The sequence below is a fragment of the Haliotis cracherodii genome, unplaced genomic scaffold (genome assembly GCF_022045235.1).
Source record: "Haliotis cracherodii isolate W230 unplaced genomic scaffold, xgHalCrac1.p SCAF_2, whole genome shotgun sequence".
In the NCBI taxonomy this organism is placed as follows: Eukaryota; Metazoa; Mollusca; class Gastropoda; order Lepetellida; family Haliotidae; genus Haliotis; species Haliotis cracherodii.
In genome coordinates, this window is record NW_027266275.1 from 14,443,481 (window position 1) to 14,515,569 (window position 72,089).

The 72,089-nt window shown below is 39.5% G+C and overlaps 2 protein-coding genes across 3 annotated transcripts in view; both read right to left on the minus strand.

Moving 5' to 3' along the window:
* Positions 1 to 19,081: 19,081 nt before the first annotated feature.
* LOC139468721 (B9 domain-containing protein 1-like) lies at positions 19,082 to 58,399 on the minus strand. Its single transcript, XM_071250847.1, has 6 exons — positions 58,334 to 58,399; positions 57,839 to 57,907; positions 56,185 to 56,296; positions 50,768 to 50,864; positions 24,494 to 24,624; positions 19,082 to 19,617 (listed from the first exon to the last, which is right to left on the minus strand). The coding sequence occupies exons 1-6, from the start codon at positions 58,388 to 58,390 to the stop codon at positions 19,466 to 19,468; spliced, it is 618 nt and encodes a 205-aa protein (XP_071106948.1). The 5' UTR covers positions 58,391 to 58,399; the 3' UTR covers positions 19,082 to 19,465.
* A 4,939-nt stretch (positions 58,400 to 63,338) lies between these two features.
* The window catches only part of LOC139468723 (PDZ and LIM domain protein 3-like), a 19,368-nt gene continuing 10,617 nt past the window's right edge, over positions 63,339 to 72,089 (minus strand). The window contains exons 2-5 of one of the 2 annotated variants that reach the window (XM_071250850.1): positions 68,257 to 68,408; positions 67,564 to 67,742; positions 66,290 to 66,401; positions 63,339 to 64,093 (exon numbers count right to left, since the gene is read on the minus strand). In XM_071250850.1, the coding sequence (XP_071106951.1) occupies positions 66,337 to 66,401; positions 67,564 to 67,742; positions 68,257 to 68,408 (396 nt within the window). In that variant the 3' untranslated portion in view covers positions 63,339 to 64,093; positions 66,290 to 66,336. The remainder of the gene's footprint in view (positions 64,094 to 66,289; positions 66,402 to 67,563; positions 67,743 to 68,256; positions 68,409 to 72,089) is intronic. The other variant, XM_071250849.1, reaches the window with a different exon arrangement.

Sequence of the window (72,089 nt, forward strand, 5' to 3'; positions counted from 1 at the left end):
GCTAAGTAAAACCCTACTCACACCAAATGATGATCTTAATGCATGTCACGTATTATCTTTGAAAGATCCTGATTAATTACTTCAAGTATTTATTGCCTTTGTTAACACTATTAAGAACATTTGATTTTTTGCTTGTCCGAAAGCTGTTTGATCAAGGTGGTAACATTTAAGGCCTACATGTATGTAAAGGCTTAAAAAATGTTATGGTAGACATGTAGAGGCTATTATCATGAAGTACACTTTTTTTCTTGTAGAACACATGTAGAAAAGGTACTTTGCTGTAGTTTAAGAGTTTAACTTATTATGTCATGACTAACAGAAGTGTTGAGATGCTCATATGGTGATAAATATTTATTTCTTATCTGTGAGTACAGAGGTCAATTGAAAACTACGTGCGCTTCATCTTCAAAACATTAGTAATACATTCTAGGAATGCAAACACGTTATTTACATCATTTCTTTCATATTTCTAAATTATAACCGAAATTATACCAGTGCAATTCTAAACTTAAGGTGTTAATATTTACCATCTAATTTTCAAGTTGCAAAGATGGCTTTATACATCAATAAATATTTAGATTCGACAATATCTCAAATTTACATTTACTAATGATTGAGTGAGTATGGTTTTACGCCGCTTTTGGCAATATTCCAGCAATATCACGGCAGGGGACACCAGAAATGGGCTTCACACATTGTACCCATGTCGGGAATCGAACCCGGGTCTTCAGCTTGTCGAGCTAACGCTTTGACCACTAGGCTACCCGACCGCCCCCACAATTACTAATGAATGTATAACCTTCACAAATAAATATATAACCTTCACAGAAAAGGTCGCGAGATCAAGACCTCGCTCACTCACTCACTGGATGCAGGAGGCAAGGGTGGCTCAGTAGTGCAAGGCGCCGCAATTCGATGTGTAGAGTTGCGCGCCTTGACCGTTCCCGAGTCCGCTGATCAATATTATAATCCCAGAACATCCAACTGTGGTGCTTGATACGTCTGTGCTGTACCCGTACACGTTGGCTTCATCAAAGTGACAGTCGTCTACTTTGGACTTTCCTCGAACATTGACATATGTGAGATAACTAATTGACTGTATATGTATCTGTAAAGCCAATATCGCTCACTCACCCAATCAATCATGTACGTTCATGGTCTTGGGCATTTCTTCCTCCTCTTCATGTTCACATTCTTTAAGACGCATGTGCCCCTCAGATCAGATCCATATCAATTTTAAAATCGTTATATTGCACGTTTCCGTTACACATGTGGGGATATAGCAAAGATACAGCCAGGGCTGTTATGTAATAAAAGACACTAATAGTGTAATAACAGTAAGAAATCATATCAACGTTAAATCGATGTATATCCACAATAAACAGTCTGACGAATGTCACACAGATAAGCTTCATCAAGGGCACATGCGAGTGACAATTGGGTTAGGTATCATCCGCCAAAGGCAGCTCGTTGCTGAAAGGTTTAACCTTTCCTTTAATAAAACATATGTTTTTGAAAAAAATAAGTATTTGTCGGAAATTATCAGCTGCTGATCAAAAACAGAAATCCCTTGTGACAAAAACAAATACAACACCCAAAAAACAAAGTAACTTAACGGATGCATTTTTTCTATAATTAGCCAATCTTGTAGTTTAAAATGAGATGACCAAAAAAACGCTATCCTGACCTTTGAACAAAAACATCACAAAAACATAACCCTACAGAACTGATCATTCTTTGTGCCACATAATAATCAATCTATCGATTCGAGCAAGCTTTTTATACCATCATGACCCACACCGATCCCCTATTCACTGGATTGATGATGGAATGTTGCAGCTAACCAGGTCACAGATTAATACCAACCTTTCATTCCCGACGCATCAAACTTGGTACACAGATTGATTTGTAAATGTGCCGATATCCCCGCAAACTACTGTTTTTTCGATCTGGTCAAAGTTAAAGGTCTTTGCTTGTATGCATCATAAAGACATCGCGTCAATACAGGGGATGAGCTCATTATAGAGAGCCCAAGTCTGACAAGAACTGATCACCTTTATATGTGCCGTTACTGAACTAAGATATAATCACAAGTACGGTGCTTAATTGGGAATTTTGATTGGAGGTTAAATGTGACTTTTCCTCCAGACGTTGATAAATGACACATTCCAAGTGAAATTTTCTTTCTCATTTCTTGGTAAATGATGTTTGATTTTTCGGATAAAGAGCAATAATCTGTTCTCTATTGCCATGAGACTGTGCTGAAGTACTTCTTAACACCACTTATTGTTGTTCAAGAACATTCATACCTGCTGTTAACGTCTTCGTTCAGAGCAAACATAAGTCAAGAAGGTTTGAATTATAAGAGAACATGTGTACATGTAGATGTACGAAACAATTCGTATCACCATGATGTGGTTTTGGTTTGTCATTTACGAGCCTGGAAAGTAAATGTTAAAGTTGACATTCATTGGCTAAAATAACTTTTATCTGTATGATACAGTACAACGAATGCACCACTAATAATCTCAAAGTCACTTTTAGTCTGAAGGGAAAGTTTTCTTTCGAGAAAAGGTTAAGCTTTCATCATCCTCATTGTGAACTTAATAGACTGAGGGGATTCTAAACTATTAATACATCAAACTGTCGAATGTCGATCAAAATATGTCAAAGTACACCTCAAAGGTTTGACATTAAACCTACTCAGTGTCGCCAAGTTCACTCAGATACAAATCAAAGTTTCAATTCCTTCCATCCATCCTCAGTGGGCCTATCAAATTGCAATTATTACGACAACAGTATCAAGGCTGTACAAACATCTGCTGGAGATTGACAGAGCAAAGATCCGTCTGACGTGAGTGTCCTTGTTACCGTGTCTTCTGCACCTCTGATTCAGATGGTTTCTTGTCAGTCAATATGGGCAGATATAGCAGCAGGATTGATTAAACCCACGTGTATGCCGCAACTCTGGATTGTCAATACATGGATGAAGTTGCAACCAGCAGCTAATGGTAGGGGCACAAAAGATGGGATATAAAAAGATTCCATGTTTTTTAATATCTAATATATATTAAACCAAAGCCTCAGCTACTTAATTGTATGATACCTTGCTTTAAAGGGTTTGCACACGAGTCAAACAAGTAGTACAAAAGGAAATATTGCCTATGAATTCTATTTTCACTATACTGTGAAACCCGAATTATCCGGACCCCGGAACACATGTATAAAGCTTATTAATTTGTTAATCCGAATATGTGTCAATCCAGACGACACTGTTCGGATTAACAAGGTTTTAGTGCAGCAATATATACTCATAAAAGTCTGTTTAATAAATGAATAATAGCAACCAAACGATTCATTTCATCATAATATTATAAATTTTGAACTGTCATGTTTCTGTTTCAGCTGATGTTCATTTTGTTCAATTCTTATACCCACTTCCTACAAACACAAATAAGCAATTTGATATGTCCTTATCGAACTCAAGAGTCCCGGAGTTTTTATGTCTGGTAGTTGGTTCCGTGTTTCGGTGTCATATTGATATCATTCGATTCTCTTCGTGATCAATTATTCTTCTCAATCAAATATGCAATTTGAATTTGTAGCTTTCATCCCAGGACAGAATACAGTCATGTGACGCATCCATCCTAATAGTCGCCCGAATTATGCAGTGCTTAAGGGAAATGAAACGAGTCTGGTCCGTACATAAAAGCGACAAGAACAATTTCCATAATCATACGGAATCTCTGCTGAAAGGAGAATCCATTGTAGGATTACGACTATATCATGATCAGGTGTTTATGAATCGATATAAAAGAATGATGACAATTGTCCGTCAACAGGTACATCAACAGTTAGTCTACCAATATGTGCTTTAGTTTGATGTATTTGGATTATCCATCAAAAGGTGATATTGTACGTCTATTTAGAGTTTTTAAAGCTTTGTCTAAACAATGAGTGAGTGTCAACACCTTCACTCAAGGACATGCCTTTCGGCCAATGTAAGGAAACCGCTGCTATGACATATATGGAAAATGGAAATGCCAAGATGAATATTTTGTTCCTTTACCAATTTCACGCAAGAATATACCAGGATGCAGGAGGAAAAATAAGATACAATTTTTTTGTGTGGGTTCATTTGAAGTTACTTTCTTCTAAGACAATATCTTGAACTAAACATTTGCTTTCAATATATAGGATGCTAAAAAATATAGTTTTTCAATCTAACACGGCATTTTACATTGATTTATTATCAGCATCTAGAGAGACTAGTCATGGTTACTTAAATGCTACATGCAAACATCACAGACCAAGCATAACGCAAAAAACACAACAGAACTAAGCTGTGGATTAATGCTACATGAAAACACCTCAGAAAAATGGCAAGGTTTAACGCGACATGTAACCACTTTCGGCACTACAGGAGATGTCAATTCTACATTCTACAGAATCAAGTGATGGCTTAATGCAACATGAAACATCACGGGCACGGTCCTGGCTTAATGCGTCACGAAAGATATGAACACTAACATTGACGTCAGTGCTACATGAAAACACCACAGAGTCTAGCTGTGGCTAAATGCTACACGAAAACACTATGAACACTAACAGTGACGTCAGTGCTACTTGGAAACACAACAGACACTAGCCCTGGCTCAATGCTTCACGAAAATGCTATGAACACTAACATTGACGCTATGAACACTAACAGTGACGTCGGTGCTCCGTTAAAACAGCACAGACACTAGCTGTGGCTCAATGCTTCACGAAAACGCTATGAACACTAACATTGACGTCAGTGCTTCATGAAAACACAACAGACACTAGCCGTGGCTTAATGCGTCACGAAAACGCTATGAACACTAACATTGACGTCAGTGCTACATGAAAACACCACAGAGTCTAGCTGTGGCTCAATGCTACACGAAAACACTATGATCACTAACATTGACGTCAGTGCTACATGAAAACACCACAGAGTCTAGCTGTGGCTAAATGCTACACGAAAACACTATGAACACTAACAGTGACGTCAGTGCTACTTGGAAACACAACAGACACTAGCCCTGGCTCAATGCTTCACGATAAAGCTATGAACACTAACATTGACGCTAAGAACACTAACAGTGACGTCGGTGCTCCGTGAAAACACCACAGACACTAGCTGTGGCTCAATGCTTCACGAAAACGCTATGAACACTAACATTGACGTCAGTGCTTCATGAAAACACAACAGACACTAGCCCTGGCTTAATGCGTCACGAAAACGCTATGAACACTAACATTGACGTCAGTGCTACATGAAAACACCACAGAGTCTAGCTGTGGCTAAATGCTACACGAAAACACTATGAACACTAACAGTGACGTCAGTGCTACTTGGAAACACAACAGACACTAGCCCTGGCTCAATGCTTCACGAAAATGCTATGAACACTAACACTGACGCTATGAACACTAACAGTGACGTCGGTGCTCCGTGAAAACACCACAGACACTAGCTGTGGCTCAATGCTTCACGAAAACGCTATGAACACTAACATTGACGTCAGTGCTTCATGAAAACACAACAGACACTAGCCCTGGCTTAATGCTTCACGAAAACGCTATGAACACTAACATTGACGTCAGTGCTACATGAAAACACCACAGAGTCTAGCTGTGGCTAAATGCTACACGAAAACACTATAAACACTAACAGTGACGTCAGTGCTACTTGGAAACACAACAGACACTAGCCCTGGCTCAATGCTTCACGAAAATGCTATGAACACTAACATTGACGCTATGAACACTAACAGTGACGTCGGTGCTCCGTCAAAACACCACAGACACTAGCTGTGGCTCAATGCTTCACGAAAACGCTATGAACACTAACATTGACGCTAAGAACACTAACAGTGACGTCGGTGCTCCGTGAAAACACCACAGACACTAGCTGTGGCTCAATGCTTCACGAAAACGCTATGAACACTAACATTGACGTCAGTGCTTCATGAAAACACAACAGACACTAGCCCTGGCTTAATGCGTCACGAAAACGCTATGAACACTAACATTGACGTCAGTGCTACATGAAAACACCACAGAGTCTAGCTGTGGCTAAATGCTACACGAAAACACTATGAACACTAACAGTGACGTCAGTGCTACTTGGAAACACAACAGACACTAGCCCTGGCTCAATGCTTCACGAAAATGCTATGAACACTAACACTGACGCTATGAACACTAACAGTGACGTCGGTGCTCCGTGAAAACACCACAGACACTAGCTGTGGCTCAATGCTTCACGAAAACGCTATGAACACTAACATTGACGTCAGTGCTTCATGAAAACACAACAGACACTAGCCCTGGCTTAATGCTTCACGAAAACGCTATGAACACTAACATTGACGTCAGTGCTACATGAAAACACCACAGAGTCTAGCTGTGGCTAAATGCTACACGAAAACACTATAAACACTAACAGTGACGTCAGTGCTACTTGGAAACACAACAGACACTAGCCCTGGCTCAATGCTTCACGAAAATGCTATGAACACTAACATTGACGCTATGAACACTAACAGTGACGTCGGTGCTCCGTCAAAACACCACAGACACTAGCTGTGGCTCAATGCTTCACGAAAACGCTATGAACACTAACATTGACGTCAGTGCTTCATGAAAACACAACAGACACTAGCCGTGGCTTAATGCGTCACGAAAACGCTATGAACACTAACATTGACGTCAGTGCTACATGAAAACACCACGGACACTTGCTGTGACTCAATGCTACACGAAAACGCTATGAACACTAACATAGACGTCAGTGCTACATTAAAACACAACAGACACTAGCTGTGGCTTAATGCCACACGAAAACGCTATGAACACTAACATTGACGTCAGTGCTACATTAAAACACAACAGACACTAGCTGTGACTCAATGCTACACGAAAACGCTATGAACACTAACATTGACGTCAGTGCTACATTAAAACACAACAGACACTAGCTGTGGCTTAATGCCACACGAAACACTATAAACACTATCAGTGACGTCAGTGCTACATGAAAGCACAACAGACACTAGTTGTGGTTTAATGCTAAACAAAAACACTATGAACTCTAACATTGACGTCAGTGCTACATTAAAACACCACAGACACTAGCTGTGGCTTAATGCCACACGAAACACTATGAACACTATCAGTGACGTCAGTGCTACATGAAAACACAACAGACACTAGCTGTGGTTTAATGCTAAACGAAAACACTGTGAATACAAGCCGAGGCTTAATGAAGTTACGATATAATATTTGCTGTCACAACTAAAAAAGACTTGATTTGTGATGCTGCGTTAAATGATTGCCTTGACAAAGTTTTCAATCTAAACTTGGTTGTGTGGAGTAACACTGATTAAATAATCACATTAAACCATTACAGAAGACAATAAATACTCTGTCACGTTAAGATCACATAGAAGAATTTATTATGATTAATATCATCATTTCCACATGAGATGAATGCGAAATCATAGTATTACCAAAGAATCACAGCACTAAGGCTCTTCGTGGTAGGATTTATCACTTAAGTGCTATGCTATGAAACGTTTTCCTTTGAATCAGACGTGCGTAGATTATGTTTTTTTATAATAATATCTACTTGACATTTTGCTGATGTGCTCGAATTGCTGCTATATATTGAAATCAACGATGGTATATAAAGTGCCATAGCCACCAATTCTAATTATTGAAGGTATCAATGATTTGTTTCAAACGCCACAACCCCCTGAAATGAGTTTTTACGTTTCATCGTCTTACGGGTGTCATACGACACAATGTTGTGAGTAAAAAAGTAAACAGTAATTTACTGAACGAAATACATGTGTTTTTAGAGTGAGTGAGTGAGTGAGTGGGTGGGTGGGTCCAGTTATATCACATTTTATGGAATACTGTAAGGGACATTCTCGCGATCTCGCATTCTCGCGATCTCGGCCTTTGGAAACGTGGTAAATATGCCCAAAACACGAGAATGCGAGATCGCGAGGACGCGAGATTTGGTCAAAATCTCGCGAGTAGAAAGATACTCGGGGCGAACCGGGATTCGAACCCACAAACATAGGTTTCTGGCGTGCCTAAGGGACGCAACTATGCACAGCGACTCGCGGCGCCTTAGACTACTGGGCCACCCGTGCCCCCCGTGCCCCCCGAGAAGATGAAGCTCATCAAAACCTGCTTGTGGTTGGTGCGCCTGTCTATCTGTGATGCAGTGATCATGAGCATCGGTCTACGCAGTTGTGATACGATGTATCAATCAAGTCAACGAACCTGATCACCCGATCACATTCACTCTTACGAGGGGCGTTTGGGTGGTCCAGTAGTTAAAGCGTTCGCTCGTCACGCCGAAAACCCGGGTTCGATTTCCCAAAAGAGTACATTGTGTGAATGTTATTTCTGGTTTCCCCCGCCGTGATATTGCCGAAATATTGCTAAAAAAGCGGCGTAAAACCATACTCACGGGTGGCCCAGTCGTCCAAGGCGCCGAGATTCGCTGTGCAGAGTTGCGTCCCTTGGGCACGCCAGAAACCTATGATTGTGGGTTCGAATCCCGGTTCGCCCCGATGATGTTTCTAGGTTTGTCAGCACCATACCTGTGCCCGTGGATTTCACCGAAGTGGTAAACGTCTGAGACCTGCATCACTTGGGGCGTTCTTCCAACATTAAGCTGACACGCCATGATATAACTGGAATAATGTTAAAAGCGGTGTTAAACCCAACTCACTCACTCACACTACATTGTAGGGTTGCACACGCGACTTAATACATTAGAGCCGTGTGAACATGCATGAAACCAAGACAAAAGTCTGTTTAGGGTCTTCGGCCTGTAATGCCGATTCGATACAACTGGCATAAATAGATGTTCGATACAATACGTGCTATTACTTGCTTCTTTAACCAAGATATGAACGTTAACAAAAACATCCTTTCAGACACTTAAATGAAATAGTCAATGATTCTTCGGTGGCATTTTCAAGAAAAAGTGAAATGTCATATTCCATATTGATAATCTGTCAGTATTTGTCATAATTCAATGAGTGGTTTGGTATCGTTTACGTACATGTTATTCAATAACTCCATTAGCCTTGATTTGGCCTTGGCCTTTTAAGAGAATTTCGTTCTACCTTCGACTCAGACAAAGACAGATCAATTATACAAATATGCACTAGGTAGCTAGAGGAACCTGTGGTTTTAAACTGTCAAATGTCATTTACATGTATCTGTGTGAAACTGACGTTGAAGAATCTCCCTCATAATAAAAAATGAACAAAATATGTTTGGGTAATCTTGTCAAATAACATGTTTAGCCCTTCGAATGACCTGAAAATGTTGATATATGAGATAAACATGTTTTTTTTAATAGATCCAATAGTTTTATATCTCACGTACTTTTTACTGATCTTATTCTGACAACCAAAGTCTCATTTAGACAGACGGAAAATAGTTCCGGCATTTCAATTTAATTTAATCCGTGAAATGACATTCAAAAACATTACTCGAATGCAAAATCGATTTTACATCTCACAATAAAAATGATAGTGAGTAGCCTAGAGTGAGTGCTTTGGGAGTCATCCCGTCTGTATCTCAGTTATATTATGGTGTAGATAACAATTGAGTTGAGGTGAAATGGACATTAACGTCAAGTTCAAGATTATTGCATTCAGATAGCATATATCGAGGTGCATGTACGTGTGATTGCGTGCGTGCGCAGGTGTGTGCGTGCATGTGTGTGGCTGCTTGTAGTTGTCCGGAAAAATGCCGGTTTTATATAGTGCTTGCCCTTTGAGATATCATGGCCCAGTTTAACATGGATACCCCACTGAGAAACAGTATATTGATTCCGAGCCGACCAGTCCTTGTTTTATCACATGAGAACCAGGCATGGTAACACCAAGTATCATATTTAACCGTCTCTTGGTATAGTGCGGAGATGGATCGAACCACAGGACCTTCTGCTCTCCGGGAAGGCGCTCTATTCACTAGACCACGGTCAGATACAAATATGTCGACTAAGAACAAAAGGGAACTGATAAAATCATGATAGAAAAGGTGTAATGACAATAAATGTCTGTTCAATTAATTTCGGGTTTGGAAATTAATATCTGGTATGTTTATCATGTTGAGCGATAAATGAACGACACCTTGATGACACACTGTTGATTAACTTGGTTGTGGTTGCCCTTGGTATTGCCCGTCATTCCGCTTGAAGAGCTACCCCGAGCTGGGCCACGTTGGCGGGTGCTGGGTCTCTGACGTTCACTCTCGAACCGAGACCATCCCACAGATGCTCTATTGGGGACATATCAGTGGACGTACAGGCCTAGCCGAATGTCAGTATTCCTTCACGTCGGAGATGTGCAGTTTAAAATTTCTGCCGACAATTATAACGAATGGAACAACGACAGGACGCAAATTATAGTCAACATATCGCTTACCTGTCAAATGTCCATTCACTATAACCAAATCAGTTCGCCTGTCATGTGTCATATTGCCCCACACCGTGGCCCCATACCGATCATGGTCAAGAATTGTTGCCCTGGCATACCGCTCGCCGCTACGTCGCCAACAACGTTTTCTGCCATCCGTTTGGGGACAACACCTTAATTCGGCTGTAAACATGGTGTAACGCCATTGGCGCACAGCCTGTCCTTGGTGTTGCCTAGCCCACCCTAATCTTTGCCGCCTTATTGTAAGCTGTTAGGGCCATACCCTTCACAGGACGCCTTGCATCAAGGCGAGCTTCATAGAGCCGGTTTTTCAACAGTAGATGTTGAAAAGCGCCTTCCTGTTATTGAACGGAATTCTTATTGATAACCGGAGCAGATTTGAATTTATTGCGTAGTGCAATTAATGTAATGAGACAATCTTGTCTAGTTCTCGGTGTTTTGGGCCTGCCACACCCAGGTCTCATTGCAACGCCAACCGTTAGACAGTACTTGTCCCACACCTTTTGATTTGCCAACATTCGGGCCCCTTTGGATATTGACGTCCCCACCCACTTGTGATACGATGACATGCATCTACCAAGTCAGCTCCAGCGAGCCTGACCATCCTGACCATCCGATCCTGTTGCTGAAGACCAATTCGGATCCTATATAGTGTATCTCTACACTGGATACATAATTGCATAACGAACAAATGTCTTGACATGTAACAATGCTACATCCACGTGTGTCATCACTGACCAATCCGACATATGCTCACCGAACAAATTAAATAGTTATACTCGATACAATCGGGCTAACGGAGTTTTTAATGTTAACTGAAAAACAACAGTTTTTGTACAAATCTCTGCGACCACTGTAACTAATATCGTGAATCAATTTCCTCTCTACACAACTTGATCAGTCCGTTCGATAATGACATTCCTAATCTCACTAACCACAGATGAATAACCATTTTCAAAGCAGTCCAACTCCTACAAGAAAGATGTAATCAGATTCTGAACACACCAAATAACTCTTAGTTAGGAGCCTTAAGAAATGATATCATTATGAATTTTATCTTCAGGGCTCATTAGTTCCGAAAAAGCATAAAAAATGATAAATAACGATTTACTAAAGAAAAATAAATGACTACAATATGTCCAAGGAAACAGGTGTTGAAGGTCAAAACTCATTTATATCAGATGACATTTTCTATGGTTATGATCGTCATTTCGAACACCGGATCGGGGTATGGTAACAGCTTGTTTAACTAAGTTCCAGCAACACTACACTGAATCGTCATTCTTAGTAAACTAAGCGGCAAAAGAAAGTATAGGTTGGCGATTTGTAATTTTCCTAAAAACAGCGATAACTAGTGGAAAGTGGGTATTGGGAATATGACTGCCCAGGAACAGGTACTAAAAACACCTTACCCGAACGCGCCACCTTTGACGGCGCTCGTGCGGTGACAAAAAAAATGGGTAAACTGCACGTGCATGTTAGCGGTATAAATGCGTTCGTCTGCAGGGTATAACCACACGTGATGGAAGCACACAAAAGAAATGCCACGATTGTAACAGGAGCAGAGGGAGAGAGAGCCAACGGTATGGCCGAAATGGGTTTGGTTGTACACCATTGACAGTAGCCAGGCTGATTCAACGGTACAGGCAGACAGGGAGGACACAGGACAGGCCTGGAACCGGACGACCCCGAGTGACAACACCACTGGAAGACGGTCAGATACGGCTCATTCACCTGCGAAACAGATTCGTAACGGCGACAGCGACGGCAGCAACAGCGTTGGAACATCCCATTAGCCAACGTACAGTATTACGACAACTTCGTGCTGCTGGAATCCGAGCGTATCGTCCTTTCCAAGGAATGGTACTGACTGCCCAACATCGACGCCTGAGACTGCGATGGGCGAGACAGGCTCGACGCTGGCAAGTGAGAAATCGCATCGAGTGCTGTTTACTGATGAAAGTCGGTTTAACTTGTTTCGAAATGACGGCAGAGAACGAGTTTATCGACGCAGAGGTGAACATTTGGCTCCGGCGTGTATTCGAGAGGTCCATCCATTTGGCGGGGGAGGTGTCATGGTGTGGGGCGGTATTTGTTGAGATCAGAAGACTGATTTGGTGATTATACAGGGAAACCTGAACGTTGTGCAGTACAGAGACCATGTGTTGCAGCCAGTTGTGCCTTCGTTCTTACAAAACGAACAGCAGGGGGCATTGTTTCAACACGACAATGCCAGGCTCCATACTGCAAGACTGACTCGGAACTTTCTAAACCAGCAGAATGTTGACGTTTTGCCCTGGCCTGCCCACTCATCCGATATGAATCCTATTGAACATCTGTGGGACCATCGTGACAGACAGATTAGAGCACGCCATCAGCCTCCCGTCAACAGACAAGAACTGCAGCAGGCCCTGAGAGACGAGTGGCAACGGATTCCAGTCCACGTCATCAGAAGACTGACGTCATCGATGAGGCGGCGTATCACAGCACGCATTGAGGCAGCTGAAGGTCATACACGCTATTGAAGGCAACTGTGTCGACAATGAACTTGTAGTGCGTCTGACATTTTTTGGTGACATTTCAGACAACTTTTGAAATTGAAATTCCTTACCCCACCTTTGTTTACCTTGAGCTTACACTACCTGTGATTGCACAATTTCATTCAAACTGTGGTTGATCAATCATTTGTTACCCCACCCTACATTATATCATAATTCACAACAAAACCTCTTCTTGTTACTTTTTTATCGATCATGGAACTCGACCTATACTTTCTTTTGCCGACCAGTTTATATGTGATAATATAGTGTCACGTGGTAGTCAGCTATATTTATGATATTGCACGGTGGCATGTAACGACAGAGAATAACCTGGCTCGATTATCTAACGAAACAGATTCCATTGAGCGTAAAAGGCAAGATAGCAGTGAACATTATATGAATGGTCACTGAAAGTCAGTAATAAGTTATCAAAATAAATTAATAAATAATCAAAATATAAATGTGAAATGTAGATTATGGATTGAATTTAATGAGGCAGTCCAACACATTATCAGTGGATGCCAAGCTTTGTAACAAACACAGTACCTGAAGCGACATGATGGAGTGGCTCGATCATTTTATTACAATGGTACGACCCAGAATCTGTAGGGGGCGTCAAGGAAAAGGATAAACATAAAATTCTTTGGAAGGGGCCCGTATACATCCTCAGACCTATCCAAGCCAACAAACCTGATCTGGTCCTTTTCTATAAGTCCAATCAAATCATTTATATCATTGAATTTTCTGTCACCATTTGACACTAAAGTGATTGACATGATTCAGAAAAAAACATGGCAAATGCAGACCTTGCTTTTGAAATGTCACGCTTGCATCCCAAGTACCAAGTTGTCCGACTTCCCATTGTTCTCGTTTCCCTAGGTTTGGTACCTCCCTATCTGTTGACTGACATTGGGAGAGTACCCGGGTTTTCTGCCAGGAATACAGCTCTTCTGGCCATCTGGGGAATGCAGAAGGCTGCAGTGTTGGAGAGTCTTCACATTCTCCGAACATTTCCGGGTGGGTTCGACTAGGCAGCACTTCCTGGGAGAAGTCCGATTCGCTGTCTAGCTTGCATGTAGAGGGATCAAGGGCCCTGAGCTGATGATGAGCCTTACCAGCCTGACTGTGCCAGGATCACCCAAACCCTCTTTGCTATTTATCTAAATTTTAATCTGTATATAATAGTATTGCGTCGTATCTATGCACTAAGGCATCCTAATGGCGCCACATAAGCATAATTCCGGTCATTGGATCAGAGTGAACTCAAATTACATTCTCAGCTCCATGTGGAGTATGCAACCCTACTGTACAATACGAGCTGTCTGTTAATCATTAGAAGGTTTTGCATTCACATTACCATCTCATCCAAATGATTACCTATATGCTGCTGGCTGAGCTAAGGCATATACCTAAGCAGACAATACACGTTTGTTGTTTATTGTGTGGTTCAGTGTGGAGTAGCACCGCAGCCCTAGAAACCCTCTGCAGTTTAACTCGTCCAGTAGCTCTACGCCAGCAGCGTCACAACTTTGTACACCACTATCCCACACGATAACTTAAGATAATGCATCTGAACGTGGTGATCACAAATATGGTAACATCTCCAGCCGACCCGTGACGATCCGGCTATGCTTGTCGTAAAAGGCGACTAACGGGATCGGGTGGTCAGACTCGCTGACTTCGTTGATGCATGTCATTGTATCCCAATTGCGTGGACCGATGCTCATGATGTCAATCACTGGATTGTCTAGTCCATACTCGATTATTTACAGACCGCAGTCATATAGCTGGAATATTGCTGAGTGAAGCGTTAAACAACAAAGATGAGTGGCGTGTCTGGCGGACTCTTGAATTCTGGAATGATACTGCTAGTCGCACAAGTGGTATAAACAGGGTTTGCTTTTAATACGGTTTTAATGTGAAAATTGACTATATTACTTATTAATGTAAACGTGTAACAGGTATGTGCATGTGGGTGGAGAATAGACAGCTCTTACCTGCAAATAGCTAAAGACCTTAATGTGAGGTCGAGGGAACATTTGGTGTTGCCTTGACTCGTTGCTAACCGAGCTTTCCCTGAGGTTTTGACAGATTTATTGTCAACAAGACTATATACTAACAAGTATTTATTTCGGGTTTTGGACCTTTACACAAGAAAGTGGGATACTGGATAATTATGTGATTTAAACGTAGAGTAGTAATCTAACTGCGGTTTCGTTCTGTGTATGCTATAGCGAGCTCCATTTCATAAATCTTGGTAGCTCCTTCACCCAAAGCTTGTATTGTTATGGCACTGGTTGGCGAAGGCTCATAATACACTGGTGATGCCACAGACACACCTTTTCCCTGGGCCTACTGACCTTACGAAGTACCCTTATTGGGTTTTTTTCTGCTTCTGTGACCAAGGCTTATTAGGAGTACAGCCCATTACTGGCAAATGGCATTAAGCTTTCACTTATTAAAGGTGTACGTTTGTAATAAGGGCACGTCCAAATTAGTCTGACACTAATAGTGCACAACCCTTTTGGAATAGTTGCATGGACAAAATCACCTTCTTGTTCTTGGCCGTTCCTCAAAGCCACCTTATTACTACAAATGTTAATGTCGCAAGTATGGGACCACCTTAGAGCTGTGATCGATTTGTGGAACATGTCAGCAGATATACAATACCAAATCCTCAACCAAGTAATAACACCAGCAATTAAATTTCTGCATCAACTGAGGTGTCAAAGGTCAAAAGTGTGTCCCGGGGTAGAATATGTCTTCAGCAACCAATTCTTGCTGGTAACTATGCTTGTGCTAAGAGGCGACTAACTAACGGGATGGGTGGTTAGGCTGCTGATTTCGTTGATGCATGTCATCATATTCCAATTGCGAGGATTGATGCTCATTATGTCAATCACTGGATTGTCTGGTCCAGACTCCATTATTTACATATAGCTGGAATATTGCTGAGTGCAGCGTTAAGCAGCAAACAAACAAAGGTAATGATATGTTTTGAAAACAAGTTGACGACTTGGTATTTCGAATTACAGTTTGCACTCATGCTGTGAGTTCATTAAATGCACTATTGTGTCACTGGACTTTCTGAGCCATCACTTGATCCGCTGGTTTGTTAACAGGTCGACACATGGCAGGAGTAATGCTGTGGGGGATCAGGCAACAAATATCCACATTTTTTGGCAAATTGTGTGAGTGGTGTGTGCTACAAGTAGGGCAGGATATGCTTACTCTTTTTGCGATGGTGTCATTTTTTGTGACCTATTGATATAAGTTTCACTCGTAATTTGCCTTCTTGCCTTATGGTATCTGTTTCGGCAGATAATCAAGACTGGTTATTCTCTGGCATCGACTTTTTATATTTGCACCAAAGTGGTCAGAGTCTCTGTCCGGCTACACTCTGGATTTCCTCCAACTCTACACTGACAAGTTGTCAGATAACTGAGATACTGTTCAATGCACCACACAGACTATTTACAGCATCAATTGTTCCTTTGTTTATTCACTGCCAAACCATTCTATTTATAATTGACACATTATCTATGTAAACACATGAATATACCTGAAAATTGTTTTCTTGGGCATCTAGCTATTATTCATTAATAATATTTTATTGTCTCAGGCAACGTGTTCATATAATCTAAACGTGAAGGAATATTTTGTTAAGATGGGACTAATCAATTTCTTACGTACTTTATAGTATGCAACCATGACAGTAACCTTGCCAAGAAAGTAGAAAGACACGGTGCACCAATGAAAATAACTGTATAAGACTTAGGGTTTTGCAGTTGGTTGTTTTTGCACACACAAAAAAAAAGAAGAAAAGAAAAAGACAGACACAGGCACATGCAAACACTCAACCAACCAATCAATTTACCTTTAACATTGATTATTGCTATTACATCTTTAACCAGTCCTTCAGAATACTTGAGACTTACATGGAAAAAACATAATCATTTTTTACCTACCTAATACTCATGTTACCTGAAACACGAGTATTTGGAGGGGCCCTAACTACTGTCTGTGTGGAAGATACAAGATTAGCTTGCATGGTGACTCCAAATCAAACTTGCAAATTATACATATGTGAAGATGTATGGAATTAAGAGTTAAGTTTTGAAGTATTTCTTGCAGTGGCAGACATTTGATAATACCTTGCCATCACACATGGTACTCAGGAACAGGACATTCTACAGTATATGCATACCGATTCAAACTTCAGCATCCTTGGCAGATATACAGGTGTCTCCATCTCAGTAAAACTTACTTACCTAAATTAGGAATTTATCGTGCGCTTTCAGACATATGCGTATTTCGCACATGGGCCCGCCAGGCCATTTGATGTTTGGTCGAAAAGGGTATGTCCGAAAAGGGTATGTCCGAAAAGGTGAGGCAACCTAGGTGGGGCTCTTTAGGGTTGCTTACTTAATTTAGAGAACAAATTTGGGATTTTGAAATATGCCATGCAAAAGGTGGAGGGGGGAGGGGGAAGACTAAAAGAAGTTTGTGTGTTTTTATAGGTTTAGAATTTAAGGCTTTATTGGCAGCTTGTTTGTTGTACTTTTAGGGTCATTTAGGGAGATTAGCACCGTTGCGAGTGTCATATCATTGCTGTAATTTAGAGTGGATTGGAGTGTTGTTCTATATACTGGTAATGTGAGCAATATAGTATAACATGTTCAGGCTTTTCTTTTAAGTTGTAGTGGGGGCATTTACCGGTTTGGTGTTTTTTAATTTGGTGTAGGTGGGAGTTTAACTTAGTGTGGCCTGTTTGTAGTTAAGTTATTACTCTGTCAATTTTTTGGGTTTTATGATGGATTTTTTTGTTTTTAGAGTGGCTTTTTTAGCAGGTGTTTTAGTTTGCAATCAGATTTCTCAGTAAAACTTACATAACAGACATATATACTACTCCACTCTTTTGATAGGGATAATCAGAAACTGTAAATCTTGAAATTAACACGAGCGTGAATTAAATGCGAAAAATGCGAGTGGTCTTTGTACGGCCTCACTGCACTATTTGGATAGCAGAAATACCACCTAGACGATAAACACAATCACAGCTGATTGAGCAGCAGTTGTAACAAGTATATACTAATGTCATTCAAAGAATAGGAATTACGCAATAGGCATTCAGTGAGTTATCACTGCTGGGGTCAAGAGTTCTACACATTCGTGTCAAATTAGGCATTGTTGACCACTACAATCAGTGAACTGTTGTTGGTTCAATTATCTTGTTACCCTTTGAACTACCTTAATGTGTGTCAACAGAATAAACATATAAACTGTGTGTTGTTTTCAGGAAAACACTGTTTATTGTTATAATGGAAGTGCTTTAATCAGTGCTATTAAGCAGAGCTATTTGGTGTTTGATTGGATTAAGGTAAGTGAGTTTGATTTTACGCCGCTTTTAGCAATATTCCAGCAATATAACGGCGGGGGACACCAGAAATGGGCTTCAAACATTGTACCCATGTCAGGAATCGAACCCAGGTCTTCGGCATGACGAGCGAACGCTTTAAGCACTAGGCTACCCGACCACCCCGGATTAAAGTAAGGATATGTACCATTCCACTGGGGATGGGGTGTCGGGAGTTGCATTGAATTTGAGTCACATTTCTGGCTAGGGGTCAGCAGTCGTATTAATTTGGAGCCGCATTAATTTCAAGATTTACAGTATACCATTCGCTATTAAAAGTGGAATAGTATATTATACATATCTCACACAGACATATATTTTGCTTTAATTAATTGGGATAAACTATACAAAAATAACATTTTGAAATATGCAGACTTTAATTCAGTAAGTACTTGATAACAATTGAAATGGACGGATGTGGAATGACAGAATTATACAATAAAAACATGCATATATACACAACAGCTGGCCAAATATGTTCTTCACATGATGAGATATACATAGGAATACATATTTGATAACTAAGATGATTTTAGTTGTGACCTTGTATGCAGATACAATGTATAAAAGTAGTAATGAATCTCAGCTAACTGAACTATGTACACCATATACAACTAGAGCTGAACACGACTCCACAGATCACGTCTGTTTTTATGATGTATCACTTTTTGTAAAACAAACTACAGTATAAATAAAACAGATGAAAAGGCAATGATATAAATTATAATCCAATACATTTAAACCTTTCATTATCATGATCATATTCATGATTAATCATCTTACACTTATTTCAACATCATGATGTGATAAACCTGAAGACTGAGCATATCTGATTTAACTCTCAAATCCTGTAATTAGTATTTTCAGAAAATTATGGTTAAAAAAAGTATAGGATAAAACTTGGTTGTTGTCATGTTAAAATAATTTCTCTTCTTAACACAAAGGTTAAATTTAAATTGACATTGTAGAATTCAAACTGCTGCCAACTTGGTAGAAATGGTAAATCTTCTTCAAGCCTCTGTTGCCGCGGTGACACCTACTGACTCTGGCATGCTGGGACTGCTGACATCAGACGGGACGACATCGTAACCCAGTTTCTTCATGTCTTTCATGATCACATTCATGGAGATGGTCACAAAACCTTGCGAACGGACTCTCGTCACTGAAATGTAATACATGGACTTGAAAACAGGGTAAATTAAGGAATTCTGAGAAGTCTGGAAAATTGTAACAACAATTTGAAAAAAGGCATTTGAAAAATGTTAGTGAGCTACGTTAACGCCGGTATTAACAGTGTTCCAGGAAAATGACAGCTTGTCAGCTTAATGTGGGAGATAAGCCTCAGATAATACAGGTCTTAGATGTTTACCATTTTTTTTTAAACCAGCAAACACTGGAATGGTGCCAGGGATCGATTTGTGCATACAAACCATGCACCAGTGCAACCTATTATTGAAATGTACAAAGTAATATTTATGTCTTCATGCAACTACGTACATGTAAAAAACTCAAAGACCTTGTATGCAGATATAAATCAAATAAGTGTCTGACTAACCCTTCCGCTCCCCACAACAACAATCTTTGAACACACTCAATACCTCTAAGGTTTATGTACCAGACTACATCACTAATCCCTGTGTTACATGAGACTTGTCATCAAACTGTGGATAATTCAAAGTTTAGCGATATGTCTTGACTTTATGTAAATTTATGACAGTTATTAGATGTGAGGTGAGGTGAGGTGAAATTGGGTTTAACGTCGCGTCCAAGATTATTGCACTTATATAGCGACGTGCATGCACGTGTTTATGTGTGTGTGGCTGCTTGTACTAGACCAGACTGATGTCGATTTATAGTGCTAGCCCACTGAGATACCATGCCGCAGTTTAATATGAATACCACACTCAGACACAGTATACTGACTCCGAGCCGACCAGTCCTTGCTTTAGCCCCTTAATGCTGAGCGCAAGACTGGGTAACAACAAGTACCATCTTTTAACGTCTTTTGGTATGACGCTGTCGGGGATCGAACCCCGGACCTTCCGCTCTCTGGGTGGAAGCTCTACCACTAGACCACGGAGACAGTTATTAGAGATCTGAGAATGACTTTATTTACACCAGGTTAAGGATCTATCACGATCTATGTTAACTTTGATTAATTGTCTGCAGCAACCCATGCTTGCCGTAAAAAGTGACTATGCATGTCGTAAAACGACTAACGGGATCGGGTGGTCAAGCTCACTGACTTGGTTGAAGCATATCATTGTATCCCAATTGCGTGGATCAATGCCCATGGTGTCAATCACTGGATTGTCTGGTCCAGACTCGATTATTTACAGACCACCGACATATAGCTGGAATATTGCTGAGTGCGGCATTAAACAACAAACAAACAAACAAACTAATTGATGGGACCAGGGTGCAACCTGCTTTTGTCTGGTGCAACTAGGTTTTCATATCAACATGCAACAGGTGCAAGTTAAATCAGGCTCCTTAAATCGAGCCCTTGGTGCAGACAAACCATAGAAACAATCAGGACAAATGTGTGATTTGAACCTGGAATCATAGGTTTCTGGTATGTAAAGGGATGCAACTCATCACAGAAAATTGCAGCGTCTGAGATGACTGGGTAGCACATGTCTCCATATGCAGTAAGAACCAGCGTGGACCTTATGTTATGGTGGAAAGAATCGAAAAATTTTGATCGGGTTGAAGCACACAGTTTGTAAACTTTTTGTAGGAGGCAAGTGACTAAATCGGGTTGGATGTCATGCTTGGTGACTAGGTTGGTTGTGTGTCATAGCACACCAACAGCATGGGTTGTTACTCATAACACAAGTGACAGTTTGTTTGGCCCACTCATTTTTTCTTTGCATTTTGAGGTGAAGTGAGGTGAAATTGGGTTTAACGTCGCATCCAAGATCATTGCACTTATTTAGCGACGTGCATGCATGTGTGTGGCTGCTTGTACTAGTCCGGACTGATACTGATTTACAGTGCCAGCTCACTGAGACACCATGCCACAGATTAACATGAATACCCTACTCAGACACAGTATACTGACTTCAAGTCGACCAGTCCTTGATTTAGCCCCTTAATGCAGAGGGACAGACAGGGTAACAACAAGTACCATCTTTTAACGTCTTTTGGTATGACATCGCCGGGGATCAAACCCCGACTTTCCGCTCTCCGAACGGAGGCTCTACCACAAGACCACGGAGGCAGTCCATTGCATTTTGAACAAAAATGGCTTTTTCCCCCAATATGGCTGCCGTGGTGACCATATGGAACACACTGGGATGTCACGAATATGTGAAGTTTCAGTTCCATTGTATTATTGGTTTCTGAGGAGATGGACTGACTTTCAGTCAGGTCAGGTAAAAATGTTAGTTTTATCAACACTGTGGAGATGATGAAATTGATTTCACTAGATTCAAGGGCTATAGTCAAAGTAATCAGAAGTGCAAAACATTCAAAGCCATTCATTTCAACACAAAAGTCCTACTCAAATGAAATCTGTCTCAAAGATATGTCAAAATGACAATTCATTACTGCTGCCATGAATGAAGCCTGCTGAAGAGACACTTTTGCTGGCATCATAGAATTTTAGCTTCATATACATAATAACAGAGCTGGTTTCAGAGAAGTTGTATATAAATGTCAAAGGTTACCTCATGGGAAGAAAATAAAAATAAAATAAAAAAATAACCATGATAACATTGATTCTGAACATGCCACATAGGTCTTTCTTTCCATATAGTTACCATGAGGTGGCCTTCTTTCAAATGAAATCCAAATTTTTAAAGCAGCTTTGAAACACCATTACAGGCATAGTGTTTTCAGAGACAGGTGAGGTGAGGTGATATTGGGTTTAACATTGTACCAAGATTAGTGCACTTATATAGCGACGTGCATGCACGTGTGTGTGTGTGTGTGGCTGCTTGTACTAGTCTGGACTGATGCTGATTTATAGTGCTTGCCCACTGAGATACCATGCCTCAGTTTAACATGAATACCCCACTCAGACACAGTATACTGACTCTGAGCCGACCAGTCCTTGTTTTAGCTCCTTAATGCAGAGCGCCAGACAAGCTCTCTCTTCTGCTCTCCAGGCGGAAGCTCTAACACTAGACCACAGAGGTGGTCGGTTTCAGAGTGGGTTTAAAAGTTAATGAACCGATGGATGGATGGATGGATGGATGGATGGATGAGGTGGATGGATGGATCATCAGACAACACATCAAGACATAAGCTCACTGTAAACTTGCGGTTCAGGTGTGTTATTATGGGTTTACAGCATACAAGCGAAACATTGTAAAAGGGATATATGACATAAAGTTACAACTTTAACAAGTTCCCTTAATTAGCAATGTCATTTAGGTCATGGCATGGCATCCTAACCAATCAGGGTACAAATCACTTCAACACATCCACATCAATTCTCTAAGCAAACAAGCCATTCATGTACAAAGCGTTTTAACTCCAAACTGTCTCCATCCACAAACTCCAAGCTGACTGCTACATTACCAAAGTCCTCAGAGAGAGCTGTTCTTGTCAAGTAATTAAGGCGGTCAATGGTATCTTTGCTTGGTGTTAACCTTCCCACTCTTGAGTCAATACTGACAATGTTGTCATTAGTGATATTCATATCCTGAACATAATGCCTCATCGTTTTTATTTCGATGATGCTGGCAATTTTAAAATTTCATCCCCACACTGGAATTGGTTTGGATGAAACACCAACAGGAGGGGAAAGGTTGCAAATTCCCTCCTCAACTCTGTCCCCAGCTTCATAACAAAAACATACTCAACACATCAAATAACCATTTTTTACCCTGACATAATGTCATTCCTCGTTTACTTGTAGATTATATTTCATCCTTTGGATTCCAGAGTAATAAACTTCTGATAGAATAAACTTCATAATTATTATCAACCAATGCAAAATGGCGCATATAAGGAGGACTTTCGGATGAATCCTCACAAACTAACTAACTTCTGTGTTAAGTAGCAGCCCTTTAATGAATATGATTGACAAAAAAAATGATGAGTAAACAAGAATGCAATTTCAGAGACTGGTGTCAATCAACATATATCCCCAAATATTCTCTTTTTATGTTAATCAAAACATGAAACATAAACATCACAGCAACCTTCAAATTTCTAATATTCCAAATCCATATATCATTAATCAACTGGATAAAATGATGCCATTCAAACTATGAATACAATGAACATTGTGATATCGACCGGTGACAGTGAGTCCATGTCCAAACACATTGGAGACGGATACAATACAGTGCATTAAATCCATGCAATCACTCAAACCTCTCTGATGCAACAGTCCCCATTACCTGTGCAACAACCCAGATTTCAAAGAAATCATCAGAAAAAACATCAAAGAAATTAACAATCCTTGTTGCAAATCTAAATCTCAAGACATCCCTGTCAAGGTTGTGTAAATATCTCATTCACTGCAACCCACCAAACCCTGATACTAATCCTCCATGGAATTCTGTCCACCTGTCACTCACAAAGCTTGTAGTTCTAGGGCCAATCAATGTCACGACATAAACCATCTCGACTTCAATGTCCCCACTGCAATATACAACCCTCAAATGTCAACACAAGAAATAACTTCCCATCGTCAGTTTCATGTTTGTTGTCCCAGAGTGATAGATTTGACAAATATGACAATGGGCGGGTTCTAACTTCCGACCTCACATCTGTGCCCTTGATGCCTCTTCAAATATTTTTCCCCCATCTAATATGCCAAATGCAATGGTGCTTTTCATGCCGGCACAGGACATAATCAAGTGGTAGATCCATCATTCAACCTCCTGCAGCAGTCCTTTACAATTGTGGAGAAAAGAAAATTAGGCTCATCTCACTGTATAGAAGAAATAGCAGCTCCTCTTTTGCCAATATCTGCAGTCTCTGATAGGTCGGAAACTCCTGATTAACTGAACTTGTCCACAGTTTACTTAGTATCTATTCAATGCTTTGACAAGATGGAACCATGATGCAAGTGTACCTACCTTCACGACCTTCACCTTGTGCCACGACCTTAGGGTTCACATATTCAGGTCGGCGGCCGAGGAACCAACTGGTTAACTTCTGTAGAGGGGATGATGACTCGGGAACAAACATTGGAACGCGGATTTTGTGTCTGGAAAATATCAAAATTGTCGGAAGATTAGGGAATGGCTCCAAAGGCAATGCATTTTATTTTCATTTGCAGATACAATGTATTATGTAAGAAACAACAAAATCAACCTTTTTTTCTTTTCTTGGATATATAACAGTGGATCAGTAAAAAAAATAATCGCTTGATTTTCACGTAGCAAGTGTCAGAGTAGGATGTAATTCCATGCTTTTGTACAGTTTATCAGAATATTTCGTGTTTGTTTTGTTTTCCAGAAACTGGGTTCAACTTTCTCTGCAAGGTTAGTTAATACTTTAACCAATAGCCTATCATCATTTGTCAAACATACATGTAAATTGGGAAAACATATAATTCGCTTTTACAAGCCAGGCCAGCTAACGTAAGTATGGATATTATTAATAATCATCCCACATACAAAAATTGATAGTAGCACATCTACCTTGACAAAACTACAAAAGTCACTGGTTGGTTGTTGGTTTGTTGTTTAACGCTGCACTCAGCAATATTCTAGCTATATGATGGCGGTCTATAAATAATCGAGCCTGGACCAGATAATCCAGTGATGAATATCATGAGCATTGATCCACACAATTGGGATTGATGACATGCATCAACCAAGTCAGCGAGCCTGACCATTTGATCCCATTAGTCAACTCTTACGACAAGCACAGTCACCTTTTATGACAAGCATGGGTTGCTGAAGACCTATTCTACCCCAGATCTTCAAGGGTCAAAAGGCACTGGTATATGGATTATTGTTTTCACCATTATTACTGTACAACCGTACATGATTGAGAGATGAAAGAAGAGAACAATAAATGTTTCTGTTTCATCCCAGATCTCAACATTTCCCGGATTAATGTGTACACTTATTTAAACTCTGACTTCATCTTCATCCACAAACCATCTGCATCACACTCGGATTGCAGTAATATATTCCACATCTCACTAACAACATGACACAGGAAAAACGAACCCTTAAAAGTGTCATAAATCTGACAGAAGCCAATAAATCCTTAATTTATTTCTTAAACATAACTGCTTGATATAAAATAATCAAAACTCAACAAAACAGTAACAAAAATGCCAGATTTGAATACTTAATGAAGAAACAGCCTGTATATTGCTATAAGCACTGCACCTGTATGTGAACAAACATAATGCATCACACAAAAAACACATGTTCCCTAACCACTGCCACATGTGTTTTACTTCTTACACATCTTCTAACTTCCAGGGGCGGCGGGGTAGCCTAATGGTTAAAGTGTCTGCTCTTCACGAAGAAGGCCCTGCTTCAATCCCCCACATGCGTACAATATGTAAAGTCCATTTCTGGTACAGCTAACCTCCATATGTTGTACTTCTCACAGCATAAATGGTATGTTGTTTTTCATTGTTTTTACACCACAGTCTGGAATATGCCACCAATATGACAGCAGCCATATAAATCAAATGTTGGCAAACCAGTGGTTGGTACTATAGCATGATTCCTGCCATCGGAACGGTCACAATCACAATCAGCCAAGTCATTAAGCCTGTTCCCTAGATTACAATGTAAGTTGGCTTAAATAACAAGTGTGAAGTACTGGGGATTTTTTCTCATGCAGAATCACCACTTTACTCTTTTCTTATGACAAGTGTGAAGTACTGGGGATCTATTCTCATGCAGAATCACCACTTTACTCTTTTCTTATGACAAGTGTGAAGTACTGGGGATCTATTCTCATGCAGAATCACCACTTTAGTCTTCTCTTATGACAAGTGTGAAGTACTGGGGATATAATCTCACCCAGAATCACCACTTTAGTCTTCTCTTATGACAAGTGTGAAGTACTGGGGATCTAATCTCACCCAGAATCAACACTTTAGTCTTCTCTTATGACAAGTGTGAAGTACTGGGGATCTATTCTGACCCAGAATCACCACTTTAGTCTTCTCTTATGACAAGTGTGAAGTACTGGGGATCTAATCTCACCCTAAATCACCCCTTTAGTCTTCTCTTATGACAAGTGTGAAGTACTGGCGATCTAATCTCACCCCAAATCACCCCTTTAGTCTTCTCTTATGACAAGTGTGAAGTACTGGCGATCTAATCTCACCCCAAATCACCCCTTTAGTCTTCTCTTATGACAAGTGTGAAGTACTGGCGATCTAATCTCACCCCAAATCACCCCTTTAGTCTTCTCTTACAACAAGGTTAAGGAACTGATGATCTAGGATCACCCCGAATATTGCTGGGCATGCTGATGCGGCAGAAACAACAAACAAAATATAAATCTGAGCGAGTGAATGTTGACTAAATGCAGAGTAAGTGAGTGTTGCTTGTTTAAAATCCAGTCAGTGATATTACAATTATATCACAGCAACCTAAACAAGCCCGGGCTGGCAGACCAATGAATGACTCCTTGAGCAATGACCCACACCATCAGGGACAGGTCAAGCATTGTAATGATACTCATTTGTCGGCTATTACAACAACCACTGGGTACTGGGGACCTGTTCTGCCACGGATACCCACAGGGGCATGAAACATGCACATAATTACATCAGGGACTTGAAAGAATGTATACGTGATTAATGTAAAAACTGGAGAAACATCATGAGGTTTCATCCCGAACCTCTTCATGCACTTGGAGCAGAACTCTATGAATATAATCATCTAAGTGCAGCACATAACATGAAATAACTAATTAAATAACCTGTTAAAAAGTTATAGTGCCAGGATTAGGCTAATGTACATGATTCTTTCCAGCCAGACTGATCACAACATCTGTGGTCCATATGGAGTTGGTAATATAGAACATTAGTCCTCAACAATTCTCTGATGATGAATTACTTCAGTGTTAATCAATCCAGGCCTTTCATCCTGGTCGGAGTGTTACCATGTTATGAAAAACATAATAATGCTGAGCAAGCAGTACATGCCAGCTCTAACATGTCAAAACAATCCCGCAACACGTCGTGTTTCAACATCAGAGAGCTGAGCAGGATTGTACATCGCCTTTAGCAATATTCATTATTGAAGCCCTATCACAGTGGGAGACAGAAATGAGCTATACACGTACCTATGTGCAGACTCAAACACAGGTTAGGTTGTGCAGACAGACTACCCTTAAGACTATCTTAACCTTCAGTCTACACTGCAGCCAATTCCTATGGAAATATGCATCTAAAGCTGGAGATTTTCTTATTTCTTTGCCTACATGACCTCACATTATTAGACATCACTTGTTGGACATCCTGTTGTCAGACTTTGAAGTTCAAGAAACAAATTAGACAAACCTTGTGCAACAATGGAACAATTATCACCTTTATAAATGGGGGGTTGGTGAATGAGGGGGTGGTCATCAATGAGGCATGCAGAAAGATTTACGGGTGTTAGTCCACAGACAGTAATAATTTTACTTTATTAATTCTGATTTTAAATAGATTTTGAAATATTATCTAGTCAGTAAATATTTGAACACAGCAACGTTATTCTTTATTCGTTCTTTCATTTTTGATGGGGACCAATTCTAACCCGGAAACCTGCCCCATCTCAAAGATATTGATATAACAATGGAGTGTATAACAAGATGCCAAGTGCGAAAGAAGCATTTTCAGCTGCTTATTGTTTTTTCAAACTTAGCAGTATTTCATCTCTTAACGTTAAACCTTTATCACAAAACATAGATTGATCTTACACTTTCAATAGTGTTTTTCAGACATTGTAAGCAAGTCAGTGAAACACATCAGGTAAAACTATCCTTTGTTGAAACAACCATATACCGGTATCTCTACAATACTGTGGGCCAATTGTGGACCAACTCTATCTTGAAACCCTCCTATACATTTGTCACTATCTGCATCAAACAAGAAATGATACATGAACACCTTCAGCCTTTTAAACTTCTAAACACTATATTTGTTGCCAAGCCTTCCTGATATCAGTACTTTAGTTAGGCATCTCCTGTCACGGCTGTGTTTTCTTTCCCAGTTGTAATCCATCAAAATCACCTCCATACAAACAAAACATATCTGGATTATAAATGGTTGTTGTTTTGTGCATGAGCGGTCTCATTTAATCTACATATCATATTCAAGGTGGAGGAATGGTTCAAGTGCAAGGACAGACCCTTGGTAACTCGTTAAATGCACATTCATCGCTGAAGTGCTCCTTAATCAAATATTTCTGAATGTTATATTGTCTTGTATTCGAGTCAGATAGTAAACTAAGAAGTGAAATACTGCTTCTTGTCATTTTTGCATGCAAAGTAGTCCATTATTGCTGGCATATCTCTCATTTCTGATCCATAGGCAAAGATTTTTGTAGGCCATTTACAGGATCGTGTGGGTCTTAAATATGATTGCTACCTTTTTGTGAGGTTCCTGTGACGGGGATAAATGAGCATGAATGCCCAAAGGGCATCATCATTACCGATCAAAGATGAAGCTAACAAATACATAGGCTAAAGAATTATTTTACATATGAGGCCCTACCCAAAGTTAATATTGCTTTGCTTCTATGAGTTGAAATTGTGGCATATTTTCTCTTCCCTTTTAATTGAAGATGTTTATAAGGTTGACTTATCAGGTATTCTGATAACCTTAAGCCTGCTGAATTGTTTTCACACTTCTCACCCCTGGCTGCTGGATTAATTTGAGCAAAAGGCAGTGTAAAGATGGTGGGTGATTTCAAACAGTCGAGGCTTCATTGAATATGGGACAAATGAACTTTTATTTCTCACATTTATTCCTGATAGAAAAATATCATAATTTTCAATCTACGAGATCTTGATGAAAAAGCCATTAAATTTGGTATCATCATAAAGCATGTAATTCTGTCTGTTGGAATAGTTCTGACTAACATAATGGTAAATGACACGCTTCTGCTGTATATGGGCATGCAATTTTCCAGTTTCCTATGCAACAAGTGTCGCAATGCACACTGCTGTACTCGGCAGGCCTGCGCTGCTATTGTCACAACACGCAGTTTAAGGGTTACTGCGCAGGGGAAAATGAACACAATGAGACTGGAATTGCAGCACTTATAATGTTTTGTTTGTTTGTTTGATGTTTAACGCCACACTCAGCAATATTCCAGCTATATGACGGCGGTCTGTAAATAATCGAGTCTGGCCCAGACAATCCAGTGATTGACATCATAAGCATCGATCCGCGCAATTGGGATCGATGACATGTATCAACCAAGTAAGCGAGCCTGACCACACGATCCCGTTAGTCGCCTTTTACGACAAACATAGTTGCTTTTTACGGCAAGTATGGGTTGCTGAAGACCTATTCTACCCCGGAATCTTCACGGGTCCACTTATAATGAGAAGATGACAGAGAGGGTGTGGGTAAAAGTTATTGAGGGGTGGTGGGGAAGGCTTTTTTTACTTTCATGTTGTTACCCTATAAAACAATTCTATACAACTAGACACTGTACAAGCTACTAACAGACATTACAATGCAATTATAACTATTGGTCTCAAAATACATAAGATCCACCATGTCAGCATCTTGCTGAAGCAATAGTGTCCACTAGCCTATATCAAAGTCTAGTTTTTAGGGGTTACTATTGGTCTGGAAATCACTATTGTGATAACTATTGATATTGCAAGCAACTATTGCGATAAATATCGATAGTTTTCAATGTATCATTTTAGATGTTTTTTAGAGTTGAATTAAACCTTGGAATTGAAGTTTCCTTTCAATGTGATAACCATAACAACTAATACAAAGTTAAGTTTGATATATGACTGATTTGTTTTTTCTTTACCCTAATAATTTAAGAAAATGAAACTTCCACATTAACATGTGTAAATTACTACCACTCATGATCAAAAGAAAAACAAATTTGAACAGCATTTGACTCAATCGCATGATATGGTAAATACAATCAAAACTATTGATATTCCTAACTGAAATCGATACTATTGATCGGAAACTGATTTAACAATCGATATATTGACTTTAAGTGCTTACCCAACAGCAATGTATCGATATTTCGATTTATCGTGACACCTCTACTATTGGCCATTCAAGCCAATTTTTCTGTGCTAATGAGAGGACAAACATATCGATAGTGCTGTTTGTTTGTTTGTTTGTTGTTTAACGCCACGCTCAGCAATATTCCAGCTATATGACGGCGGTCTGTAAATAATCAAGTCTGGACCAGACAATCCAGGGATTGATATCATGAGCATCGATCCACGCAATTGGGATCGATGACATGTATCAACCAAGTCAGCGAGCCTGACCACCCAATCCCATTAGTCGCCTTTTATGACAAGCATAGTCGCCTTTTATGCTTGTCGTAAAAGGCGACTGACAGGATCAGGTGGTCAGGCTCAATGACTTGGTTGATAGTGCAATCAGAGAACGTTTTATTGTTTCTGAAAATGTGGTCACTACTATGGCCACAGTCATCACCTGTTGAATTTGAGCTGAAATTATTCCAAAATCCTGCAAAGACAAATATTTTCGGGGTGGTTCCAATCTCATTAAAATCAGACCTTAAATCTCACTTCCACAAAACAAAGATCTGAGAACATCCCATTACAGATCACTTCAGAACGACCTTTCATAAAGCATGAGAAAGCTGCTTTCTGATTGGCTAATGTCGACCTCTTGTCAGTCTTTCAATTTGTTTGGTCAAAATTTGCAAATGGTTGGTTTGACATTGAAAAAAATAATTATGCTTCAGAATTTGTCTGCCACAAATATTACATTGGTGCAAGAAGTTTTTCTTAGAAAAAATAACCACACTCATAAGTTTAAGATAAAAAACATATCTGGTTTTGCTACTGTAGCTGAAAAAATATCTAATCTCCAGACAAAATCCCAGCCCCCACCCAGAATAACAAATGGCGGGTCCCTTACAACAATCATAAGAGTTTTTAGGGACCTATTCCTACCCAGAAACCCTACGAGGGGAGTGACCTTTGCAAACAACGTTTGTGTATACTGATCTCTCTACAATGACAAATCATTATTTCCTACTAATAATCTAAGGCTAATGAAATTCGAACGTAATCTTAAACTCATCTTCTCCAAGCAAAGCCTAAACAGGCCATACAATCCTAATCCACATGAAAAAATCTCAACAGACAGTTTCATTTCATTCAAGATCAACAATGACAGTTTAACCTGATGATCAACTCCGCAAATATCATTACCGGGTTTAAATTTAGAAAAATAATTTCCTGTGTGAAATTTTATCATCCGTTTTAGTACTTCAATTTGAATAAATGATGAAATTTCATCAATTTTATCCCATTCTATTCATGAAGTTCATCATACTTAATCGGAGCATAGATATGTATTTGGAACTCCTAATTTCTTTCTAATGACATCTTGAATTAACATTTATCAAAATAGACAGGCCTTAAGCATGTTTATTAATTTATACTAAATAATATTATTGAATACAACATTTCCTTCTCATGAAAACTCTATTACGAATAGCTGCAAGACTGCTGATGTCACCTTACGCAATAATTACTCACTCTCTCCATTGCTACTCATCTCTGATCCTGTCAGTATCATCAACATTATCCTTCTTTCAAAATGTTTAGTCAAGATCAATTTGTTTTGGTACACAATTTCTTATCATCTGGATAAGAAGTTGAAAGCAAAACAAAAAAATATTGTTTCGTCAGAGTTGAAAAGATTTCCTAAAAAGAAATCTTCACATCACATCTGACACACAACAAGATATGTTGACATTCAAAAAAGGCACACTGTACATGAAATACAGTATATTTTTTGTTACCTTTGAAAAGTGATCTTGCCTAAGAAGATAAAATATATTACTTATTATCAGCAACTGACCTATCGTCACAAACTCCCCACAAGAAAAGATCTTATTTTTGTTTAAAATTACCATAACACATGTGTTGATCCAATAAATTAAATTAAAACACACACATCTGCAAAATTCATTCAAACATCATTGCTAGATAACCAATTTTCTGCCTTAAAGACTAAACACAGAAAATATCATAATTCTCCAACTATTACCAATATCATGGGCATTAAATATATTACTCAACACTTGACACATGAGAATCGGGTTTTGTGTATCATGGGAAGATAAAAAAATATCCCTATTGTAGTATGAAATAAACACATCATTGTTGCAATGTTGAACATATATTGTTCTAATAATATCAAATGTCCAGCCAACATGTAATTGAAGACGTATTCAACACATCTCAATTCAATTTTGATGTTGGGTAGTCTTAGACACAGCACACTGATACTGGAGTCCTGTTGGGTATCTACACAACAGCATTGTAGCCATCCAATCCACATCCCAATCACCTGCTACACTATAGCTAACTGCTTGGTACCTGGTCATACACAATGGCATTATATCCATCCAATCCACATCCCAGTCACCTTCTATACTATAGATAACTGTTGGGTACCTGGTCATACACAACAGCATTGTACCCATCCAATCCACATCCCAGTCACCTTCTGTACAGTAGATAACGGTTGGGTACCTGGTCATACACAATGGCATTATATCCACCCAATCCACATCCCAGTCACCTTCTATACTATCATGACTATAGATAACTGTTGGGTACCTGGTAATACACAATGGCATCATATCCATCCAATCCACATCCCAGTCACCTTCTATACTATAGATAACTGTTGGGTACCTGGTCATACACAATGGCATTATATCCATCCAATCCACATCCCAGTCACCTTCTATACTATAGATAACTGTTGGGTACCTGGTAATACACAATGACATTATATCCATCCAATCCACATCCCAGTCACCTTCTATACTATAGATAACTGTTGGGTACCTGGTCATACACAAAAGCATTGTACCCATCCAATCCACATCATCCCAGTCTCCTGCTACACTATAGATAACTGTTGGGTACCTGGTCATACACAACAGCATTGTACCCATCCAATCCACATCTCAGTCACCTGCTACTACAAGCCGGTGCTTGAGACCTAATGATACATAATCAAACCAAGTCACTTCCTACAAACAAATATTTACAGACAGCACCAACGCAATTACATCTGATACCTACTTCTGCAAATTAATGATTCCTTGTCAAAGCAAAGGTTGGTTGGTTTGTTTATGCCACACTCAGCAATATTCCAGCTATTTGACGCCTTTCTGTAAATAATCGATTCTGGACCAGACAAGCCAGTGATTGATATCATGAGCATCGATCGAAGCAATTGGAATAGATGACATGCTTCAACCAAGTCAGCGAGCCTGACCACCAAATTCTACAGGTTATGACTGTGGCCATAGTAGTGACCACATTTTCAGCAACAATAAAACGTTCTCTGATTGCACTATCAACCAAGTGAGTGAGCCTGACCACCCCATCCCGTTAGTCGCCTTTTACGACAAGCATATACGCCTTTTACGGCAAGCATGGGTTGCTGAAGACCTATTCTCTACCCATTCTTCACGGATTTCAAAGAAGAGGGAAATACTGTCAAATGTGTATTTCACGCACCATGATATGCACTGGGATGCATAATCAGGAGAAAATTGATACTGTTCATCTGGTTAAATAGCAGCCCAACATACACAACCTCAACATGTGAACACGGAGAGCCTGAACCGAAAACCTTTGTGAACTCAATACACAAAGATTTCAACACTGCCTTTCAAGCTATGTTACAAAAAAATGAACACTAAGATACTGCTTCCTGTCATGAGACATCAAAGCTTACAAAAATGGACTGACAATTAGCAAATTGAATGGTCATGTTAGTGTCATTTCTTGGTGCAATAAACGTTAGGTTGTATAGGAACCTTCTTATGATGGCTTTGGAACAGGACTCCCAAAGATCACACACAACCTCAATTGTGTTTTAAAATCCAACGTTTATGGTAATTTCATTGTAAACTACAACTGATGGGTTTGTTTCTGACACTGAATGCATGCCGGCAGGGGAAATATTATTTACACCATGTCTGCTTTCCATATTACTCCTAACTGATTAACTTCTTCTTGTCAAAGTAATGTCCAATCACTTCATTGTGGTGTGTTTGTTTGTTGTAAGCTGCTTGATATGTTTGTTTGTTGTTTAAAGCCACACTCAGCAATATTCCAGACAATGCAGTGATTGACATCATAAGCATTGATCCACGCAAATGGGAGTGAGTGAGTGAGTATGGTTTTACGCCGCTTTTAGCAATATTCCAGCAATATCATGGCGGGGGACACCAGAAATGGGCTTCACACATTGTACCCATGTTGGGAATCGAACCCGGGTCTGGTGTGACGAGCGAACGTTTTAACCACTAGGCTACCCGACCACCCCTCCACGCAATTGGGATACGATGACATGCATCAACCAAGTCAGCAAACCTGACTACCCGATTTCGTTCGCCGCCTTTTACAAGCATAATTGCCTGTTACGGCAAGCATGGGTTGCTGAAATCTGCTTGAAGAAATCGAAACATCTATAAAATTCAAGCAACATATCTGCATCTATATCATGCATACTGAACAACAAAAGTTCCTGTGACATTGAATAAGATTTAATGCAAAGTTGTTTTTTATCAAATCTGAAACAATTTTGGTTTGCTACAGATAAAAAGACTCCTGTAAGTGTTCAAATGGTTAATTTGCCATACTGACTTCAGAAAATGTGTGATTTCATAAAAAAAACATGAACATGCCAAATTGTCAATTTACAAATCAATAGCATGTTTAAAGTAAGACAAGTTCTATGGATGAAGAACTTCTTTATTACATGTCCATAGAACTCGTCTTACTTCATCACACCAACTTCTAAATGCCACTCAAAGAAGAAATAGCGTGTTTGTCCGACTCTAGTTGTGATGCAAGCAACACATCTTCGTCTCATGGAATGAACCAGCCGTCGCACAAAGTCCTGTTGGATATCTGTCCATATCTGCTGGAGCATGTTTCGAAGTTCCTGGAGTGTCTGTGGAACACGTGGTTGACGTGAAAGGCGCCGATCTATCTCATCCAACATGTGCTCGACTGGTGAGAGATCAGGGGAGCAAGCTTGCCAGGGGATGACATTCACATTGTTTCGTTGAAGAGAATCCTGAACAAGTCGAGCAATATGAGGCCGGGCATTGTCATGTTGAAAGGTAATGCCTGGGCCACGACGATGCAAAAACGGTAGATCAACAGGACCAATGATCTCGTCGCGGTAGCGCTGTTCATTGAAATTTCCCTCTACCACTATCAAATGGGTCCTCTATCTTGCTGTAATCCAACCCCATACCATAACACTGCCACCCCCAAACCGATCTTCTTCCATGACACAATGATTGATGTAACCTTGACGTCGGTACACTCGAATCCGTCCATTGCTGTGGCTGAGGTGAAAACGAGACTCGTCAGTGAATAGAACTTGTCCCCACTGCATGGCCGTCAAGCGTAGACACTGTCTGCACCACTGTAGACGTGCTTGACGGTGGTTTCCTGTCAAAATGGGACTTCTGGCGGGTGTTCTGGTGACTATCCCTGCACATCTGAGGCGACGACGTTTGTGAATATATTCGTCGAAGGCCAGGGATACTTCTTGCAGTCACTGTTGCTGGCTGGAATCGATTTTGTAGGTGTCTTGTTCGAATCCAGCTGTCTTGTTGATTATTGGTTACGTGTGGCCTGCCACTCCGAGGATGGTCTCTGACTACATTTGTCTGTTGCCAACGTTGCCATAAACACCAAATGGTGTTTCTGTGGATGTTAAATTGTCTTGCAACATCACGTTGACACGATCCTGCTTCAAGCATACCAATGGCTCGCAGACACTCATTTTCTGACAGGCGTGGCATTTCGTAATGTTGAATAACTGCATAATTTTGTTGTTTTTCTGAGTGGTTGTTGTCAGCACGATGCTAAACAATACATATGGAATCCGGTTAACGCATGTTTTTATACCCATTCTTGGGTAGAGAAATGCATGGGGCTTGCATAAAAGTCAACTTTTGCATGGAATGCATGCATTGTGACTTAATTCCATACATGTACTACAATATAGAAAACCAAACTTTACTTGTTTGAAAAATACACTGAAATATTGGTGTCACAGAACTTTTGTTGTTGAGTATAAATAGCTCACTGTCATCTGAACAGTCATAAGCATAATAAGTGTATGATACTGAAGCCGGTAAAACAATTGTTTTCATATTCATCTGTTTATTTTGTTCCTTCGATATATATTATATAGGATCCACAACAGAAACATCACATGAAAAAAGGACCCGTGAAGATCCGGGTAGACAATATGCCTTCAGCAACCCATGCTTGCCGTAAAAGGCGACTATGCTTGTCGTAAGACACGACTAACGGGATCAGGTGGTCAGGCTCGCTGACTTGGTTGATGCATTTCATCGTATCCCAACTGCGTGGATCGATGTACATAATATCAATCACTGGACTGTCTAGTCCAGACTCAATTATTTACAGACAGCCGTCAAATAGCTGGAATATTGCTGAGTGCAGCGTTAAACAAGAAACAAGAAACAAGCGAGCAAACATACAAACAAACTCTCAAAACAATTGAATAAGACTTATTAGTCAAGAAGTAATCCAAATATTATGTTTTGCTCTCTTTATCATGATAGCTGTCTAAAACCATGTTTTTCTCAAAGTCAATCAATCTTCACTCCACTTTTCATGAACACATGCTGTTATAATTATTTAAAAGCATTTCATAAACACATGCTAATGATACAGTCATTATGGTAAAATGCTAATCGTATGGGTTTTGTTGCTTTTGTTTACAGAGTGAAAGTTATTTTAAGCAATATTCCAGTTATAATCTGGACCAGTGGTTGTATTACACACAAGTAATGATTCACACCTTAAAGGCATCATGGCCCAATCAGCCAAGTTACTCAGTGATAAACACACATTCAGCATCAGAAATTGGCACTAGTCCTGAAGTCTTTACCAAACTGCCCAATAGTAAAGGTATCCTAAGGACCAGTAGAATTGGCCCATTTTAAGGGTTTTGCGATATTTTATCATTATAAGGACTAGTGGCCAAAAACTGTTAGTTTCTAACCCTGCCCATTCCTCATTTGTTGGCTCTACTGTGGGATGCTTAGGACTCCCTATGATAGGTATTCATAAGGACTCACGCTGCTTCAAAGTGTCAGATAGCTTAGTCAGAGTGAGTGAGTTGGGTTTAACGCCACTTTTAACAGTATTCCAGTTATATCACAGCGTGGCAGCTTAATGCGGGAGGAAAGCCCGAAGGGACGTTTACCACTTCGGTGAAACCCACTAGCATGGGTATGGTGCTGACAAACCTAGAAACATAATCGGGGCGCACTCAGCAATATTCCAGCTATATGACGGCAGTCTGTAAATAATCGTGTCTGGACCAGACAACCCAGTGATTGACATCATGAACATCAATTGGGATACAATGACATGCATCAACCAAGTCAGTGAGCCTGACCACCTGATCCAGTTAGTCGCCACTTACGACAAGCATAGTCGCCTTTTACGACAAGCATAGTCGCCTTTTACGGCAAGCATGGGTTGCTGATGTATGATTACAGCAGGGAGCTTATTACGGTAATATATTTTTTAACAAGTTAAAGGAATATAATGATGTGAGAAGGGGCGTTTGGCATGTTAGGTAAAGTGGTTGGCCAAGACGAAAATATAACACATGATTTATTTGGCCCTATGGTTTTCACCGAAGACATCTTCTTCAGATGTACATGCGCTTCACATAAACAAAGCTGTTTTATGAAAAGTGAAATGTTTTACAGGACTTCCCAGGGTACTTAGAATGTGCATGAGTCATATTACTGTGTGCAGGAAGCTTTTACCATAAACCAAAACATAATGTGGCAGACTAATCTCCACCCAAGAAAAGGTGAGGGGAAATGGGGTCTAACGTCACGTTCAAGATTATTGCACTTACGTAGCACATGTTTAACATGGATCCTCTACTCAGACACAGTATACTGACTGAGCCGACCAGTCCTTGTTTTATCCCCTTAATGCCATGCGCCAGGCATGATAACAAGCACCATCTTATAACGTCTTTTGGTATGATGCAACCGGGAGAGAACCCCTGACCTCCCAGTCGGCAGAAGCTCTATCCACAAGACCATGAAGGCAGTTTCACCCAAGAAAAGGTCACAATCCCCAACCATCAGATAATGACACAATCAGCCATTAGATAATGACACTCATGGCCATTAGGTAATGACACAATCAGCCATTAGGCAGTGGTTGGTCTTGATCAATAAAATCTGTTTCTTGTTAGCTGCAAAATTGTTGCTTTGTTCCGCTTTTACTTTTTAAAATCCAATAGTCGCTAATATACAGATTTATTTATTTGTTTTTTTTTGTTTGTTTGTTTTTTAACGCCGCATTCAGCAATATTCCAGCTATATGACAGCGGTCTGTAAGTAATTGAGTCTGGACCTGACAATCCAGTGATTGACATCATGAGCATCAGATGAGATACGACGACATGCAAGCCTGATAAACCAATCATAGCCGCCTTTTACGGCAAGCTGAAGACCTATTCTACCCTGGATCTTCATGGGTCTATACACAGGTAACACCTTTATCACATTCTTCTGAAAACTGATGTTGAGTGCAAAATTACATAATATCCTGGAGATGTTTATACCAAATTGTACACCAGATTGTTCCGACTGAACTTTGTTTATAGAGATCATCTTTACTGTCTCCGCCACTGTGTGAAAAAATGGTTAGTGGCTGAGGCAGTCAACTTGACCTTGACTCATGTCGCCTTCAAAAATGTATTTCAAAGACATGTTCGCCCGTATTGAAAACGAAATGGTTAGGAAACAAGATATGTACAAAAGATTCCACAATATTCTGTAATTTGAACTTTGACAGAGCTTGTATGTCTTTACTGCAAAACGGACAATATTCCGTCTTCACATTATATAAGAAACACGATCTCCCAGAAACATTTCATGAACTTCATCTATTTACTGCCCTAATAGTATTTTGTGTCATTTGGCATTCGCACATTATCACTAATAAGTCAACCAAAATTTCTCTTCGATCAAGGAGTGCAGCTAGAAATCCAACTGTCCGGAATGCAAAATAAAAAAGCAGGATTTTTGTATCAATACAGCTATGATTTCTATTCAAATAAACATGCCTGATAGCTCAGGCATGTTTATTTGAATAGAAATCAAAGCAACCCATACTTGCCGTAAAAGGCGACTATGCTTGTCGTAAAAGGCGACTAACGGGATCGGGTGGTCAGGCTCACTGACTTGGTTAATACATGCAATCGATCCCAATTGCATGGGTCGATGCTCATGATGTCAATCACTGGATTGTCTGGTCCAGACTCGATTATTTTACAGACCGCCGTCATATAGCTGGAATATTGCTGAGTGCGGTGTTAAACAAATAGCAAACTAACAAAACATAATTTGTCACAATTGTTAACAATTATTGTTGGTGAAATGCATTCCAATTTGTCACTTGTTGTGTTCTTAATTTTTTGCGTATGTAATCCTTTTGCTATGTATGCATAATACTATTACTTGATCTGATGGACGTTCATGCCTTGATATCTCGAATGTCCGGATATTAACAACACGTGTCGGTCTGACGTTGATTAATGAACAATTTGCATACTCGTATATGCAAGGGACCGACGTATGGTTCTCAGTAGGAAGTGACAACTTGGAGACGATGGCTTGTGGTATATACAGTTCTACTTTATACATGTTGATATATGCATACAAAAGACCCTATCTGCCTGGTCAGCACATAGTGGTAGTGGTTGTTGTCTAGGTGCCCCGGAGCACCCAGCCTAACCCTAGCTAAGCTAAGGGTAAGACCTTTCTTTTTTCTTTTCTCTTTCTCTCTGGACCAAGGCTTATATAGCCCAGGTCACCTGACATTTAGTAAGTAATAAATATAAATGAAAACAGTAAATCATCAGTGACATACTTGCACATCCTGTTCAGGATGGCAGACGGTCGATGCACACAAAAATGGGGATTAACAAATAGGATTAGCATCTAATAAATAACAGCAATTGAGTGTTTCAAGGCATATAGATGTCATGGCTCCAGGGTAATGAGCCTTTGCAATCAAATCTACTTCAGACAATGGATGTCGTAAATCAGTGGCTATGACAATATCATGAAGTTACACCACAGTCCCCTCTAGGTTGGAGTGAGTGAGTGAGTGAGTGAGGTTTTACTCCGCTTTTAGCAATATTCCAGCAATATCACGGCGGAGGACACCAGAAATGGGCTTCACACATTGTACCCATGTCGGGATTCGAACCCGGGTCTTTGGCATGACGAGCTAACGCTTTAACCACTAGGCTACCTGACCGCCCCCTCTAGGTTGGAGATACAGGGGTTCGACTGTGTTGGTGATCAGCATTATCTGACTTTTTAATTTCACTGGGACTAAAATGTCCCAGCATAGACATACTAGCAAACAATACCAGGGTTCATCATCTTCATCCAACCTTCAGTTGAAGCAATCAAGGCCTTCTGAAGACTGCCTCCCCAGAATTCAACAATCAAGACAATGTGAGTAACACTGCATATTGTGTTGTTTAATTTGTCATATATACACAACTTAAGATACAGACCAGTCATGTCCGAGGGAATACAGACTGAAAATACATTGAATACAAATTGTTTTCTTCAAACTCTTTAACAGATCTTTAACATCTTTCTCAAAGTATATTTATTTTTACATAATTTACTTACAATGGGCTGTGATCTTTTTCAAAGGCCATTTTCAATTTTCTGGGATATTTCCATGCAGAATATACACATGATATATTCATGAACGTTTCACAAGAGACCTTAAAATTCAGAGTCTATTTAAGCATTACATTTTTTGCTCCTGGAAAAACACACCACTTCCATGGCACAATTCAAATTCTACCTCCGTCATATATCATATCACATATCAACTACACCAAAACTAAATGCATGACATAATCTAGGATGAATTTTGTGAAGCCCTCTCATAAAGAATTGATACATTCAGACTTTTTCAGTTCATTTTCTGTCTTCACTGATTTCAAATTGCCACAGATAAAAAGCAGGAATAATCTGGTATCCTAGGTAACCATATCAATTTGAATCATAAAAAAGCTATCCCTGTCACAAAGACTGTCAAATTCCCATTATTTCATACATATATTCATGGTTTTCTAAAAAAAAGTCACAATCATGAGTAAGGCTTAATCAAGCTTATGCATGTTTTTTGGATGACTGTGTCAAGAAGTGGCAGATAAGGATACCACACATGGCATTCTAAGACACTGTGCATGCAATACATTTCCTGGTACTTGCATTCTTTCTGACACAAAAATAAAACTGAAGCACCGAACTATTTTACATTTCGCTGTCCCTGTCATTCTCAGGAAAAAGATGGCACATTCTCGAATGCAGATTATCGTGAAGTTTTTGTCACTGTAAGAGCATTTACATGTTGGCATAAGAAGGTCAGTCTCGTTGTTACACAATGTGCAGCAAAACATAGCACAAGTCTAAAGGAAGATGAATGTTGAATTAAATATTCCATTTGGTTGGGACTCTCTGCACTGCCGATAAACGCGAGACATCGGAGACTGCCATATCCTAGACAAGAAGTGTAGAATTATTTATACCCATAAAAGATTATCCAGAATACAGACTACTCAGTCACAATCATAAAACAAATCCTCAGCTTTAAGATTCATTATTCAAGAATGTGAAGCCAAGGCATAAAACTTGTATAAGACATCATAATACTGATAAGCTTCTAGGAGGACCCTTGCATGTTAGGGAAAGAGGGAAACACAGATTTGAGGCACGAGTCGGAATGCTTTTGTTTGTTGTTTATCGCAGCACTCAGTCATATTCCATTCGTATGAAGCCGGCGTGTAAGTAATAAAATCTGTACCAGACAAACCAGGGACTGATATTATGAGCAGTGATAAAGCCGGGTACGATGATACTCTTTCGAACCAAGTCTTTCAACCAAGTGGCCACCAAATCTATTAAGTCAATTCTTAAGACCAGGGCCCTGTTCCTCAAAGCGATCTTAGCGCTACGATGATCGTAAGCCTATGTTAAAAATGGGACTTACGATCACCTTAGCGCTAAGATCGCTTTGAGGAACGGGACCCTGAATAGGTTACAGGAGACATATTGCTCACAGAATGAATCCATAAACATTTTGAAAGAACTTATGACTATTGGAAGGGTCACATATGAAATGTCACATGATTATCTCCTGACTAATTTTCAAAGTGTAAACAGTTACAACACAACCATTGAATACATCACCACTATTTCAAACGTTCTGACTGGTAAGTAAGGATAAAGTATGTGGATGCACAACTTTATACAATTAGGAGCGACGTTTCAAGCAATGTACAGAGTATGGTTGACAAGAATATATACAGGTATGAGGCAGAGGTTATTAGGGCTGCAACGAATACACTATGAGGTGAATACGATTTGTATCACGAATATAGGGTAACAAATACGAATATTAGTTCACGAATACAATAACAAGTCAGCAGTTGATGTATTATTTGTTATATTCAGTGAAACATTAACAACATAAATTATTTGACATGGTTTGTTGATTATAAATATATTATACATTTATATACTGCACTTATCCAGGTAGTAATATGTGCCCAAATGCGACAATGACCAGTGACCACAATGCTGTTAAATTAAATATTATAAGAGTGTTTTCTTTGAAGAAATCTATGCATATAATAGTGAGTGAGTTAAAATTTAACGTCGCATTGGCATTATTTCAGCCATATAGCGACCTATGCATATAATATATTCTTATGGATACTTTTAGGTACAGGGTATGTAAACGCACATACTTGCATATTCATGGATATTCGATTCCATACGATTCTATTCGATACGCGAGTGAATCATAACAGTACTAGTGGTTATACAGCTGAGTATATTGGGATGTAGTTACAATGGAGTGGAAAAGCCTGTTATGTACATGAGACAGGTGATATATAGATTAACATATTAACAGGTGAAGCCAGTAGTATAAACAAAAGTATTATGAGTGAGTATGATTTTACGCCGCTTTTAGCAATACTCCAGCAATATCACGGCGGGGGACACCAGAAAAAGGCTTCACACATTGTACCCATGTACAATCGAACCCAGGTCTTCAGCATGATGAGCGAACGCTTTAACCACAAGGCTACCCGACCGCCCCTAAAAGGATTATGACTGATTGGAGTTTTTGATGAGTTGATGGTACAAGGGGTACGAAAGAGCCTTGATCACAGTTGATTGATGGTTGGAGTCTTTTGATGTTGATAACTTCTTGGAGTTTCTGATTTTGAAGTCTTCAAGGTTGGTTGTAAGGGCTTGGATGTTGTCTCACTGGATGCTGTGACTGGGGTTGTCCTGGATATGGTCTGATTGAGCTGATGAGTCAATTTTGGAAACTGAGCTTTGATGTTCCTTAAATCAGGTTTTGAGGGGACTTAATGTTTCGCCAATGTAAGACTATGTTTCTACAATTACATGGAATGTGGTACACTGCTCCTGATGGTTCTTGTCTGTTGGATGGATGGTGGTTTTCCTATGGCTTTAATGGTGTTCTGAATGCTGTTACTTCTCTTGGAGACTACTTCAATGTTGGCCCGCTTCTTAAAGAGTCTCTGGATTTTGTGGCTAACAGTTCCAAAGTAAGGGAGGCTTATCACAATGGTCCAGATTGTTGACGGCGAAATTTCCGGGTTTTCTTAATGATGCTCTGTATTTTCTGTTGCACTAGATGTTCGAGGGGAGTGGTTGTGCTGGGTGAAACGTGTTTGAGATGATTTAGTTCAGTGGTAAGATGATGATTGGCGGAACAGATATTGTGAGCTCGCTTGCTAGGGTTTTGCAGATTCCTTCCTTGACTTGAGGTGGATGGTTGGTGGCATAATGAAGACACTAATCAGTGTGGGTTGGTTTGTGGAAAACAGGGTCTGGAAATTGTTGCTCTCTTTCTGTACAAGTACACCAAGGAAGGGTAGTAGGCGATTGATTCTTTTTCCATGGTGAACAGCATATGTGGGTTTTGGGAGTTGAGGTGGTCCAGTAGGGTTCTGGGTCATTGTTAGGATGTAGGATGACAAAGGTGTCATCTCCTTTGTGGAACCAGCAGAGGGGGTATTGGGGATGTTTCCAGGACTTTTTCTTCTAGGTGGGTGATTACAGATTTCAGTGATTAAAGGTCATCATCCAGGGGTACATTGGTGAACAGGTCAACATCATAGCTGATTAAGGTGCCTGGTTGGAGGGTATCGTTGATCTTCTTGCAGAGTTCAGATGAATCAGCCACTAAGGACGTGGCTGTCTCTTCAAGAGGTGTGAGGAGGTGGGCTGGGTACTGGGCAGTATTGTAATGGTCCAGAAATGGACAAAACTGGCTATAGGGCAGTCATCAAGTACCTGCAACTGAAAGGGCTAACTCCAACAAAGATACATGCTGACATGGTCTCCACTTAAGGGGATGATGCCCCTTCCTTTTCCACTGTAAAGAAGTGGGCTGCGGAATTCAAGCGTGGCAGAGAGAGCCTTGACAATGACCCGCATCCAGGAAGGCCTTCAACAGCAAACATTCCGGAAAACATTACCCCGGTGCATGACATGGTGATGGCTGATCGACGATTGACCACTCGACATATTGCCAGTGTTGTGGGCATCTCTCATGAGAGGGTTGAGCACATTATCACCAACGAGTTGGGAATGACAAAAGTTTCTGCAAGGTGGGTGCCAAAGCTCTTGACAGCGGATCAGAAATGTGTTAGATTCCTGACGTCCCGTGACAATTTATGCCGTTTTGAAGCAGATCCCGATGATTTTTTGGCCCGATTTGTAACCATGGATGAGACCTGGATTCATCACTTTCAACCAGAAACCAAAATTCAGTCTAAACAATGGAAGCACCCGGAATCACCAGCCCCAAAAAAAGCCAAGTCGGTTCCTTCTGCTGGAAAGGTGATGGCTTCAGTCTTTTAGGATTTCAAGGGTATTCTGCTGATTGTCTATCTTGAACAAAGGCCAGACTATCATGGAAGACATTATGCTGACCTACTGAGACAGTTGTGTGAAGCTATCAAAGCTAAGCGACAGGGGAATGCTCACTAAAGGAGTCCTGTTCCACCAAGACAATGCTCCTGTGCACAAATCGGTGGTTGCCATGTCAGCGATCCATGATTGTGGCTTCAAACTCATTGACCATCCCCCTTATTCACCCGATTTGTCCCCGTCAGACTTCCACCTGTTTCCCAAAATGAAAAAGGAACTAGCTGGTCACCATTTTCCTAGTAATGATGACGTCATTTCTGCCGTGAATGACTTTTTTAGGGTGGCTGAAGAAAATTTCTTATTGACCGGCATCCAGGCCTTGCAGCATCACTGGCAAAAGTGTGTAAACCTGGAAGGGGACTATGTGGAGAAATAAATGAAAACCATCGACTTGGTATGGGTCTTTCACAGTTAGGCTTAGAACTTTTCAGCCAGCCCTCATATGTTCGTTTGTGTATCGAACCAATATTATATCTCTTGAATATGAAGAAGTCTTCATATATTAACCAGCATGTATGGTATTTACTTTTCTTTTGGCAGTGAGTATAGTTATTGTCTAAAATACTCTCAGATACTTTCTGTCTAAAACCACTGGATTGAGTGTATATATATTGTACATGGAAGCAAAACGGCAAGGGTATCCATGCAGATGCTATCTCATTGTTTCAGTTGCAAAGGCAGTCATTGGATCCGTGAGGTTTGCACCCCTAGTATTTGAATAGAGGGACCACCTATTTTGTTAGTTTCTAGTTTAGGATTGTGACAAGTGACACTGATTCAAGTAAGTCTAAAGATGTGTTTAATGTTTTCAATTCAGCAATTCAAAATATGCAAGCAGCGTTAGAAATTGGCACTAGTCCTGTATTCCTAACCAAAATGCCCAATGGTAAAGGTATCCTATGGACTAGTAGAAATTGGCCAATTCTAAGGGTTTTGCTATATGTTATCATTGTCAGGACTAGTGGACAAAAACTGTTAGTTTCTAACCCTGGCAAGGATCTGTATTTTTAAATACTGTCAATTCTTTAATTGGCACTAAAAACATCATAGAAAGCACATTTACCATTCAGGCACACATATGTCTTTATAGGTTTACTTCCAGACACCTTTCGATGCATTGGCCTTGGAATACCTAACTGAATATTTCAATGGCACTTTCAATACTTTAAATACCAAAGCCAGCCTTCGAAAATAATGCTAGTCCAAGACTATTAAACTGTTTGAGTACAAGCAAAATTCCAATGATGGTAGTCCTCTTTCACTGGTAGCATTTGAGGGCCATAATTCAAAATCAGTTATCAATGCTACAAAACTGAATGATGCAAACATAAACATATTTGTCTTCTTCAAGCAGGACTAGCTACAAACTCTGAGGCATCCTCTGTACTCATCTAAAAGACAAACAAATTTCTAAGGCGGATAGGTATGTTAGTTTTGAAATTGGGCGCAATGTTTTTATCAAGGAAGTAAGAGTACACAATATATCCCAATGATTATGCAAAATGGCATTTGTTAGGAATATTTTGTCAAACTCGGAATAGAGAATTGGCAATTTGAATGAGATGAAAGAGTTCCTATTGCAAATTCCTGAGTAGAGGTGACACATATTCCACTTTGCAAGCAGTGATCAGCATTCACTTCCAACAATATACATCATGGTGTCACAGAAACGCTCTAAATGACATTTCTCCAATATAATGTTTAAGAGTACACAGCAAACACAATTACAAACAAATTATCTTTGAAAGAAATGTAAATTCAAGATAAAATCAATGGCTCTATTAGATTAAAGTCAGATATATCTGATGGATTGTCAGTTTGGCCATGTTTTTTTTTCCAGCAGCAATATTATCTTTACATAATGAAGAATATAATTCACATGCAATAGACAAGCAAATACTGCTGAGGTTGCCATTTGTTTGATGTCTCAACCAGTCCAAAATGATTTATGACAATGACTATTTGACAGTGAATCATAAACACATGCTCATGATACGATCTGAATTGTACAGTGTACACTGATATTAATATAGAATTCTTATGATTGTGGACCGCCTCCGTGGTCAGTGGTAGAGCGTCCGCCCGGAGAGCGGAAGGTCTGGGGTTCGATCCCGACCGCGTCATACCAAAAGACGGTACTTGTTGTTACCCTGTCTGGCGCTCGGCCTTAAGGGGCTAAAACAAGGACTGGTCGGCTTGGTGTCAGTATACTGTGTCTGAGTGGGGTATTTATGTTAAACTGCGGCATGGTATCTCAGTGAGCTAGCACTATACATCGGCATCAGTCCTGACTAGTACAAGCAGCCACACACACACACACACGTGCATGCACGTCGCTATATAAGTGCAACAATCTTGGACGCAACGTTAAACCCCATTTCACCTCACCTCACCTTATGATTGTGAAAAAAAATATTTCACTCTTATTGACACTTACAGATATTTTACTGCCGGTATTCTCCTATCAGCATATTCAAAGGCAGATGTTTTTTGTTTGTTGAAGTGAACAACGCTGTCGGGGTATGATGATATAATCAAGAAATTTACTGAGGTTGATGACCTGATCATTTTAGTCCACTGATACAGCAAGCACTGGTGCTTAACCTGGAATCCCCTCATGAAAAGAGGTTGGCATCTCATGGAGGTCACATGCACTCATGGAGGCAACATACACTCACAGAGGTCACATACACTCACATCGTATGCCAATTGCATGGACTGATGCTCACATTGTCAATCACTGGATTTTCTGGTCAAGACTCGATTATATATAGACCATCACCATAGAGCTGGAATATTGCTGAGTGAGGTGTTAAAGATCAAACAAACAAACATAGAGGTCACATACACTCATGGAGGTCACATACACTTATGAAGGTCACATACACACATGGAGGTCATACGCTCATGGAGGTCACATAGGCTCATGGAGGTCATACACTCATGTAGGTCACATACACTCATGGAGGTCATATACACTCATGGAGGTCACATACATTCAAGGAGGTCACATATACTCATGGAGGTCATATACACTCATGGAGGTCACATACATTCAAGGAGGTCACATATACTCATGGAGGTCATATACGTTCATTATTCATTATTCGTTGTGTACACCCATGGGGACAGCATGGCAGAAATGGAAAGCCCAATTAACGATTGTACCATAGAACATTTGAAGAAAACAAATTTAGATAGCAAATATATCGGTTTGATTATTGACGAAACTGTCAACATTACCTTTGAAGAAAACCTGATAATTTTCGCTCGTATGGTAAATGGTGGCAAAGCAGAGAAAATATTTCTGGGAAACTATACCGTTTATGGGGAACAGAAATAATAACTGCAAAGATCAGAGAGGTGATGGGGTGTGCAAATGAACAAAATAAATGGTTTAGGATCAGACGGGACGAGCATTATGACCGGCATCAAGAGTGGTGTTGGTGTGAGATTTACACTCTTTGAGATAACATACACTGGTGATGACAACATGCCTTCATGGAGATAAATACTCATGGAGACAACATACACTCATGGAGGTAACATACTGTAAGTTAACAGAGGTCAACAACTCTCATGGAAGCAACATACTGTAATGGAGGTCAACAACTCTCATGGAGGTAACATACTGTAACGGAGGTCAACAACTCTCATGGGGGTAACATACTGTAACGGAGGTCAACAACTCTCATGGAGGTAACATACTGTAACTGAGGTCAACAACTCTCATGGAGGTAACATACTGTAACAGAGGTCAACAATTCTCATGGAGGTAACATACTGTAACGGAGGTCAACAACTCTCATGGAGGTAACATACTGTAACGGAGGTCAACAACTCTCATGGAGGTAACATACTGCATGGAGGTCAACAACTTTCATGGGGGTAACATACTGTAACGGAGGTCAACAACTCTCATGGGGGTAACATACTGTAACGGAGGTCAACAACTCTCATGGGGGTAACATACTGTAACGGAGGTCAACAACTCTCATGGAGGTAACATACTGTAACTGAGGTCAACAACTCTCATGGAGGTAACATACTGTAACAGAGGTCAACAATTCTCATGGAGGTAACATACTGTAACGGAGGTCAACAACTCTCATGGAGGTAACATACTGTAACGGAGGTCAACAACTCTCATGGGGGTAACATACTGTAACAGAGGTCAACAACTCTCATTGAGGTAACATACTGTAAGAGAGGTCAACAACTCCCATGGAGGTAACATACTGTAACAGAGGTCAACAACTCCCATGGAGGTAACATACTGTAACAGAGGTCAACAACTCTCATGGAGGTAACATACTGTAACAGAGGTCAACAACTCCCATGGAGGTAACATACTGTAACAGAGGTCAACAACTCCCATGGAGGTAACATACTGTAACAGAGGTCAACAACTCTCATGGAGGTAACATACTGTAACAGAGGTCAACAACTCTCATGGAGGTAACATACTGTAACAGAGGTCAACAACTCCCATGGAGGTAACATACTGTAACAGAGGTCAACAACTCTCATGGAGGTAACATACTGTAACAGAGGTCAACAACTCTCATGGAGGTAACATTCTGTAATGGAGGTCAACAACTCCCATGGAGGTAACATACTGTAACGAAGGTCAACAATTCTCATGGAGGTAACATACTGTAATGGAGGTCAACAACTCTCATGGAGGTAACATACTGTAACAGATGTAACATGCTCCCATGGACCATTGATTTAGATAATTACACAATGTCATGGAGGTACTGGTAATGCAAAAGTAAACATTGACAGGTGATTCTCAGACAATGACTGTTGACATCTTGAAAAACAAATGCAGGTTGTGGGCCTCATTTTCTTAACTTAACGTGAGAACCAAGATTTATGTATGTTTGCCTAATATACTGTTTGATTCTAATTATGTTAATAGATCCCTGTTTCATCTTAATATGTACAGAAACTTCCAAGATGAAAGAAACCACACAACAACAAACATATTACTCATCATAGTGTTTAATCTCACCATTTACCACTTGAATGGACCATGTGAGTTTCACAGTTACAATTCTAACCTACCTTCCAGGAGTGATGGGAACATGACAGGTTCCGTAGCCTCGTACAACATCCGTACCAAACACGTCTAAACCATATGCATGAATAACAAATTGTGGCCCTGAAATTGAATAAAAAAATACAAATGTTACATTTTCTTTAAAGAAACATACCAACATATAACTTTCTATATCATAATGAACATCCAACTGCATCAGATTACCTTTAGTTATAAGTGAGGAGACTACTGTAAACAGGGAATTTTTTGCGACCGTTTAATTATTGCGACTCAATCGCAAAAATTAAAAACGCAAAAATAAGTATAAATAATACATACATACTTTATTCATTGCAACACGTCATCAAATGTTGAAATCATCAACCAGAACCACAAGTTACTCAATAAGTTAAAAACACAAATGAATGCAGAATGGTCACACAATACATCACAAATGACAGTGTAAACAGACCAATCAGTGTCACTGTTACCTCACAGTAATCCTGCCTTCTTCCAACCTCGCTTGATTGCGTCAGTGTCCTTTGCAATTTTGTCCACAATTTTGTTTGCATTCAAACTCACAGTCATGACACTGAGCTGATGCTGAGTTTAGTCAATTATCGTATTTGATAATTGGTCGCAATCCCTTCCAGTCAACTTTCGTTTGGTAATCGAGAGGTCATCTCAACACGGCAACTCGCAAAACGCAAAAATATCTCGTCGCAGTATTGTCTTTGGTGTGCCATTCGCAATATTTTAACGGCGCAGAAATAAAGCTGTTTACAGTATGCTTGTCGTAAAAGGCGACTCATGGGATCGGGTGGTCAGGCTCGCTGACTTGGTTGATACATGTCATCGATCCCAATTGCGTGGATCAATTCTCATGATATCAATCACTGGATTGTCTGGTCCAGACTCGGTTATTTACAGACCGCCGTCCTATAGCTGGAATATTGCTGAGTGCGGTGTTAAACAACAAACCAACAACCAACAACAAGTTATAAGTGCTTTCAGAGCAAACCACTATCACCAGTCCTGCAATTTGTATGAGTCATTATTCCAATAAATTTCAATTCAGAAGTCAAGCTTTTGCCCATCATTATCTACTGAACTCATACCAACATGTGTCTTCAAAAATGGGTATTTGGGATCAAAATTAATGCAAAAGTAATTATCGATGTAAACTATTGATATTTTAACATTGATGCACCGCAATGGGACCAGATACAATTGTGATACATCAATAGTCTGATCAATCGTCCCACACCTAGTACTGAACACTTCAAACATAATACAATGTGCCAGCTCAACTGGAATAGCATTAGATTTAAATGCAAAAAAATAATGCAACACATAACATGAATAATACAAAGAAAAGAAGTCACAAAGCTCCACATGGAGCATTTTAGTTGTTACACGTTATCATTCACAGTGGGTTTTGTTTGGGTATTCAGTATTCAGACTCTCATGGGTCCAGGCTATTGGATGTGTAAATGAATGAGTAAATTTGTTTTACATAATTCTACTTCCATGCATCTTCCCGAGGGTGTTAACTGACTATAGAAGTCCAGTTTCACGCTTGCCGAACTAGGCTGCAATTATGGTGTTTTGGTTGGGATAACGAGTCCAATTAAAATCTGTAAGGAAACATTCGGTTTTAAACTGCCATGCAAATTTTGATCACTTGCAGGATTTGCAAAGCAGTTGTACCGAAAACTTAGCGTCAACCGATATTTTCCAAATTTCTTCATGTTTTTTAATCAAGGTACTTACGTGATTAAGGCACTTCACAAAGTAAGACCCGTTTTATTACAATATAGACCTTGGTTATTGATCACATCTTCCTCACTGGGCGACGACATTTTATTTGAAGCAAATGCAAGTGTTACAAGAGGTGGAATCTGATTGGTCCATAGGAGAGAAATAGCAGGGACATAACTTGTAATAGCCACTGGTGGCACTGCGATCGAGCCCAGAAATTGCAGCCTAGCTCAGCAAGGCTGGAAACTGGATTTTTACAGTCAGTTACCTCCCTTGCCTCAGGATGATGACGTCCATGCTATTTCAGGTAACCTCTTATTAGCAGATGTTCGTGTGCTGCCCCAAGTGAGTGAAATGATGTAGAGGTGAGTGTTGCTTGGTATCTTGCGATATGATTTGTATTACAATACGGACTGATGATACTACAGGTATCCTAATACACCACCTCAAATAGCAAGACAGCTCTAAAACCTCTTTCTTCATACATTTATTAATTGTTATCTCAAAACAATTAACAATGAAAACCACCAGAAAAACAAGAGTTTTAAATGAAGGAATGGTTATTGAATTTAACAGTCACTCAGTCGCCATGTCCTTGTGTTCTTATGGGAGGTAACTCTTTGTAGTTCCTGTTGTACTCGCTGTAGTGGAGTTTACACAGATATGTGTATGCAAGCTCAAAAAGTAACACTGAGTATATATTCATGCAAATCTATACGAAAGCAGCCCCATATTAATTGCGTTATGGTGATTTACATGATTTGCAGCTTATCAGGGTCTCTAAAGTACAATGAAAATCTAGGTTAGCTCTGATCAATAACAGGGAATGATGACTTGGAAAATAATCCCTATGGTGGTAATTCAGTGGGAGTGTATTTTCTATCAAGTTGATTTTTTCTAAAACCAAATCGAAACAGACAACGATACTTAAACAATGTTTAATCATTGTCATAAGGACTGTTTCTTTTAGGCTATTGCAAAATTACAGTACTCAAACAAGTTATATTACCTATAGCAGAAGGACTGGTGGCATTTACACAAATTCTCATGGACTATAAATTCATTGATGTTTTATTATTTTAATAAGGATAGGAATTATCTCATTAGCAAGTAACTTTTGTCCAATCTTATTGTGGTTTGTCAATAGAAAAAGTTCGCTAACATTGCAAGCTCACTACGTATTACTTTATGTACACAAAAAACATGTGAGAGTTTGGTTTTTTTGCTTCAAAACGGGGTACAGGGATTTATTCTCCCGCTCAGAAATTTATTTCTCTCCCAGATGGGACACATAGTATTTTATAATGATCATGTGAACCAATCAGATCTCATCGTTCTGACATGGAGGTACGATACAAAATAACACAAATATCTGCGCGAGTGAGTATAGTTTTATGCTGTTTTTAGCATTTTTACAGCAATATCACAGCAGATGACACCAGAAATGGGTTTCAGACATTGTACCCATATCGGAAATCGAACCCGGGGCTTCGTCACGATGTACAAATAATTGAAGATGACTATACACGTCACCCATTGTTCATGACAAAACAGACAGCTTCGATATGTTCTTCTAACTATATACTGACTGACCTGATGTCTCCACATTGATCAGGAAACCCACATTATCCTACATTTTTTAGAAAAAAAAGACTTAAGCTAATATTCATAAACCTACATAGATCTCAGAATGGAGGATATATGTCTCTTGTGAAATAATGTTGTCTCTTTCCTATGCCTTGGAGGCTCCGAATTTATTCACTCAAGACAATTTCTAATAATATGTAACTCCTTATAGCTTGTAGGTTATCTCTAAACAGCAACCAGGGATCACTTTTAACCAATAATTGTAATGACTGAATATCCATGTTTCATTTTAGACATTTTATCAAAAATATTTGACATGTAATGTGTAGATACTTTCAAAAAATCCCTGTGACTGAGAGACAAAACAAGCAAAAGGGTTTGTTTAAAGTATTCAAAATGTGTGAAGACTCTAAAAGAAAGTTTTCTTATTTTTTATTCATTCTGGACCAGACAATCCAGTGCTTGATATTGTGAACAACAATCCTATCATGGTACGATGACATGCCATCAGTTAAGTCACCGAGCCTGACCACCTGATTCATTTGGTTGCATTATGACAAACATAGGTTCCTGGGGAACATTTGTAACCTGCAATGCCCATTGGGGGGTTGAGGAACTAAACATGATAAATTACTTTACTGTGAACAATGGTGAACATTGATGATGATTATGATTCATCATATTATCATTTGATGTGTGAAAGATTCATTATGGGTATGTATGCTGCCATATGTGATTCTTGTTTAATGCTGCTCAAAACAATATTACAACTTTTTTGCGGCAGCCTGTAAATAATCAAGTCTGGAAAGGACAATCCAGTGATTGATATGGTGAGCAACAATCCACGCAATCAGGGCACAATGATACACTATCAACCAAGTCACTGAGTCTGACCATTAGAGCCACTAACTCGCCTCTTATCACTAGCATAATTTGCTGGGGACCAATTCCCACCTGGAATCCGCTCGAAGCACTAGTGTATGCAATGATTCATACGTAAAGATATGTAATGGAACAAGCCTCTAGTTTTGAATCATCCTTCATTTTCACTGAGCATGACACAAGCGATGCAATCTCATTAAAATCAGATCTTAGTTCTCGCTGCCGCTAAACAAAGATCTAAGGACATCCCATTACGCCATTTACGGGTCTCGTCAGACCGACCTTGCGCGAACTTTGACTGACCAATGGAATGACCAATCAGAAGGCAGTTTTCTCATGCTTCATGGCAGTAATTTCAAATTGGTGACTACGCTTTGAAACATATTTTGACAAATTCTCAATAACAAATTTGAAACCCGAACAAAAGAACATTCTGGAGTGTCTAACATATGGTCTAGATTGTATAGATTCAGTCGTTAAACCCGTAACTATAGTTCGGAATACCCATGTTAAAATTTTCGAGGTTGCATGATTAGAAATCACATTCCGACTGTCACTTTCATAATCTGGTAAGCTCCGCTCTGATTGGTCGGATGAAAGGTCGTTCTGACGTAACCCCTAATTGGATGTCCTCAGATCTTTGTTTAGCGATAGCGAGAACTAAGGTCAGATTTTAATGAGATTGCAAGCGATGGTTTTTGCAATTGAAGGTAGATAACTCTCGTGAATGATACTGGTTGAAGTAGCCTTAAAATCTTCATAAGCCAAAGGTACAAATAAAAAGAAATTTCTGATAGTAGGAACATACCTGGCTCTAACTAGTGGAGGGGACCCCCAGTAATTATTCTTAGGGATCCAAAGGCATTAAGAAACGGGTCCAAGGCTGGCTGAATTCCATCTACTGATGTCAAATCACTCCAAAGTCGTATTATAGAGGGGATTTTTCAAAGCAGGATTAAGAAATTCAACCACTGATCCAGAAAAGAAATGTCACTTATCGTACTTATATGTAACCACGGTTATATGCGATTTACAATTTTTCATTAGTTGCAACGAACAGCCATACATTTTTCCATCTCCAAAGACCCACAATGTAAATTATATATGCATCCATTCTAAATTCGTCTGCGTATACATTTACGTCAGTAATCCCTGTGATATAAAAATGGCCAATGTCTAGAGCTTCAAACAAGGAGTCAAACATGCAACATACATCCATATGGGTTGGTGCTTTTGAACGTGACGTCAATGGGGAAATTCCACACAAATATCTGCTTCTCATCTCGACTCTTCTTTGTAATCTGTGTGATACCCTCCTCCATGCCCTGAAACATACATTACCAACAATCAAACCATGATGATAAGAGCACTATTAAAACAACAAGTAACATAGTTATTATCATGATTATATAACAAATTATAACCTTATCTTGTGGTCTCTTGTGCCTCTCCACCCCGAACTTGGATGTGGCAGAACTTGACCTACATCACGGTTACTCACACCTCCAAGCTGTCAATGGCTGACAATCTTGTCTTTACATTTTCCGTAACGAGTTATAGATTGAAGCAAGATAACAACCCCAATCTATGATGTGGTTCAACATTAACATGTAGATTATCTGGGATTGATCGAGCCTGCTGGTCCATCCTGAGATTACCAATGTGACTGAGTATGACTGAACAGCCGCTTTTTAGGCTGCAGACGAGCCGGATATTTTGAAACAAGGAATCTGCATGGTGTGACCTGTCAATTTCAAGATTTCACAGGTCCAAAGCCAGATAGTGACAGAACTTAGACATTTGTGGCCCAGAAATAGTGGATTGTGTATGATTTTCTTATTTGTGCGTGCTCTGAAATGAATTTCATCAAGTTTGATAAGCTGTTGCTTCAGTTGGGACCTTGTTTTCGTGGACTTTCGAAGGAGAGTGTTTTCTGATGGACTTTGAAATCCCCTCCTGCCAAATCCTAACAGTGGTGGTTGATGGGGATGGCAACGAATATCGATCACAAAAAGGTTTGTAAACAACATGTTGTCATGAATAAAGTTTTTTCAAACAATTTTTATAATGTTATGTTTTACTTTCATTGTCGGTTGTTTCAATGAGGAAATAGCTTAAATTGTTCAGATTCTGGTCACCATAGAACATTTCTCTAAGTTTCATAAACATATCATTTGTATGCAAAAGATATGCCTTCGTTAAATCTTTTTAAGTCTTCATAATAGCAGTCAGGGTTACGGCCTAGAACGCCCCAAACATCCGATACCAAACTACTGTATTTCCTCAAATCGCTTTGTGCAAGTGGATGGCGATTTTACTCAAAACCTAAGATCGCAATCTTATGGATTTACATTAACTCAACAATACAATAATTTGTGAATGTGGGCACGAAAGAAGGCAGAAACGAGAGAATCCCTTAACTTGTGAATGCCCATTGTGGTGAAAGGAGTCATCTTGGAGGGCATGGCTTATTTCTTTATCATTCATTGAGATGAATGCAAATGAATTTGAACCATTCAGCCAATCAGATAGCAGGAATTTCAATGAAGTTTTTGAACATATAAAATATATTATTATTTGACATAAGAACAAAGAAACTGATGATATTTTTAATAGCACACTTTGATCATGTTCATGTAGATGACTTCAAACAAGGTGATCATGAAAAAAGTCAAGATTCAGGAACATATAGTACCTTAATTTTTCTAATATATGTATATGGTCTCTGGGTCTACATATTAACAAAGTGCAATAGCATGGACACGCATTAAAGCAAGATACCAAATATTTACTGTAGTCTATGCTTAGATACATTTAATACATTTTGTGTCGTATGTAATGGTGATGTAAGTTACTGGGACACGTACCGTAGTAATCAGCCAATCTGGGCCATGTGTGTAACAGTATCTGCAGTAGATGTCATCAAACTCGGGAAACTGTCAAAAAACACAATGCGTAATGGTTAAAAGCACTCAGCGAATGATGATGGAGAAACATCTTTGTCAACAAATATCAACAGTAAACAAAACCTGCCTCTGTCCTGTCCAACCACATTTTATTGATCACATGAAAATGGCCAAGTAGATTACGAAAATCAAGTTGTTGTTGTTAATTTAATTACCATCGACAACTATCCGACGTTCTACATTTTATATTTCTCTCGTTGTCACAAATAATTTCTGAATCGAAGTGCTTATAAGTTCCACAAAACTTCAAAAGCAAGCTGTGGCTTGTTTACACATAACAACGGCACACAATCAGCGTAATTTTACATCGAATTCCGCTGTGCTTGCTGTCATTTGAAGCTATATGTTTATTGTACCTTTCCCGAATATTTTTATATAATCACAAGACATATTTACCTCTGCTGTTTCAATCTGGCCACTGGCCATCACCATAAATACCGAAGATGCCGCCATGATGTCAAAGCTCCCCCTGTGTAACTAAGGTAGATAACTCCTTCAACAGGTGCCCGTTACTGAAATTAATATGAGTCCCGTAACGTGGTCCCCTTGTTTAGTCAAATACTTCAAAGTTAAAAACTGTGTCGTTAAAATGTTGTAAAAAGCACTATGCTGTTTTTAACCTGAGTTGTTGCAATGCCTCAGACAACATTCTACATTTGTAAAATCACTATTGACAGGCATATATCTGGAGATATAAGTAAGATGTAAGGCTATATGTTTATTGTATGTCAAACTGTTTACGTGTGGAATAACTACATCGTAAACTGATGTTATTTTTTTCTGTAACTTATGAAACTGCCTGTACATAGATGTAGTTACTGGTTCTGATCTGAGATGAAATGTATATCATTTCATGCTAATTGTAACCTTAGAAATAGAAATTAAAGGGCATAAAGAGTATATATCCGTCTGTCTGTCTGTCTGTTCTAGAATGCATTAATTAATGAACTCGTTGCCATTCATTACAATAACCACAGGGAGCAAATGAGAGTTTTTTTATACAGCACGTTGCACGTGAAACGGTAGCGGTTAATCACCGGTATCTGTTGCAAAACAATAAAAATATACACATAATTACCTCCGTTGTGTGGCACTACTAAACTCGGATTATCTATCATCCGCACGGAAAACTGATAAACATACTCCAGATAAATGTCCATTTGAGTGTGTTACGCAGTTTGTTTGCGCAGCTTCGTTCGCACGTTCACCCACATCCAACAGCTTACCGTATGAGTGTATTACGGAAAGGTAGTGGAATGGGCGTACGGGTAGATTGTTTTACAGAAACAAACTGAATACTGACTGTTTATAAGACATGTGTCATTTACTGTCAGTTGGGCAGTGAGATAGCCAAGTTGTTAAAGCGATTAAAGCAGAGAAAGAGAGACGCCCGTGAAAGTCCGGGTTAAAGTTGATCGTCAACATCTCCTGCTTGTGGTAAGAGGCGACTAACGGGAACGGGTGGTCAGGCTTGGTCGATTACAGTCCGCCGTCATGGAGTTGTCTGGTTTGTTGTTTAACGCCGCACTCAGCAATATTCCAGTTATATGACGGCGGTCTGTAAATAATCGAGTCTGGAACCAGACAATCCAGTGATTGATATCATGAGCATCGATCCACGCAATTGGGATAAGATGACATGCATCAACCAAGCGAGCGAGCCTGACCACCCGATCCCGTTAGTTGCCTCTTACGACAAGCATAGTCGCCTTTTACGGCAAGCATGGATTGCTGAAGACCTATTCTACCCTGGATCTTCACGGGTATCATATAGTTGGAATATTGTTGAATGGTGCCTTAAACAACAAACAAACAAAGCAAATGTGTGTAGCGAGTTGGAGTGAAATGAATTGAATGAAACGGTCATAAAATGCTACAGCCCGCCACAGAAATAACCTTGGTTTCAATCATTATAAGATAGATCTAAATACACACAAAGTTGCATGTATGATATTAGATGTACTTGTGATTTTAAAAGTATACTCTTAACATGCACAGCATGAGCATCCACTACATGTGTTATAATAGGTGTCGGGTGTGTTAGACAAACTATTTTTTTCAGAGTGCCGAACTGTTCAGAAAATATTTCATAATTACCTCACGTGCCAGACGTGCTATTTCCGCACCGACCCGGTGAGTCGTCCTCCTTATAGTGAAGGATTTCCGTCAAAGAATCAAACTTCCACCCAACTCACAGATGGTCGTTGTATGAAATGTATTTGATCACTTAAATTTTCTAACATAAACTGAAGAATCTCAATATCGACATAAACATTTTCTGACTTTAAATTTGTCTTATTCTTACTTTATGCAGCAGTCCCAATGGTTCACAAAAAAGGGGAACTAATGCTCTAAATCAATGGTATAGGTTGGCCTTCGTCATTTCTTGTGACCATAGCTGCGGTGGCGTATTTGAGATAAAAAACAAATACCATGATTGTATACACTGAAAATATGTCTTATTATAGTTTATAGCGTAATTGCTTTTAATGAGACCATTTTGGTTTCTAATACTCTTCTACAAGAACCCATTTGCTACTTCAATCGCATTGCTCAAGTGTTTATGTTGGATGGTTGGTTTGTTGTTTTACGCCGCACTCAGCAATATTCCAGCTATATTGCGGCGGTCTGTAAATAATCGAGACTGGACCAGACAATCCAGTGATTGATATCACGAGCATCGATCCACGCAATTGGGATCGATCACATGCTTCAACCAAGTCAACGAGCCTGACCACCCGATCCCATTAGTCGCCTCTTACGACAAGCATAGCTGCCTCCTACGGCAAGAATGGGTTGCTGAAGACCTATTCTACCCCGGATCTTCACGGGTCTCAAGAGTTTATTAATATGACAGAACTCTAAGATTTAAGTTAAGGAATTTTTTCGATTTTTCGACATTTAACAACGTTTTCCCAAGAAGCCCCCTGACTCTTGCATCTGCATGGAGTAAACTTCGCTGCTGGCAAACCAAAGGAAAATAGTGGTGTAGTCTTAAGCAATCTTACCGAGATGTACAATAGTAGATATGCATGTGGGAACAATGTATCAAATATGGTACTAAAGTGAATTGAGTCCATCTTTGACTTTGTCGTCCTGCTATGGCCACAATTAGCAATCACTGAACCATGTGAGTTACCACGAATGCCATAATATATACCAACGGAAAAAAGTAACGGTGAGTCAATAACAATACATTTATCCTGAAATCAAATAATGCACCTTTCAATACATATACATGAAGATACAGGTTCATAGATGTGTCCTGTTTTCATCTTGACAGATCTGATGGTCGTTCAAAGGGTCAACAGGCGTCCGGGTGAACGTTTTAGAGACGCTTGCGTTACTCAACGTCGTAAATTTGGGGTGGAAGTGTCATGAAATGGAGTGTCATCACAACTAATGTCATCACAACTCTTCATTGTTAATGGCAATTTGAATGACGTATGGTACCGGGGCGACATCGTTCTACCCTTTGTGCAAGTGCTGGGAAGTAACGTCACGTTGCAACAGGATAATGCCGCCCACATTTTGCACGTGTTGTAACATACTTTTCGAGGCAGCATAACAATGCTGTACTGTCATGGCCGACTGTTTGTCCAGACCTCTCATCCATAGAATATGTCTGGGATCTGATGGGTCTACGTCTACGACAGGACCAAACCCAGACGGTAACGCTAGCTCAGTTGGGCAATATTGGGTTTTAAATCATGTAGTGTTGTAATGCACCACCGTAACCTTGCCTTTGTCAATGCGAATGGTGGTCACACCTGACATTGTTAATCGAGTTGTGACACCACGTTCTTTTAAGGCTTGTTTCTATGTCTCCTGTAACCAGGTTAGGAATTTGTCAATGAATTTGTTATGATAAAACAGACGAATGTTTTCAGTAACATCACATTTACACTACTTGAAATGAAGCACAGTTACTGTTTCCGCTGGCATATTTTCCAATAAGAGATATTAATTAGGTTGCTTGGTTTGTTGTTTAACGCCACACTCAGCAATTATCCAGCCATATGAGGGCGGTCTATAAAATAATCGAGTCTGGACCAGACAATCCAGTGATTGGCAGCAAAATCATCGATCCTCACATTTGGGATACCGTTTAATGTGCACACAGATTCTTCAGTGCCCTTAACTGTCTTTTCACTATTGATTGCACGCTGACTGTAAAACTCTGCATTGTGTACCTTCTGGTATGAACTGGCTCTTGTATTTTGTAATGCAAGGTAAAATGCAAGGTAAAATGTTGATTTTTGAAATTTATTTTCAACAATAACGAATAATTCAGTTCCAAATGTACTCCTGCCACGCCCTTCTTGTAAAATATTTTCGAATATATATTATCACATTTTAGATTTTGACATGACTCAAGTATTATGTTTATATTATGTTTCCTGTATATATTCGTGTTATACGTAATTCCCTATTTCATATTTAGATCTATGCATAAAGATTCAGAGCGACAAAACATTCTCCACAAGACTGTATGAATACAGGGATGACGTCAACTTTCCAATGGTCAACTTTCCCTTCAAGTCGAGCAATATTCCAGCAGCTCCAGCCTTTGGTGTTTACATTTCACAACTTTTGAGATACAACCGAGCATGCTCTTTCCACCACGATTTCAAAGAGCGTCATACGACTCTTGCTAAGAAGTTGTGTGATCAAGGTTACAACATTCAAGGCCCCAGTAAAACTTTCAAAACGTTTTATGGTAGACATGTGGAGGACACTACCAAATTTGACGCATCAGTAACAAAAATGATGTCCGACGCAATTCCCTATTGTGACTTATACCATATGTTCCCGTGTTTTCAAGGTAAATAATTGACTTGCCTTTGCATGTGTTTGTGATGGGGTGGGATGCGCCCGCCTGTTCGCGAGCACCTGGTATCATCACAATTTGATAGCGATTCATTAACACATGTTCATGATATATAGTCGGAATGGTACAATCGACTCTGCTTTATGCATATATTTCTATTGGATCTGGAAAGAGTTGTGTCGCTGTACATACACGAAACATAACAACATGACACCGTCAACAATTGTAAAATGTTGGAAGGTAGACTTGTGGGTGAGTGAATGAATAAGTGAGAATGGTTTTACGCCGCTCTTTAGCAATATTCCAGCAATATCCACCGGGGGACACGGAAATGGGCTTCACAAGGTAGACTTGTATTTCGTGTTGTGGGAAATGTGATGTTTACTCACCATTTCTACTTGGTAATTCATGTCATACGTAAATGTCATAGATTAATGCAGCTGTTATGTTCTTATGATGTCGGAGAATCCTGTGACTATTCATCGTTAAATCCTCTTCCTCACAAAAAGAAAAAAGGAAACAAAAGTCGCAAATTATTTTTACATTTATTTTATAAATACATTTGTTCACACAAAAGGTCTGAAAACATTCCTAAAGCCGTCAACAAGAGAAGTCTTTGATATATGCATGGATGTATTGTGGTTTTCACGTAATGCATAGAACATAATCATCTCCAGGCCATAATAACAGGTAAATGTTTACAATATTGCAAAATGTACATCTATATACTTGGAAATTGCTCAACATGTTGATAAATAGCTTTTATGAATAAATAGGATAATAAAACACAATTTTTAACTGTGGCTAGTATAATAATATACTCTATACATCACATTAGAATTTCTACCATTATACCTTTACAGAATATACAAACCCTGGAAGCAGTCTTCTTTCAGGAACATATGTAAGGGACAGGCACAGACATTTTATTTGGAACTTTTTCTTAAAATGAAAATCAAACCAACCGCATTATATGTAAAGAATTCTACCACCGATTATGTTTATAGAGTTGATATTGATTTAAAAATTCAGTTCATTCTTCATTATCTTCATCAAATGGAAGGCTGGACAAAGAAGCATCATGTTGAAAATTCCAAAATATCAGAAAAGAGGGTGATTTGTTGATCTTGCTCGAACTCCTCGTGATGATCCGAACCTGGATGAACACTAGCCAACGTATTGACAGTGGTCACTTGGGTGCTGACTGCAGATGGGTGACGTGTCGCACGAGTTCATCTTGTCAGTTCACAAATGGCATAGAGTGCATCAGTTTTTGATTGAAGACATAGGACAGTAGTAGAAGCCTGGTTGCTTCCCATCGTTGTCTATGGGAGAGACAGAATACAATTATTAACAGAAGATCATGGAGCATATATTTGAAATTACTCGAATTTCTTGGGACCACCCATTATACATGTCGACGTAACTGTGGTAGTTCGAGACGACATAGCCAGTTACATTGTTGAGTTAAGACGACTAGTTTGAAGGTATATTTCTGCTAAAATACAAAATGGAAACATTAATTTAAGATATCTAATATAACTATCAATCGACGAGGTAACCCTAGTTTATTATTTAAAACAAAATATGAATAGAGGTACTGAAACATTAACCCTTTTACTGAAGTAAAAGCAATAAAACAAAATTCCACAATCATACGAAATCTTTGCTAACACCTACATATGCAAATACGTATAAGATAACACTAGATTCAATCCATGTTAAAGCTTCATGCCAGAATTCATTGGATATTTTTTTCAGAAATGATCATCGTCCTTGACATTATGGCGGAACAGATGCTTCCTGTCTAGACGCCATAATCATTCAAACTTTCCCATAAAAAATGCAAAGACGGTTTTAAGAACAATGTCAGTCATTAGCACACTGACATTGGATGGAGTTAGTGGGCTATCCGAAATCAACCCTGCACACACTGCAAATCGCACACAATTATACGGGTTTGGGTCACATTCATCAATACACATTAATTGTATCATACTGATCATGTGACATAACCCTCATGCTGTCCCCAAGCGAATGTGCGTCTATGTTTTGTATGCATAACTGTAAACCTCAAGGTGCATATACGTACGAGACTTTTGTGTACTTTAACTGAGTGACACAAAAGAACCATGGCACACAACTGGTAACACTACGGATAAGAAATATGTCAAAATAGAACCTGACAATCTCATCAAAATCAGATTTTAGTTCTCGCTACCGGTCTGATTTTAATGAGATTGAGAACCTGATGGCGTAACCATTCTAATGAACATGAAATGTTTTAATGCTAACCATATAAAGTAAATATACTGAAACAAAGTTTTTTAGATATATGACTGAGCACACAATTTCATAAAGATATTCTCCAAAGTACGAATGATACCTAAATTGTGTTCAGTACATACTGGGCAGACCAACACTGCATGAGGAGAATGTTATTCAACTGCCGGCTAATATGCATGTCAGTTCCTGTACACTACTATCTGCTCCACAAGTTGTCAACGAGGTCACTGATATACTATCTCAGAGATGGTGTACACAGTTACATATATGCCAGAATGGGTTCAGTTTGATCCGAAATCTTTCTGCGCTAAAATAATGAAATTCATTTCAATGTTTTCCACATTACGGGAAAGATGTTTAGGCTTTGTAGTGATGAAAACAGCTTTTTTATATTTCTTAACGAAACTTCCCTGACATATTGTCAACAAGGTTGTAAATTCCGTAGTATTTTATCTGTTGGGCTGACATAATTAGGAAGTCATTGTATCCTGATTTATTTCAGTATGGGTAAACACACACGATACATGCAAGTGACATATAAGGTCTAATCATCTAAATCAAGCCGTTATTTAGGAATCATGCAACGGTTAATTCTTACGCCAAAATTCAAATATCATGCACATTATTAATTAAAATAAATACCTGCTGATTTGACATATTGGTGACCTTTTCTTCCAAATGGACTTTCTTGTTAAGAAATTTATGATAAATACCCTGTGAAATAGGTGGTCAGGCTAATGAATCTAGGACGAAGACAGACATGAGATTTTAGGTAAACCGCGCAGGTCCCTGATGCATAAGTTTGAAAGCGGTAGACGACCTACAGTTCGATTGAGAGTAACATTCTTTATGGTAAGAGAGAGTATTAATGTCTGTCACGGAATACCCAGTGAGCTGCAATTACTGCAGAACAACATATAATTGATTAAAAAGCCACCCTAACGCGTCTCTGGTTAGTGTTTCTAAAGCAAAAACATGATTAATGGTTCCATTGATCCATAGGAAGGTTTCGGCTGTATCAGAACGGCAGGTAGTCATCGATTTTATTAAAGTTCAATCACTATGAAAAACATCACCCAAACTGTCATGCTGGAAACACGAAAAGTAGCCAATTATAGATTCGAAAATCTGTTCTCACTTTCAGGAGTTCATTCGAAAAAAAGCGAACACAATTTGAAAGCAGCTTGCAGAAGTTAGTTCCATTCTGTGAACTCTGCTAGATTTGCTATACTCACTAACTGGTCAAAACATTTCAGTGTCGATATTATAGGTTATTCCGGAACTAGAGAAAAGCTTGCATGGGCAATAATCCTTCCTCTGGTATGCTCTGGGATCGGTAATCCGTAACTAGGAGCAAACACGACAGACATTGTAGACTTCCGAACACCCAAAAACAGCTGTGTACGAAGCGTTTACTGTAACAATAGCCTTTGTCTTGACCATCATAGTGAGTGAGTTGGGTTTAACGCCGCTTTTAACAGTGTTCCAGTTATATCACGGCGTGTCAGCTTAATGTGGGAAGAAAGCCCGAAGTAATGTTGGTCTCAGACGTTTACCACTTCGGTGAAACCCACGAGCACGGGTATGGTGCTGACAAACCTAGAAACATTATCGGGGCGAACCGGGATTCGAACCCACAATCATAGGTTTCTGGCGTGCCAAAGGGACGCAACTCTGCACAGCGAATCGCGGCGCGTTTGGCGACTGGGCCACCCGTGCCCCCTTTGACCCCTTTGGGTCATACGGTTCGTTTTAAATGATTGAAGCTCCTTTGAATTATTGGAATTTAGCACCACAGGTCGCACGGTAGTTCTGTGTTTCAGAAATGTTAAGTGACAGATTAAAACATTCAGTTATCCAACGACTAGCTATACAGGCAGATCAATATAGTATATATCTGTAGGACTCAGATCTATGGCGGGACTCTAATCCGTGGCATATCCTCGTTATGAAATGACGTCTGAGTCCTACATATGTACACTCACACGTTTTGTAGAGCAAAATACATACTTTAATCACAAGAAACCTACGGCAACTCAAAACTTACGTATGTTCTGCATTAATACCAAAGCGACTAGGCTGTGTATAATCATAATAGAGATATATTTAGGTTCTATCAGTAATAACTTCACACAGCCACAACACAACCAAAGAAGTTTTAGATATTATAATTACTGGAACTAACGAGGGAAGCACAAGTAGAAATAGAAAGCATGGAATGAAGCAATGTTACTATTTCCAGTAAACTTTAATACATATTTAAAAGTCACAAATCATCAAATATATTTACGTTTGATGAGATAATAACGAATTATTTTGAATTCAACTGAAGAGACCGAAACATTGCAATATATACGCTTCAGATGGAATTTCGAGTACATAATTTTAGCATCTACACTACAATATCTTTACGTGGAACGTTATTAGCAGCGAAACATATCCAAACAATACGGGTACATGTCGAGAGGTATATAATACATAAGATGTAATTGACGTCAAACGCTCTTACCAATATCTGCGGCATCTGTGTAGTTGAGGGATTCCTGAAGGATTTTGAACGATCTTGACTGAACGTTTGGGTTTTGGTATCCAGTATCGAACACTGAAGGCTCTTCGATAATCTCCGCTTTGGGCTCTTCCGTACTTTGTTGACGTTTGATGGTTTCTGTCGCGACAGACACGGCGTTTCTGAGAAGACAATTTGTAGTGTTAAGCAAATATGTCACACATCTAGACATCTGTTTACTGTCCACTTGCCTATCGTGCTAGTTATTTGTTAGGCTGGGCGAGTAAGGTAGATTTTTTAAACCTTTCTCGCCCGATTTTATTGGCGATTCGAACCCAGGATCCTGGGACGAGTAAATGCCACAACGCTGCACAGCCAGATGCGCCGTTTTAGACCATTTGATTATGTGTGAAATCTTATCTTTCACGAGGAACAACGAATGTCATCTTCACATCCCTTTTAGCCGCAATTTTCGGAATTAATAATTGTGTCATTCTAATCAAACAATCAACTTCGATCGCCGTAAGTTCTGCAATATTGACAATGATAACTAATCATGCCATTCGTAAAGCCAGTCGTCATGGCACACCGCTGTTGACCAAGGTGCACTTCCTAATTCATATTACCGCATTTTTCAAACATATATTCCTGGACTTTCAATATATAAATAAAGGTAAACTCCAAGCCTTGTCTCACCTTCTGACAAAGAAATCAAGTTCGTTTCCTGCCCTCAAGATCTCCATCTTGGCTTGGTCATGTGTCATGCCATCTGTCGGTACCCCGGCTATGGAGAGGAGTCCATCCCCTGGTTTCAAACCACTCTTTTCAGCTATACTCCTACTGTTCACCTGCATGTATAGAAACACACTGCACATGATATAACTCTCTCAATTGCACAATAAAGTGTAATCACGCAAGTATTGAATGGCCTTATGGACCTTATAATTAAAGTGACAAAACCCGTTGTTGAAATATTCCCATTAAGTAAATTATTCACAATTACAATATTCACGACATATTTCATGTCCAGCAATGGCTAATTATATGTAATTGCAAGTTGTAATAGTCAATTCCATCCTCCCGTTGTAATAAAATAGATATGTTGATGTTATTTACACTATGTTCTACATATAATTATATATAATATGGACCGCCTCCGTGGTCTAGTGGTAGAGCGTCCGCCCGGAGAAGGTCCGGGGTTCGATCCCCGGCCGCGTCATACCAAAATACGTTAAAAGATGGTATTTGATGTTACCCTGTCTGGCGCTCGGCATTAAGGGGCTTAAACAAGGACTGGTCGGCTCGGAGTCAGTATACTGTGTCTGAGTGGGGCATTCATGTTAAACTGCGGCATGGTATCTCAGTGAGCTAGCGCTTTAAATCGGCATCAGTCCGGACTAGTACAAGCAGCCACACAAACACACACACGTACCGAATTTCACCTCATCTCACATATATAATATGAAACTTCATTTATGACACAACAGAGCCCGTGGGCTGTAAATAACAACACAATAACCTAAATACCTCAGACTCTACTGTTACAGTTAACATATCTCACGGTGATATGTTTCAGCCATAATGATGTAGGGCGACAGCTTAATAAGTTTAGAGTAGAATTATGATTGCACAAACGTCAACAGTAACTTGACAGCATATATTACAAACATCTAATCACACAAGACACGGTATATACACGTTTTCGTCCCATCTACATGCACCAGCTTCGTTCTAAAACACCATACAACCAACTGTGCAAGCCGGACAAAAACAAAACGCAGATGTGTATATGATAAAAAAATATAAGACACGTGGTACTCTTTCTACGACGGATTGTGCATACTGTATGTTCACGAATAACGCACGGCATGTCCTTATACTTTTGCATGGACTTTTACGTGTTGTCATGTAAATATATTTGACAAAGCCTTATCATAAGAAATACCAACTAAAAGCAGAGGCCCTTATACAATTCCGATTAAACCATAATCATGAGCGTGAAAATACAACATTGTATAGCTGGAATATACTGCCATTTTTTGCTAAAGAATCGTCAGCGCACTTTCTGAATACCTTTGGCCTAAAAACCACTAGATATTTTAGAATAATTACGAACATATTACTTCTTCGGGCACTTGCCATCAAATACACATAAACTTATATAGTTGAAAAGCTCTTATCGGTTTGACAACCGTGATCAATAGGTACCTCGCGAGACGTGACTAAGTTGATATATTGCTGCACTATGATGTAGACTCTTTGTCAGAGTATTTTTGACGAAAACGGCCACGTTATAGACGCTCACATTCTGTAGACATTACCGCAGTAAGCATAACCTTGACACCAGGGCAGTGACAGAGTACATGCAGTCCTGTTTACTGGGTTGTTTCATTACAGACGATGACATTTATGAGATTCGAGTACGTATATACTCAGGGGAGCGGACCTTTTGCTACTTGTATGTTTGTGTGTTATACCCCCCCCCCCCCCCCCCCCCCCCACCACCACCACCACCACCACCTCTCTCTCTCTCTCTCTCTCTCTCTCTCTCTCTCTCTCTCTCTGTGGTCATATTTACTATTTGTGTTTGTCTTCATTTTTCAGTTTACAATTTCATGTGAAATCATGCAGATTACTTTAAATTTACACCTCTGAACCTTGGGCCTTAATCTAGTGAATATATGGACGCCACAAGTAATAACTTGCACTAACTGGGTCAGTGGTCATGACCCATATACAGCATGCATGTGCGCCTATTTACTACCAGTATTCGCGCATACATATCAGCGGAAACGTGGATTGTTCCCAGTCAAGAGCCCGGTAAAGCAATAAAATATCAAAGTTTATAAGCCGGAACTGCCAACTTCCTCATTAACGATAAATATGACTGAGTGCAATTTGAAGGTTTGAATTACTTGGTCTATACATGTGGCGCTTATTGACGTGAACGAGGGGCCAACAGTGGGCTCATTCACCCCTCCTCTCATGTGGCGGTCGTGTAGATCGTGGTTCGAGCGGTCACTGGTCACGCCCATTTCTGTTGCCCATCTTTGTGATATTGCTGGATGGCGTAAAACCAAACTCAATCACTCTCTCTATGCCAAAGGCAGACCAGGTATTGTTATTGGCTAAAAATGAACACGGACGGTTTAAATCTGTGATGGCCATACGAGTTAACCAAATAACATAATGCTTTTAAGGTATGTGATGTCCAAACTGTTCCAACACAAACTTTAAACAAAGAGCTGACGCGGAAAATGTTTTCCTACCGCATGCATTTCTACTGAACACTAGTGCATTGTTGTTCGTCTGCAATGTTCCGATAAAAAGGTCTTGTGACTTCCACGCTTGAGAAAACAATTGGTAGTAAATACTGAAACTAGCATTCTTATCTATTCAGACACCCAGACAGAGTGTGATATATGACTTCGTGATATTATGTCTGTTTGGAAGCCTGTTGTGCGAGGTGGAGATGTCATAAATTACTCTTCCAAATGGGCCACGAAGTGGTTGGAAACAAGTACTTGGACTGGAAAACTAAATAATCCTTATTGGTGTGTACATTTATACAGATTAAACCTCGGACTGACAGGGAGGAATTTGTTTGACAACTGATCACCACATCACGGCCCACCCACCCCTCTCTCTCTCTCTCTCTCTCTCTCTCTCTCTCTCTCTCTCTCACACACACACACACACACGTACACACACACGCACACACTTAGAAACATGTAGCATTACTACATCTAGCAGTAATTATAAATCTGCTCTTGTTTACTTTGTCTCGCTTTATTGACATACGCATATATACAAGAAAGATCAACGTTCCATTACAAATGCTCTTGATATCTTCACAAACGCCAAGCACATCATCTGTTTTGTAGTATGGAAATTAACAACACATGCTCGGTCATCAAATCAACATAAAATACAATATCACTTGAAAGCATAGTGTTGCAGTAATCTTGTATTACAGAAGTAATAGTCGTAGTGTCAGGTAATTTTACATGGGGATACGAAAATAAGAAATATATTACGTTGTTAGCAGGTCCATCCATATTTATGTTCTTGTGTAGCTTTGACAAAGAGCAAACCGTTGTACCGTGCCAAGAACATGTCAGTATCTACATTATTGCACGCAACGGAAGGTTTACACATACATATGACAGCAGTTACTGTGTTTTGTTAGGGTCTGGGAGAAGGACGCCACGTGTAAACACTTAGAATGTTGTAGAAAGCTATGCAGTTGCCTGCTGCCACCCGGAACCCATGCCAGATTGATAATTGTAAAGTGCACTGCACTCAAATAAACACTCACTTGTATTTCTCTTTCTTTCTGTGAAAGTCAACATGTGGCTTAAGTTAACTATGGGGGAAGGAGAACACAATACATGTCACAAATGTGCTCGATTATTCGCATTTTTAAAATTCCGTACACTAAACATGATAATGAAAACCATTGCGACTTTTCTCCCCTTCACTGTTTGGGTACTATGATATGATATTATCGAAGCATCCGACCAGCAGTA

Excerpts from the sequence above, each read along its gene's own strand:
- LOC139468721 (XM_071250847.1), bottom strand. The coding sequence starts at position 58,390 with ATGGCGGCATCTTCGGTATTTATGGTGATGGCCAGTGGCCAGATTGAA. Across the intron at positions 57,908-58,333 it reads GCCAGATTGAAACAGCAGAG|TTTCCCGAGTTTGATGACAT; the intron begins GTAAATATGTCT and ends GTTTTTTGACAG. Across the intron at positions 19,618-24,493 it reads ACAAGGTGAAGGTCGTGAAG|TGACGAGAGTCCGTTCGCAA; the intron begins GTAGGTACACTT and ends ATTACATTTCAG.